This window comes from Peromyscus maniculatus, chromosome 16 (assembly GCF_049852395.1).
Source record: "Peromyscus maniculatus bairdii isolate BWxNUB_F1_BW_parent chromosome 16, HU_Pman_BW_mat_3.1, whole genome shotgun sequence".
Classification (NCBI taxonomy): domain Eukaryota; kingdom Metazoa; phylum Chordata; class Mammalia; order Rodentia; family Cricetidae; genus Peromyscus; species Peromyscus maniculatus.
The window spans coordinates 37,851,496-37,923,584 of record NC_134867.1 but is presented as its reverse complement, the minus strand read 5'-3'; the positions used below and the strand labels follow the sequence as shown (position 1 = coordinate 37,923,584).

Below are 72,089 nucleotides of genomic sequence, written 5' to 3'. Positions count from 1 at the left end.
AAAGAAGTGAAGGATTACCCTCTGAAGAGTCTGATTAACAGGCTGCCTTGAACAGGGCCAGAACCACACATTTTCTAGAGCTCCGAGAATGATTGCAATGCATTACCAGAGGAAGAGCCATGCACAGAAAGTTCCAGTCATGAATAGTGGGTCGTGGCTACCTGGGCCACATCTTCTTTCTAGGCTCCCTTCTCTGGGTGACATTGTCCAGGGGCCGCCTGGTTATGTCACTCTCCTGAACTTGGATTACTCTTTAGATGGTTCGGATCTCAATGTTGAATGGTCACTATGGAGTCTCAGATCCTAACAATCCCTCTGGCACTGGTACAACTTGACAACCTTCTCTTCCCCTCTAGTAACAGCCTTGGAAGATATGCCTTGAGATTGCACATTGCGGATGGGAGGATCCTGTACCATGGAATCACGAACGGAGCCGAGTCCCTGACCGTCAGCGCCATTTCCTAGACAGGCAATAAGTGAACTAGTTAACTGAGTAACAGAGACCTCAGGGTTGGCTATTTATTTATTTATTTATTTATTTATTTATTTATTTATTTATTTATTTTTCACTATAGCATGACCTAACCTGCCCAGGGCTATGTAGAAACACATTTCTAGTAAAGAGCTGTCCAGAGAATTGAGGCCAAGATCATAGTCCACTCGCCTCTTTCCTTTCAAAAATAACAGATAGCATCCCCTTATACACAGGGAGTGTATTCCAATGCCCACATTGCTTACTCCAAATTGTGGGTAATCCTTAAAGCCCCCCTAATGTGTTTATATACCATGTTTCTCCCGTATGCCTTGCAGTGTTGTTCTACAGTCCTACAGCTAATCTGTCTTTCTGTATTTTATACCCTAGTGCCTCCTCGGATCATCACTTTTGTATATGGGGGCCGCTATTCAGTAAAATAAGCGCGGCTTGACCATAATAAGCCTTGTAGTGCGGTGAGGGTAATCTCATAAAAGAGATAGTAAAGCGGTTAATGTATAAAGAGTGCATACTGTAAATGTGCTGGACGAAGGGATAACTCATGTTTTAGTGGGACAGCACTGAATTCAGAACAGTGTGCATTGAAGTATGCAGAGTAGGCAGATGTAAAACAGTGCTCTATGGTGGCGCCTTGCATGTGGAATACAGCAAATGCAAAAGGGCTTGACCCCCTCAAGGGAACACAGAGCACACTGAAGAGAAGACCAACTCTAGCTAAAGGGACAGCAGCTTCAGTCAGCTCAAAGCTGAGAAAACACGGAAATCAGACATCCAAGAGTAATTACTGACAATTCGCCACATTTGCAACAATATACTGTGTGGCCCCTTTTAAAAATGCGGAAGCGTAGCCGACAGGAAGAACTTGCAGTATAGGCATGTATGATTAAAATTGCAGATGCTACGGTGTAGTATGATTCTGTGACTACAATAAGATAAAATAGAGTCCCTATTGTGCTTGCCATGGTGGGCACCCCAGGGTCATGACATTGGGGGGCAACTCTGAGTTTGAAAAAAAACAAAACAAAACATGTATTGTTTTGGTAATCGTCTGGGGGAAAATGTTATTAACTGGGGGGTTTCTGATACCCTCTTCTGACTACATAGTGTCTAATGTTGTGCGTGTATGTTTTACACCTAACCACCAGATACTAAATTAAATAAAAACTAACCTTCAACTGCCTCTGTTCTCTGAGTCCTGCTGAGGTCTTAACCTTTTATCCTTTGTTTATAGACAGCAGGTGGGCTTTTTCCAACTAAGTGATGCACGAAACTATCTTCACTACAGCTCAAGGATGTACCTGCATGGGGAGCAGGTTGTAACAGACAATGGAAACCATCTTGTAATTACAGCTGTGAAAAGATTGCGAATAATTACGAAAACACTTTGTTCTCCGAGGCTTGATCCCGTGTTTATTCACTGGAATGACTTGGCATTTCTGGAGTTCACAACGGGCTGGAGACTGGTTCATTAGCTCTAATCTCATTACGACTTGCGTTTCCTTTGTTCTATGTGTCCTCAGGTGGCAATTTTGGCTGAATAGCTCACATTTTTTTGCCCTGTGTCTTGGTATGGACATAGCTTTGCCTGTGTGTTACATAAGAAGAACACAGGTCTCAGACACCGATCTGAAAAGCACAGCCCATTTCTTCCGAAACTATCTTCACCCAGTGGATTTTACTGACCCGTAGACCACAGCACCTAGTCAGAAAGAGCAGCCCTGCATTGTCCCAGAATAACTAACAGGGAAGAAGCAGAGCCTCTCCTTTTAAAACCCATAGAAAAGCTTTCCCAAGTGTATGCACACAATTTGTGTAGAAATTTAAATGACCTAAATTAAAATTATATATTTAAGATAGGTGGATACACTTAAACAACGAGATATGAATTTGTGAAAAAAAATTCTCTAAATTTATTTTGTAAGTTGGTAAGTAAGATTTCTAAATTTCCTTCATCTATTTCGATGTTTAGCAAATTGTCTAAATAAAGGATAAGTTACTGTGAGCTGGGACCTGGTGTCAAGATGCATGAAATCATGGGAAAAGGATCACTTATCAGAAAAAGGGATGTAAGGCCGTTAGTGTTAGAGAAATCACAGAAGCGTCTGGAAAAGGCTTTCAGTTCCATGTGAAATGCAGATGGGGCCCAGAAAGATACCATATATTGACAGTCAAGTGTTTCTGTAGATAAATAGGCAGAAAAGACGTTGTGGGGAAATGCCACTAGATGTCCTGACGACAATCCCCCTGAAGTGTTCTGTGGTCATAGATACATAAATACATACCAGGCAGTTTTCTCTGTAATACATCCATGGAGACGTTCATACTCAAAGAACTGTGCAGGAAGAAAAGCTATTGCTGCTATTAGAATACTTACAAGACTTATGCTATTTTGAAAATTAAACCGCCCCTTTATTTATGTATTTAAGTGATTAGCACTCAAAAAAATAAAAAATAAAAAAGTCATTCAGGTCACTTGGGAATAAAAATGAAGTCACGTGTCAGGGTGGTTCTGGGTGGGATGTAAATCCTGAGAGAGGTGGTGGCGGGCTTGAGTTTTCAGATGCTCCTGGACTGGAGACTGTGTGCTCTTCGGCCCCAGCAGAGGTAGAGGTCTTTATACTTTCCCTCAAGCATGCCATCATCTGAACAGGAAGTTCTTGGCTCCTGGAGCAGCAGACCATTTCACAGAGCCCCATGTGACAGAGGACATTTTAATTATAGTTGGTTTGGTAACATTCACACAGCTGAAGGTGTCTGATTCATTAGGTGCCTTCACAGAAGCTGAAGATAAGAAACATATGCCAGACTGGCTGTCAGCCTGTGGAAGATCGGCAGGTCATCTGATCAAAATAGACATGATGACAGGCCCTCAGATTTATTGGATCTAGGGAAGATCACCTCAGGTTCCATAATAACACCAAGATAAACTGTCCTCAATTGAGAGGAACCAATACATCTTGTAAAAATCTACAGAAACACAGCTGTGCGGCTGTGCCGCCACTGGACCGGGACTCCACTTTCCATATTTGCAACACGGTGAAACAGAAAATCCTTCCCTATCTTAGGCTGCAAACCACTGCAGACAGAGAGCGCTGATAAGCCCTCTCCATCTATTCTTCCGCGCATGGTGCTTAGCAGGCAATCTCAACCTTAACAAGCTTAGTTCCAGGAAGTACTTCCTGCACCAAAAGATAAGACTTCTTTCTGCCCGCCCCCTCCCCAATTGCATTTTCTCAAATATTTCTTTTCCCAAAGCTGAGGTGTAAGCCTTCTAATAGAATTATGCAAATTTTGTCCTAACTCCAAATGTCTTAAGAAGGAGACATCGCTTTGAAGCATCACAGATATGCAGGCCTCACGTTGAAAAAGGAAACTGGCGACTGGGGTCAGTGATGGCGAGGGTGGGAGGGGAGAACACCCCAGGCAGGACTTTCTGCATCTCTGAGGTTATTTTGCACAAACTCAAAGCACCTTCTGCCTCTGAAGGTCAGCATCATAACTTTGGGGAATGGAAATGCTGACTGGCCATTAGGGGATTATCTGCTTGGCAGGAGAGCAGCCCGGCTCCAGTGCATCTTGCTCCTGATTTGAACTGGCTGATGGAATGAAAAGATCCCAGGCACAAGCTGGGGTGGTGAAGAGCAAGGCTGAGACTTGTGTAGCCCCTAAAACTGATATGGCTGCTTGACAAATTATGAAACTATTCCTGTGTCCTGGTTTTTCTTTCAAATAATGAGAGGCATTTTCTTTTAAATGATCAGGGGGAAAAAAATGACCACAAAGAATGTGTCCAGGCTAATATATGTTTAGCATTGCAGACGGCATAAGACACCTTGTTTAAATGTCCATACATGGAAGATAGGTCAGATATACTATGGAAAAGCACATAAATGATTCTCTTTAATTCTTAAGCTTCTCACATAGGAGCAAACAAAGGCATTAATTTGAAAGAGTGTGGGTCACACAGCACTGTCAGATGGTTAAAGTAACTCACATCTAAGTGGCCTATGAAAGCAGTAGTTTTATTAGACTAAGACTGTGTAGCAATATCAACAAAAAAAACGTGTTTTCCTCTTAGAGATTTCTAGGCCTTGGTTCTGATGGACAGAACCAAAGGAGGGATGTTCCCAGTTGTCCTGTGAGCTGGATTTTCGGTCTTGTTCTTATTTTTCTCAGCTGTTTCCTTTCCAGGTAAATGATATGGTTGTGCAAGGTAGGGCAGTCAGAGGGAGATGTCCCCAGAGATGCTTGCCAAACTATTGTCTTTATCCCACTCGACCTTGCGAGTCACAGGCTAAGCTTAACTTTTATTGCTAGCATTCTATGCCGCCCAAAGCAAGGCTTCGGGTGGAATTACAACTAAAATTAAAATTCCAATCAACTTCCCCAAATCCTCTTGTATATTTAAAAACACACAACACCGGCAACCAACTCCCACCCTGCGAAGGCCCCATGTTCCTCTCTCCTAGCCTGTGCCCTCTCTCCTGGCATGGCCTGGGGCACGTACCCTCGGAAGGAGCCTCTCGCCAGCAGCTGTGAGGAGCGCTGCTCGCCCAAAACTTGTTTGCTACCATCTACCTATGCTATGTGCACGCTCAGCTGCCTTGGGTGCCAAGAAGCTCAAGCTGGGAACACCAGCTGTTTGAAATACGTGATCCAGATTTCAAAACCCAGTCCTGGGCTCCCGGCACCCATGGGGGGTTCTCAGAACTCGTGGGTTCTGCTGTCGCTTTCTCTGCTGCCCGGCACTTTCTTTTGCAAGTTGCTTGCTATTTATCTGACATGGAATCTGACATCCAAAGGTCATCAGAAACTGAAGAGTTGCTTTCTTTCTTGATTTATTTGTTTTTATGCAAGTTCAGTTCTGATCAGAAGCCACCGCCCCGCAGCTTGGTACATAGTTTATCCCAGGTTTGCTCCTGGGATTTTCTTCAGCTTTGTTCAGAAGGGGTATCATTAACATGATCGAAATGGAACCCATTTCTGCAGTGCCTGGACATGGGCGGTACTCTTTATCAAACATTGCCGTGACTGCAGTGTGTAACTAATTAGCTAACCCACATGTAGTTCAAACTTAGCAAGTGTCTTTCTCTAAAGAAATATTTTGCTTCAGCACAAAAACAAATATGAGAAACTATATCAAACCCAGTACACACCTACCAAACTAATTCTGACCCAAATGGTAGCGTTCTCTGTGCTGCTGATATAGTCCTGAAAATAAATAAATAAATAAATAAATAAATAATAAATAAATAATGAAAAATAAATAAATGAATAAATAAATAAATAAATAAATAAATAAATAAATAAATAAATAAATAAATAAATAAATAAATAAATGGAGTTCTCCATGAAATAGTGTCAAGCAATGAAAGGAAAATAAATAGATATAAAAATATAGATATTAAAAACAGATTTTTTTTCCAGTTTTAATCTTTGCTGTTTTTTTATGCTTGCTTATTATCCCCAAAACAGCAAAGTAACAAATACCCCATCAAGCATAGACACACTGCATGTTCTTCCAAAAACAAAAGCAAAAATCTTACAGCAGTATTTCCTCCTAGCGTTATATTACAATTCTGAATATGAGTAGCACTGCAAAGAAAAAAAATAGGATGCCATTTGGGCTGGTCCATGCAGGTATCAGTTTGCAGTCTTGCAAAGCTGACTGAGCATCCGCAGACTCTGGGTAGACTCCAGAGAAGGGATTTACTAGTCCATCCAGTTCAAACTGGTTTCACTGCCTGAGTTAGAACACTTAAAAGGGAACAGAAAACAAACCTCCCAATTGGCTGCTTTTTCTGAGCATCATTACAGAAGGCACAACTGTGAAATAAGGTCAAAAATGACACGGGGACAGGACTGTGCCTCTGGGGAAAAAGAAATCAATTATAACTGTAGATGGTAACTACCATGGGAAAGTGGCCATAAGTGGCCGTGATTACCTGGATGACTTCCTAATGTTTCCGTTCCCGGTGTTGTGAAACTCAGTATGGTATATTCAGAATAAAGCATTCTAATCATTCTTTGTAACTTGGGATACTCCAGTTTGGAGGTTAGAAATATGAAAGGTAACTCTTCTTTGGTGTCTGCCTCTCCAGAGTGAACGTAAGTGCAGGGAAATCTTTGTTCGTCCCAATGACTCCTAACCTCAGACCAGTGCCAAATCACAAGGCTTAATGCCACAAATGAACATCCACTTAGTCCATTTTGGTTCTGTGTTCCTAGGAAGCTGACTGCTAACATACTGTAACTTCTGAAATTATATCTTGTCAGTCTGCACTCTTTGGATACCAGAGGCAAAATATTTACTTTTTTTTTTCCCCAGCAGATAATACAGACCACCGACGCCTCGAGGTTTTAGTAGTCTGACTAAAAACGAGCTGAAACTGCTGCTGATCAGTTTAACTAACAGCTTGGAGACTGCTTCTTAAGCAGAGGCCAGAACAACTCTGGGATGGAATACATTTTTTGAAACCTCTTTGTGAATGCCCCATCCAATAAAAGAAAGCTGAGAAGATATTACTTCAAAGTGCTTTCAGACTTGAAAAGGCAGATTTTACGTATCAGCAGAGGGCCGCTTTTACTCCACAGAAGCCCTCATCCCTGTTGATAATAATAGGCTATTGGTAGAGAAATCTTGTTCTTGCTGGGAGCAAATGAGGGATAAATGGCCACTCACACATTGAGATTTTTTTTTTCCAACCAGGAAGTTCCGGGTTCCTGCATTAGTGGCACATCTGAATTAGCCCATGTATAAAAAGCAGTTCCCTGGGATCAACCCTGGAGCTGCAGGTTCAGTAGAAAAAACTGGGATGTGGGAGTCAGAAATGTACACAAGCATGCATGCGTTTTAGATGGAGGTTGTCTGCAGACTTGACTGTAAGAAAAACAATTGAAAATTGTTTGATCATCTAGCTCAGTAGTGGAGTGCTTGCCTAGCATTCACAAGGCCCTTGACTCAATCTCCAGAACTACAGAATAAATAAACAATTTGCCTAATTTATTTAAATAAAGTTAAAGTAAAAGTGTATGACGATCATATAGGATGTTGGTTTTCTCTTGGCCAGAGCTGACACTAGACCAAGACTCGGGGATCTAGCTGCCAGAGGCAGACCTCTATGTTTTGATTATGATAAAAATAAGATGACTCAGAGGCCATCATGCTCTTATGAATGAAAAATATTTGTCTTTTTTTTTTTTACTGTATAGTAGATGGAGTCTTCAGCTGAAGTCGAGGTTACAGATGTTAGAGAAAAGGAAACATAGAACAAGTGAAGAGTCTTTATTTTGCAGACTGGAAAAGATTTTCCCACGTGTTGTCCAATTGGATGCTCATAGTAACTCTGTGGGAGTCACGTGGTGTGGGGTAGTCTAATTTTGCATATTAGGAAAGGGAGGTCTGACATAGTCTGTTCTTTTCCGATGTGAGGTTGTGGGAACAGTAGCCCAGCAGGCGTTCTTCCTGGAGTCCTTCTCCCCCTCTATAGGTAACCTAATGTTTCTCACTTGACCTTTCACCGCTGATGATACAGAATCTCAGCTCACAGACCACTGGCATAAAGAAACTTCAGGAAAGAGGAGGAGGTGATAGACTTCACTGCTGTGTCTAGGATAACTTGTGGTTGCCTTATGTGAAAGCGTTTTGTAAGTTACAAGATACTACGTGTACATACTGTCTTCATGTGTTATCACCACTACATCTCTTCTCTGGGCTTAAAGACTTCATAAGGAACACTTGAAATTTACTCAGTGTATCTGGAGAAACAATAGCCAACAATTTAGTTATGAATCATAATGAACAGGATGGAGAAGTAAATGCAAGTCGAAATAAACAGAACTTTAAAAATCAAAAATCCTTGAGAAACTTCTGAACTGTGATGCAGTTGAGTCATGGGCAGCGACCAATGGTTTGTATCTGAAACTCCCCCACATGGCGGGTAAATAGAGGCTTAGCGTCTCCCATTTTGTTTGCTCATAGACTTTCTGGTAACTGAGCTTAAGTATTTCTGCAATTTTGAGGCACTTCAGAGGAACCCCACAGCTTGGCACTGTGTGTAGTCAGTCTCTGCTGAGCTGGCCAGTCCTGACAGGCTTTCACACCCAGAAGACACGGATGCTCATGGCGGGCAGGGGGTCATTTGCCGGCTCCTCAGAGCCTAAGATGGGAACACACTTCAGACTGCCTCACTGCCTCACTCAGTCCCCGTCTCCTGGTATTTTCATCTCCGTGCCCTTGATTTCGAGTCGCTAGCTGTAATCAGATCCTGCCTTGGAAAGGCCAGACGTGAGCAGGGATGAGGGGCAGCCATTGCAACAGCTACCACAGCAGGTTCTCCTGCAGCATCAGCTTGAGAGGTTAGACGGTCTGTTAAGTGACCAGCGTCCTTTCCAGCAAACAGATAGGGCCTCAGAGTGGCAGAGAGAACGCTGTGATTATTTGACCCAGTCAACCGCTCCGCATAAGAATGAAGTAGCCCTTAACGTTTTCTGGTTGCGTCTGAAAAGTGAAATCATCCACGCCACAATTCCAGACTGCAATTCCATTGCCCTCTGACCTTCCTCAGAAGAATAAAAGAAAGATGGATTTTTCACCAAGGCCACTAGCCATGGAAATGAAGTTTCCTCTGCCTTCAGCCTTACACTCTTTAGCTCTTACCAAAAAGCGCCTGAAGTCATTAGGTATTTCTCCATTATCCGGTCTCTGCCTTCTCTGACAAGCAACTTTGAGATAACCAGCCCACTTTCTGCTCTTTGTTTCTGCTTTCTTCAGCTCTTGTCTGTCATGAAGCTGCCTTCCCTGCTCAGCCTACCAGGACATTCCTTCTGTTTTATGGAACGACGTGTTGCCTAATTCTAGAATTTAAAAAAAAAAAATCTAAGTTGCTGAAATTTTGTCTCTGTGTAGACCATAGGCTAGCCTGGAAATCATTCGGGTCCACCTGTCAATGCTTCCTCAACATAGGTTATAAAGCAACATCATGCCCACACGTTATTTTTAAAGTAAAATACACACGTCGTGCTATAGTGCCGAACACTGTACACATATGTAAGCTACAGCATGTGTGTACTGGTTCGTTGGAAGGTTGTGAAGCTGGGGACAGATCTGGGACAAGTTAGGGGGAGGAGCTGGGCCGAATGTAGTCAAAAAACTTTGAATGACATTCTCAAAGAACTCATAAAACTATTTTAAATACAAAAGGCACAGTCGATGCCTACAGCATCTTAAAGGATATTTTTCTTGGTTAATTAAAGTGAAGCATATTTATGAATTCAGTTGTTTCCTTCAACGATTCTGACTGACTTCTACTGAGCTTGCTGCCCTCAGAGCCCTGTTTTTGGGTGACCAGTAACGAAGTCCTTTTAAGCCTCTAGAGTAGATAAAGCTATATATGCAGATGATAGATAGATAGATAAATAGATAGATAGATAGATAGATGATAGATAGATAGATGGTAGATGGTATAAATATATCAACATTCATTCATTTCATTATTCAATGTTGTATTCTGACGGTAAGTCAAAAACCTGCTAGAGCTGAAGATACAGCAGGAATCAGGCATCCCCTATTACTGTGAGGTTTATATGTTTAAGAGGGGAGAGATATAAAATGAACACATTTTATATATGTGTGTGTGTGTGTGTGTGTGTATGTATACATACATACATATATATGAGGTTAAGAAATGATACAGGAAAAAATAGCACAAAGTAAGACAGATAAGAAACTGGGATGGCTGTGTTGGGGAGACTGGGACATTCGAAGAAGCAGGGCATTGATGTCGAGTGTCTTCAAGTGGGGAGGACCCTGTGCACAAGATCCAAGAGAAGACCCCAGTGTGGAGAGACAGGGGTGTGCTGAGACCATCAAGAGGCAGTGGGGTGTTTGCTATGCCTCAGGGAGTCATTGGGATATTGTGGATCCAAGGCCAGCGTGCATAGAGAGTGGTGGGTGAGGGACAGGAAGTCTTTTTGACAAAGTGGGAGGTAAATAGGGAAGGAACAGCCCAGGTAGGGCCTTGAAGACTACTGCAGGGTTGGGCTTTACCTGGAAGGTTCTGAGGGATGGCATCATTGGAACTACACTAGAGAAGATCACTCTAGTAGCTGTGGAAGAAACTATGGAGTCCGGGAACAAATGTACCAGGACTAGCCATGCTAATGTTGAAAGGAAGTTAGAGAGCAAAGTTGAGGCTCGGCCTGAACAACTGGTAAACCAGCATTCCAGAGGTTGGCGCGAGGAAGCAAGCAGAAGGAGTTTGGCCAATGGGGAAGTTGAGAGAACTGCTAATTTAGGCAGCACAAGAACGGGACAGTGTCAGAACTGGGGCCAGAGATCCAGGGAGCCAGGCTGGAGGCCTTTCAGCACCCCAGGGCTGTCCCGGGGAAGTCCCCATGGCCACTTCTTCTGCCATGGCTGTAGATACCAGGCAGAGACAGCTCAGGCCCAAATCCAGACGCTGGACACCAGATACTGGAACCTCAGCCCATCTGTCAAAAGCTTCAGCTATCACCGTCACCCTCGGTGAGAAAAACATATAAATAAACCAAGGATTCCCCTGAGCTCTGGATTTTCGCTTGCATCTCCCAGTGTAAGGCATTGACAGCCAGAGGCTGAATGCTGGCTATTGGAGAACCCAGAGAAAGTGCAAGAGCCCAAGCATGCTCTTCAATGAGACCTTGACCACAGCAAAGGAGGCAAAGCTTCAGAGAGAGGGCTGAGATCTCTTCTTTGCTTGTTCCTAAGCAGTTAACGAACAAGTTGCTGTTTTCTAAAGGATTTCATGTTTCCCCTGTTTTCCAATTCTGGGCTAGGTTTCTTGTGTACCCAGATTTATCACAGATAGGGCGAAGGCCTGAAATGAGGTGATGAAAACTATTTCCTTGTTTGAGAAATAGTTCTTGGGGAGAATGATATGTTTGGAACCTGCTGGGCCATTTCAGCCTATAATCCAAGTCCCTTGGAGGTGGAGGCAGGAGGATCAAGAGTTCAAGGCAAACTGGGCTACATGAGGCTCTGCTGATAAGCTCAACAAAACTCCAAAAGAATCAGCAATTGCCTCAAACCTTGGGGAATAATTGCCAAGTCCTGCGTGGCTTTGAATTTGACCTGACTAGGGGTGTTGAGAGAATGAAGAAAGAATGGACACACGGATACACAGACACATGCATGGAAAAGCTCCATCAGATGAGTTATGCTCACTCTAGTGGAATCACTCAACTATTTAACAGCAACCATGGACCCCAGTACTTTAATTATGTACAGTACAGAACTGAAGAGTTAGCCCATCTTCATGGGAGTGTCTTTTTGTATGCTGTGAAAGTATGTTGCTCTGATTGGTTGAAAAATAAAGCTGTTTGGCCAATGGATAGGCAGAAGAGGGTTTGGCGGGACATCCTAACCAGAGAGGCAGAAGGAGAAAGGCAGAACAAAGAGGATGCTGCCAGCCGCCGCCATGAGAAGCAAGATGTAAAGATACCAGTAAGCCGTGAGCCAAGTGGCAAAGTATAGATTTATATAAATGGGTTAATTTAAGATGTAAGATCTAGCTAGCAAGAAGCCTGAGCCATTAGGTCATACAGTTTTAATTAATATAAGCCTCTGTGTGTTTATTTGGATCTGAGTGGCTGTGGGCCCAGGCAGGACTGGAGAAAATTCCAGCTACACCATCTGAGTAGGTGTCCGTAGTAGAACAATCTCAGGCTGTAGACATCCAGGAAGAAGAAACCGCAGTTGCTAGCTCTTGAATAGACTTGTCAGTCATTTGCAAACACTTGTACACACTGTTAACACTTACCCTTGGACCAGAGGAAGGCTTTGCCATTCTTATGAACCTTCCCCCAGGGAAGGTTTTACACTCCCATGGGCCTGGAGCCTTACGGTTCTTAACATGGCTGTGCTCATGTCAAATAATATACATTCACTCAAGACTTCCTCTGCTCTTTATACATCCATTCAGGGCATCTTTGGCTTCTCATAATAATGCAGACAAATGAAGGGTAAATGAATAAATTTTCCTATTTTGTCAATATTTTAAGAATCTGGACATTTAAAAAATTATTGTTTAGTGTTCCTTGAGAATAAACATTATTACTAGACAGCTTCAATAAGAAATCCCTATCTATTTGTTGATTATCAATTGCAAGTTAACAGTTACAATAGATTGAGTGTCCATCCCTATCTTCTAACATTTGTATGTTGAAATCCTAACCCTAAGGTGATGACATCAGATGTGAAGCCTTAGCAGGGGATTAGGTCAGGAGGACAGAGCCCTCATGGGCTGAGATCAGTGTCCTTATAAAAGGACAGTGACCAGAGAAACCTGTCATCCTTTAGTCACGTCAGGACACAGTAAGAAGATAGTCAGCGCTGGGAGAGTGCAGTCACCAAACCTAGAGTCTGCCAGCACCTTCATCTTCCACCTGCCAGCCTCTAGAACTTCCCAAAACAGATGGTTATCATTTCTCAAGTCATTAAGTTTGAGTATGTTGTCCTAGCATGCCAATGAAGGAAGAGGCCAGTGCTAAGTGCTATTGCCTTGATTCCCCACCAGGCAGGACTAGCCTGGAGAATCAAAACAGTAGTAATGATGGAGTTCCAGTGTCCTAAGCTCTTAGCTACTGAGTGTTATGTCCCAATTTAACCTCTAATGAGACATAAAATTCTAGCTGGAGAGATAGCTCAGCAGTTAAGAGAATTTGCGACTTTTGCGCAGGACCCGGCACCCACGTCCAGTGCCCTCCTCTGGCCTGCATGGGCACCTGCACACATGTTGTATGCACACATACACATAAAATAAAGTAAATAAAAACTGATCTTCTTTTTTAAGAGATGTATTGTTAAGAAAGGAGAGGGAGGATCCAGTCAATTCACAGCTATGATACTCTGCCCTGAGCAGTCTCACTAAATGTATATCTTAACTTTGTTCTTTGACATACTAACAGATCTGCTTAGTCTTCAGTGCTAGCAACTGATTCTTACTTATATGCAAAAATCACACAAAAGGTGTGTTTTCTAACTCTCTTTTTTAAGAAGAAAAAAAACAGGAAATTGAATGTCATCAATTAGAAGTTTATCAATACATCATGAAATTTTGTCTAATAGAATACCATCTGTCCTTTAAACATACGGGAATATCTTTAAGACAGATTTTTTTTTTTTTAAGTTACAAATGTCTACATGGAAGCCAGGTATGCTCACTCAGGCTATCAACCCCAGCATTCAGAAGACTGAAGCAGGAGGATTACAAGTTTGATGCTAGCCTGGGCTCCACAGGGTTACCCTGTCTTGGAAACAAAAGCAAAAACAAACAACCGAAAAACTAGATGGAAATGAGTGACTACAGTGTGATTCCATTTGCAAAACAAATACGTTTATGTATTTATATATCCATTCACAATTCCAGAAGGATATAGGAAGGAGGAAACGGACTGGTCCAAGGTGCAAAGTTCCTTTTCAGTTTGTGTCTTTCTGTACTCTGTCAATTTGTCATGCTGCATGCAGATAACGTCTATATCTCTACACAGTGGATGTTTTAAAACAGCCCCATCTGTGAAATATCATTGAGCCTTTTGATATGAAGTGGCTTGAGGCATTTCTACACTTGACTTTTAAATTGTGAGGCTGTGTGGAAATTTGGTTTCAATGACCGACATTCTCAATAGCTAGGTGCTTTTGGTATTGGATGCTGCATCCCCGCCCTTGTAAACTGTCCCAATTTTTAATGAATTAAGAAGCCCACAGAGCTGGTGCTCCGTTGCATGAATGGTTGGATGGGAATTGAATCTCATAGCTGAGACTTATTTGATGCCTCCTCAGTGACAGCCTCCATGAAAAGCCCATCAAGAATGTAGTGGGTCTGTTTGTTTGTTTGTTTGTTTGTTTTGCTTTGTTTTGTTTTCCCCTCAAGTCATTGTGGCTCTCTGCCCTTGGTGCTTGCCTTGACATTTTACAGAGAACTCCAAGAGAGAACAGATTTGCTCAGGGGCATGTGACAGGCTGGAAGTGGGAGCAGAGGACCCATATGTTAGATATTATTCTTCATGCTCTCTCTAACTCAAATACTCTTGACCACTGGAAAATATTACTGTGATGATTCCAGAGAAATTTAACTTGCAGAGGCATTTGAGACTTAAGAACATTTAGGACTCCATATTGGTGCCTGCCCCCAACTGTCAATCGACTGAGGCAGGAGGATTGCTGTAAGTTTGAGGTGAGCCTGGGCTACAGAGTGAGATGTCATCCCAAAAGAACAATAGTAACAAAATGTCTAAAGATTATCTAGAACTCATAACACATTCTTGTAACCCCAACACTTAGGGGAGGAATCAGGGAGATTGGGAGTTTGAGGTCATCCTCAGCTATATAGAGTCTGAAGCTGGGCTGGATTTCTCGAGATTCTGTCCTTTAAAAAAACAAAAAAAATGACAGGATGTAAGGATTTTAAGGCTGAGGAGCAGTCCCCTTATCTGTGGAGGTTGTTACAAATCTCCTCAGTCGATGCTTAAATATGAGTTAGCACCCACCCTATCTGTCTTCACTGCTGACAATATTTTTGAAATAGATACTAGTAGACTAATAAGGACATCTCCTTTTGATGTAAGGATTTGTTTTGTTTTTTTGAGACAGGGTCGTGCTATGTGGCAAGGGCTGGCCTATGACTCCACAACTCTAGCAAATGTCTTGTTTCAGCCTCCCAGGGAGCTGGAACTGCAGGCGTTCAGTACCACACCCAGCTTGATGACAGAGTCTCTTACGGGAACATTATAGTTAATCATTACTGCCCCAAATTCCTTGCACGGAATTTATATTGAACCTTCTGTATCCTGGAAATGTTCTGTTTTAAATCTAACTCATCAATATGGGTCTGTTTTAGACAATTTCCCCCATGCTTTCTAAAAAGTGGAATTTTCAGAGCCGTTCTGGCTGACTGAATTCTAGTTAACAAGCTCTGGTGACATGCTGATGTTTTAACCAATTCAGCAAAAGCCTGCTTGATGAATTGCTGGGCTTGGATGAAACCCTGCTGTGTGGAAGCTGAAGGCATTGCCCCCAAAGAAGGTGCTGGGCCTCTATAAAATGAATGGACCCAACAAATCCCAGCCCCTTTTGTCTGCCATGCGGGTCCTCTGGAAGCATAATTTTGGTCTTCCTGTTTATGATCATTCATTAGAGAGGGTGGGAGCAGGCTGGCACAAAAGAGGATCCCCATGCCAGAGATGCAGTCAAGTAAGTAGCTTGCCTTGAGCTGCTGGTGCCTTTTCTCAGCTTTCCTCAGAGACAAGCCCTGTCTGAATGTTAGTTCTTTTCACTATATTGAATTCCTCATGTCACTCATTGTATGTTCCTACCTCTGTCCATATGAATCGCCACAATCATTCTGCAACCAAAATAGTTCTGGCACCCGGAGCAAGCCAGTTGGTGAACACTCTTTCTTTGGCGAGCCGACGTTTCAACTTAGGACCTTTCCTTACCCAGTCAGTGGATTATTAGTACAACGACAGGCTGTGTAAGTTTCCTTGATGCCTTTCGACAAAATAGCTCTTGAAATGTGTCCCCTTGTCCTAAATTACACCCCAGACTAAATTCATGCTTAACAAGAATGGAAGGTGTGCATTTCCATTATAAAATTGAAGGTAAGAATTATTCTCCCCATCTCCAATATTCTGAGCCCCAAACCAGGTCTGAAGGGAGTGGTGGCCTTCTTCCTTGGTGCCTGGTAGACCCGAATCCTCTGCTCACAGGAGGAGTAAATGAAGACTGAATTATAATAATATAGGCAGGATGATCTGTGCGTGGAGAGACAGCAGGGTGACAGGAACCTGGGCATCACACACAGGTAAAATTGACATAATCAGGTCCCAGGATTGCTTTATTCATGAAATGTGTCGGAATCATTTGTTGATTTGAGGTGCGAGTTGCCAAATGCTCACCTCTCCGCTCTGCTGGGTATTATTATCCAGCCGGTTGGGCAGGAATGTTTTATTATTTTGCCCCTGATGCAATTTGCTTTCTGAGCTTGCTGAATAAACAGGTCAGGGAGGCATCCTATGAAGAGCCCTGCTGGTGGTCTTTGGAAAAGACAGAGATCTCTTCCAAGAAATGATGATTGTGTTTGTAATATCTGATGAGAAGAGATTCTTTGATATCTACTTAGCCCACAGCCACAGGAAGCGCCCCTCCCCCTCCTAGGAATGTGAAGCAGAGAGTGTTAACTCCTTGAGGCAGTTGCTCCTAGTGAACTTCTCCCTTGAACACTTCCCAGGTGCTCACCTTCCTGGCGTACCTCTTTTTAACACGGGTGGAGGCAGGGTAGAAATCTCAGGGAAGATCTTTGCTGTAAAGGTATCTGTTAAACCGAAGTCTGTCCGTCCACCTCCACTCCTACGCAAAGCCGCATCTGTGTTAAAGACTTTACAAGGTCGATGGCCTGATGGAAAATCTAATTGTGGCCAGTTGGACGATTACATAACCAGAACCCAATCATCTTGAGCTGTCTTTACCGGCTCACCTCACCATCCACCATTCATCACGCACCTTGGTGTCTGGCCTAACATCCCTCTGACTATCAGATAAAACTCTTAGCATGTATTAACAGAACACTAGCTTCCACCAGACTGAAAGCTGAGAATGTCATCAGAGCCCACTCACAGCGTAGCAGCCTGTCCTGTGTTCCTGCAGCCAGCCCATCTGCAGGAGATTGGGTTCCTTTACTTATAACTTCCTTTACTTTTATGACTATGAATGTTCATGCAATTGCCTCCATGTGGAATGTGTTATTCAGAACAACCTGAAGCCATGTTCCCAGGCCATGGGCACTCAGAATAAATGGCTTCCTGTTCCTTCGGAAGTGAGAAGCTTTGGAATGTTGAATTTGTGGGCAGAGAAAGGAAGGAACATGATTGCCTTATGGGAAAACATCAGCTTGTCACACCTTGAATCAAATCCCGGCTCTGCAATCGTTAGCTCCGTGACCCCAGATTCTCTCTGTATCACAGTCTTGAACCATCAAAGACAATCATAAGATGTACTAGCTTACAGAGACTTCTAGAGTAATGACAATTGATGTGGTCTCTGAACTGTGACCCAGGACCAGAAGAACCAGCATCCCATAGAAGTTCATTACACATGCAGACTACAGCCCCATCACAGACCCAGAGAATCAGGATGTGGAGAGGAGGAGGCAGGAGGTGGCAGCCTATCTTTAGCCTGTCAGTGGTTCTGATGCACAGAAGGAAGAGAGGACCGCTGTCCCGGGCAGACGACAACCTCAGTAACTGCAGTTGTTACAGTCTATTAGCAAAGAAGTGTATCGCTTATGAATTTACTTTTCCATTCCAAATACCATTCACTTTGTTCAGGTTTGAAATTTCTTTGGCCCGGTGACTCCGGTGTGCAGAATTGAGTCGGAGATGTCCAGTGAGATGTATTTGAAGGTTTCCTTGCTGATATGACAGTAGCTTCATAAAGTGGCCCATCTATCAGTACAACCGAACGTGGGGCAGAGATTGAAAATCCCATCCTAGATGGGTGGTAACAAGCCCTGAAAAGCATTTCAGGCCGGGTCACCTCACATGCTTCCAAAAGTTCCTATCTGACATTTTTGAATTGGGATCTCTGAGAGCAAGAGGCCTTCGAAGCTTTATTTTCCAAGTGAGCTACATGCATGCGCAAGCTTTAACGTAACATTTTTAATTCACAACGGCATGAAGAGTATCTGTGGTGTTTCATGGGCTTGATAAAAATGTTTGGAAGAGACGCACATGTGCAGTATCTCATATATGTACCACAGCCACGTATGTAAGACCAAACTGCAAGTGCTACCGCCCTGAGGGGCTGTAGCCGGGGCTCAAGAGGTAATCTTGATGTTCACTCAATTGCTTCTCTTCTAAACTTTCACCTTGTTGTCCACGCTTGACTTTTCTGTGAGAAAAGCAACACTGTTTCAAAACTCAGAGAAGAGTGACGTGGATGACCTTAGGGAGTGCCCATTTCATATAACTAAAAGCTAGAAAATGGGGAATCAAGGTCCGGGGAGGTGGGTCAGTGGCTGAAGGGGCATGCTTTCTGAGCATGAGGACCTGAGTTCAAATCCCCAGCACTCATGTAAACAGCTGGGTCTGGCCATGTACGCCTGGAACCCCAGCAGTGAGCGGAGTTGGAGACAGGCCCATCCCTGAGGTCTGCTGATGGCCAGCCTAGACTAGCTCTGAGTTTGGTGAGAGATCCTGTCTCAAGAGGATGAAGCAGAGAATGATAGAGCTGGATATCTGATATCAACTTCTGTCCTCCATAGGCATGCACACAGGGATGAGCTTCATAGTAAGCTTTCTCACCTGACTCGCCTTTCAGCCTCCAGCCCCAAATTATGACACGGAGACTTATTATTAATTATGAAAGCTCGGCCTTCACTGAGGCCTTTCCCCAACTAGCTCTATAACTTAAATTAACCTGTTTTTATTAATCTACAGTTCGCCATGTGGCTCAGTTACCTCTCCTCTGTGCCATATGTCCGACTTCTTCAGTATCTCACTGGCATCTTCTGTGCACCTAGACTCATTCAGAGTTCCTCTCTCTGCCCGGAAGTCCCGCCTAGTCTCTCCTGCCTAGCTATTGGCCATTCAGCTCTTTATTAAACCAGTCACAGTGGCACATCTTCACACAGTGTAAACAAATATTTCACAACAGTGTATCTTCACACACACGTGTGCACCAACGGATGTGAATAAATAAATAAATAAATAAACAAATAAATGGAAAGGAACAAAAATACTGACAGATGTCAACAGGAAATAGAAAACAACAAATAGAATAAGGGAGTGGGTGAGCAGGAAAACAAATACAGCTCTGTCTCTGAAAGGGTTGTACTTCAGTTGGTTTGTGGAATGGGGGCCAGTATGAATTCAAGAGTAGGCTGGGAATGTGATTCTCCACCCCCCTTCTTCAGCTTTGCTATGTTGATACAGAGATGGAGTCAGCTGTCTGGTGGGCAACACAGGTAACTGGGTATGCTGCCACCCCAGTGTCCCACCCTGTGGTCATCGAGGACAGAAAGGAAAGAAACAGAGTGATCAGTATCGCTCATAGCGCAGAAGTGAGGGCGCCTTTGGTGAGTGTCATCCCCCTTGCAGGGGTGAGGCTTAGGCAAATGAATGTCACGCCGGCAGGCCTTCCACTTCCCACACAGTGTAAGCTGTGGAAAATGGTTCCCCACACAAATGGACTAGAACAACAAGTTGAATCCAAAACAACTTGAGTTAAAGAACTGCCCTCCCAGCTAGAGAGGGGCTGTGCATCAGTCATCTTAGTACTTTGGGATTAGCAGCAGGAGAATCAGAGTTCAAGGCCAGCCTTGGCTACATAGTGAGTTCAAGGCCAGCCAGGGTTACCTGAGACCCTTGTTGAGAGAGGGGGCATGGAGGGGTAAGGTCAAGAAACTGCCTTCAGGAAATGTATGCTTGCCATCCTCACCCTCAACTGGGTTTTCTAGAAGTTATAGGGAGAGAAGCCAGACCAGCAGCACCAGCATGCCCAATACACCCAGGCTCCAAAATGGCTGGGCTATGGAACCCCATGCTCTGTAGTTGCCAAATTACAATCTTCATAATTTGATCTTTGAGTTAATGTTTTGGTAAATAAAGGCCAAAGGGACACCAGAGTGTGGAATATGTGTGTGTGTGTGTGGGGGGGGTGCTTGCTCATGCACCCCCATGAGGCTATCAGCTTTCTGTTCCCTTTTAAAGACTACGGTTGTTTCACCAGGTAGGAAGCTGCCTGGACAAGGATGCAGGGAGAGGCAAAGACTGGTGCTCACAGTTCATTCACCAGTGCTCTGGGCAGGAATGGAAGGTCAGAGTCTATACTCCCCTTTCAAATGCCCTTGTGCCCAAGGGAGCGTGGTATTAAATCACAAATGAAAACATAATGAGAGAGAGAGAGAGAGAGAAAGGGGTGTGTGTGACCCTGGCCTGCTTTTGAACAAGGGATCATATAGGATCTCGTGTTCTGGGCTCTGTAGATGAGGGACCAGGTCCAGATGAGGATGCTTATAAAGGAGAAGGGAAGACCTGTGAGAAGAGATGATTGCCTTGATGGTTATTGCGGGTCGGTCTGAGAAGCTAATCCTTCCCAAAAGGGTGCACACACACCCCACCCCCAGACAACGCTCTGTAGCGGAGAGTATGGCTGAAGCAGAGCATTTTCATAGGAGAGACTCTAGTGAGTACAGACCATGGCAGAGATGTGCTTAACTCCATGCGGCACAAACTATTATCCCAAACACCCTTTCACATGAGTGTGTGTGAGTCCAGGGCCAATCCGAGAAAGTTTTAGAGGCAGCAGAAACAAATTCTTTCCTTTTGCTCAGCAGTTCTCAACCTGTGGGGTGCAACTCTTTCACGGGGGCCGCCTAAGGCCATCAGAAATATCAGATATTTACGTTACGATTCATAACAGTAGAAATACTACAGTTATGAAGTGGTGATGGAGATAATTTTATGGTTGGGGGTCCCCACAACATGAGGAACTGTAGTGAAGGGTCACAGCATTAGAAAGATTGAGAACCACTGCTTTTGCTAAAAACAATGTTGCAGGAGAAAAATACTATAAATCGCAAAAAGTCAAGTTGACCTTTCTTTGCATAAATGATCTTTTGACCAATTTTCTTTTGTTCCCATTTTTGAAGAGAGTTCATTTTATTAACAGGAGAAAGAATTTTGCTCTTTTAGAAAGTATTGGGCAGCACTTTGCTCCACAGAGACCTGGAAAGCACATACACACACACACACACACACACACACACAGACACACACACACACACACACAGCCAAATTACAATATGAATGATTATTAGTGCAAAGTACACTACGGGCATGTTTATAAAAATCAATTACATTTCACAATGATTTCTAAATTATCCCCACAGAATTAAAAACTATTCTAGGATTTTAATGGATAAAAACTCATTTCATTGCTTAATAAAAATGAAAATAAAATCCATTAAGCTCCTGAGTCCCGCTGAGTGTTTTGGCGAGAGCCTGTAGGCGATTAGTAATGACTCAAGTGTGGAAGAAGGGAAATCATATGCTGGAAAGGGCCCTTTCAAGACCTGAATCTCAACCGTGCTCACATCAAATCTCATTGACTTCTTGTCTTCCATATGGGAGAGAATTAGTCAGGATCCTCTGGTGTATTTGTACGTACTTTAGAAAGCTGTGAGGCATGTGCCCTATGTGGCAGAGAAAGGGGTGTGGGGTTGGGAAGAGCTGAAGACAGCTCTACTTCCTGTCAGTTGAGACATACCTCCACGCCTGGGCCTGCCTGAAAGGCTGGTGGCCCAAGATCTGCACACAGCCCTTCCCACAGACCCAGAAAATGGTGCCGGGGCCTAAGTTCTGTGCTTTAGTTTGAGAGGAAAAAATTCTCAAGCTAAGAAGCCTTCCTACCTGGAACCCTCTGGCTCATGTTCTGGGTGTTCAGAACTCTGAAACGTTCATTCTCAGTTTTCCCAGCCTGCTTCCAAGTTGCTAGAACTGGCTACTCTTCCAGGCCAAGCTTGATTGCTGCATGCTGGCCTAGGTGGAGAGGCCTGACGGGCATTGCCTTGAAAAGCCTCGTGTTTGCTGTGATGTCCACAAACTTAAGAATGTTCATGAGAGTCTTTAAATTACAGGGCAGTGCAGCTGTTGCTGTATGTTTGTTTATTTGTTTGTTTTTTAAAAAAAGACAGGCCATGAAGGGGGGTAAGTGGGGGTGCTCTTGCCCCTGTCTGTGACTGTCAGAACTGGACTGGCTAACAGAAAATCTGGTGCACAAGCACTTGAATAGACTCCTAGGTAGAACACTGTGGTGGTATTGTATTCCCCGAAATATTGTGCATGCTAATAAGCTTATCTGGGGTCACAGAACAGAGCAGTCACAATATTAAACGTAGAGGATAGGCAGTGGTAGCACACACCTTTAATCCTAGCATTCCAGAGGCAGAGATCAACCTGGATCTCTGTGTGTTCAAGGATACAGCCAAGCATGGTGACTCATGCCTTTAATCCCAGAAAGGAGCCTTTAATCCCAGGGAGTGATGGCAGAAAGCAGAAAGATATATAAGTCGTGAGGACCAAAAACTAGAAGCTTTTAGCTGGTTAAGCTTTCAGGCTTTGGAGCAACAGTTCAGCTGAGATTCATTCTGGATGAGGACTCAGAGGTTTCCAGTCTGAGAAAACAGGATCAGCTGAGGAACTGGCAGGGTGAGGTGGCTGTGGCTTGTTCTGCTTCTCTGATTTTCCAGCACTCACCCCAATAACTGGCCTTGGGTTTGATTTAATTAATAAGACCTTTTAATATTCCTGCTACAGAACACATTTTAAAGGTAGAAGTATGGAAAAGAAGGCTAAGAGGACAATGGTTCTTCATTCTCCAGCTAGAGGAATGTGTGAGAGAACTGCATGGGACCTGCCCTTTAAATTTCTCATTCATCAACTGGCAAGATGGCTCCACCAAGTCCAATAACTGAGCTTCATCACTAGTAACCACATGGGAAATGGTCCTCTGGGCCCCATATGTGTATTGCATCTGTACACACATGTGTGTATATGTATGTATTGGGGGGGATGATAAAAATGTAATTAAAATAATTTTGAAGGCTGGGGGTACAACCTGTGGCAGAATGTTTGCCCAGCATGTATGAGGACCTGGGCTTGGTTTCCAGCACCCAAAAATGTTTTTAGCATTGAGGAGACATAGGCGGGTAGGTGTCTGTGAGTTCAAGACTAGCCTGGTCTATACAGCAAGTTCTAGGACAGCAAGGATTACATAGTGAGATCCTGTCTTGATATATATATTGAGATCATTCATTGAAACTGGGCAGACGAATTAGCAGGTAAGAGCACTGGCTGCTCTTGCAGAGGACCTGAGTTCGGTTCCTAGCACGTGACAGGTCACAAGCATCTGCAACTCTAGTTCCAGGGGATCCGATGCCCTCCTCTATCTCCCCAAGGCACCAGACATGCACGTGGTACACGTATATACATGCAGACAAATACTCATATACATAAATAAATCTTTAAAAATTTACCATCTATAATTCTAAAAATTATTAAATGATGATTGTAGAACTGAATGGTATTGTAAAATAAAATAAAGTAAAAAAAGTTATTAAATGATATTTTATTTGACATAGGAAATGTTCCCAGAACTATCTGAAGTTTCTTGTACTTTTACATATAATTCAACTTCCTGGAGATAGCTTCTAATGAACATGAGATGACCAACCATGTAACCATGCAAGACGGCAAACTGAGGCTGCTAGATACTCTGGAAGCAATGCTAAGTACTAAGAATGTGTCTTTTTCTTTGTTCCTTTGAACTTTCACTAATATGCTCAAAAAGAGTCTGTCCGCAGATCTGAGGCTAGCTCTTGGCTCCCTCGCCTGAGGACTCACCTTGCAGATCTAAGAGGTCATTGTGTGGGCTCAGTTGATAGCAGCTGAAATAGGAGATGGCTGAAAGCAGAGTCATTCTCAGAGGCAGTGGGATGCTAGCAGAGGCATGGAGGGCAGTGGATTTCTGCAGGTCACTCAAACTGAAGTTTAGGAAAACCCAGAAATGAGACAGGCGGAACTCATACAGCAGGCTCCCTCCATAACTATGCCCTCTGTAGACCCTGTGAATCTATGTACAGCGTCTTATTTCACTTCTGAATGTTTGAGATAGGGTTCCACTATATAATCCAGGCTGGCCTGGAATTTACTATGTAGCCCAGGATAGCCTCAAACTCTCAATTCTCCTGCTCATCCTCCTAAGGCCTAGTATTGTGGGTATCTACCAGTTGTGCTGTTACCGTTTTTGTTTGTTTTTTGGAGATAGGGTCTCTTGTAGCTCAGGCTAGCCTTGAACTCCTGATCATCCTGTCTGATGATCCATACTCCCTGAAAATGTTAGAATCACAGCTGTGTACCCCCACATCTGGCACCACTACTGATTTTTTTAAAACGATTTATTTACTTTACTTTATCCGTCATGTTTGCCTGCATGTATGTCTGTCCACTACATGTCTGTGTGTTGCCCTCAGGGGCCAGAAGAAGGTATCAGGTAATCTGGAACTACAAATAGTTTTGAGCTACCATGTGGGTGCTGGCAATCAAACCTGGGTCCTCTAAAAGAGTAGCAAGTGCTCTTAGCTGCTGGGCCATCTCTCCAGCTCCTCTTTTACTCTTTCTTTAGAAAAAGAATGCACATGTGTAAAACTCATGGCTCAGAGATGTGCAAGTCTACAGATTGAGTATATCCATAAAATTGTGTAACTGCAATTACTATGTCTAATTCTGGAAAATGTATCATCTCATAAAAAAAAAAAAATCCTGTTATCACTTAGCCTTCCCTGTCCATCCCCCATCTCCTCCCAGCCACTGGGCCATGCTTCTATTTTCTGTCTCCAGGCATTTCTCAAACCTAGATCTCCTCTATAAGTGGCATCCTACAGCATGCGTCCTTCTGTGCTTTGCATGCTCAGCCTTGTGGTGGAAGTCAGCTCCTCTTCATTATACCCCACGATATTCCACTGGATGGATACACTTCGTCTCTAATCTATCAACTGATGGAGATTTGGACTGTTGCCATGGCACCACTGTCATGAATATGCTACTATGAATATTCATATGGGTTTGTGTGGGAATATGTTTTTAATTATCCTGGTTCTACGCCTACCACTGAGATTTCTGGGTCATATTTATATCTTTTTATGTTTTATTTTATTTTGATACTCTGGGGTAGGGTCTCTTACAGCTCAACCTGGCTTTGAATTTACTGTGCAGATTAACCTACTACTTTTGTTCTGCTAATTGGACATGTTGTCAAAATATTTTTTTTTTATACAGGGTTTTCCTATGTAACCCTGACAGTCCGGGAACTAGCTCTGTAGACCAGCCTGGCCCTGAACTCAGAGATCTACTTGCCTGTCTCAAGCATGCTGGGATTAAAGGTGTGCATCACCACCACCCAACGATGAGTGCTGCTCTCAACTGTAGCTAGAGAAGCCTCTTTCTCACTGGGTAGCAATGCAGAACCTCATCTCTGCTTCAAGTGCTGAGAATAAGTGACTACAGAGTGTGCTTAGTCCTAAATGACATGTTTACGTCAGTGCTCCCAAGGCTCGAGGAACATTGTAGAAGAGAGAGTAGAAAAAGAAGGACAGACAGACGGAGGGAGAGAGGGGGGAGAGAAAGAAAGAGGAGTGAAAGAGAGAGAAAAAAAACAAAACAAAAATCCATAAGAGCTGGAGGATGAGGAAGAGCACTGTGAAATTCCATCTTCTGCACATGAACGAGCACTGTCCTCATGGACTTGCTGAGGCTATGGTTACCTGCACAAGACCTGCACAGGGTCAAGCCAGCAGGACCGGGCAACATTCTAGCAGGTAGCACTAACTGGACTCTCTGCAGGTGACAGGGAGGACATGAGAATGGGAAGCAAGGGGTCAGGGGGATATCCAGGAGGAGTTGGAGATGTTGGGGGTAGGTATGATCAAGACATATTATAGAGATGTAGGCAAAGAATAAGTAAAAGACAATCTAAGAAAAAAAAAAAGAGAGAGGATCCTTCAAAATTCCTGAATTGAAAAAAAGAATGAGGAAATAAGCTAAGTGTGGTAGTGCACACCTTTAACCCTAGTATTTGGTAAACAGAGGCAGGAGGATCACCACAAAGCTAGCCTAGCCTAACTGGCAAGTTTTGAGTCAGCTGGAACCCATATCCAAAACAAAACAAAGCAGCCAAAAAACAAAACAAACAAACAAAAACAAGGAAAATAATAAATAAATTTAATAAGTGGGAAAACAGAAGCCACATACTGGTTTTTAAAAATGTATATTATATATATATATATATATATTTTTTTTAAATTTTTATCCATGGAAACAGCTGACCTGATTATATATCAAGTAGCTGGAAGTACAGAGTTAAGTAATGCCTACCATTTAGCATTAGGTCATTCCAAGAAAAGAACGCAGTACTCTTTGGGGGAGAATTTTCTCCCCCGAGACTCACACCGTGTGTAGACACGGCTACCATCTGAAGAACAGAATGCATCCTTTGCAATGTGCCGCACTGATAAATTATGCCGTGAAGACAGACGTGGAGTGCATTTTTTTTACTTCGGTTTGCCTGTGGTAACTTGCGTTTCTCACTTTGTCCGAGTGCTCGCCATTGCTTCTGCTCGGTCGGTTTCCCAGTTCCCTCTCCCCAAGCCGTCCTTGTTTATTCCCTTTTGACCCCCCCCCCCCGACTTCCTGAATCGCCACATCACCATTGGGGACTGTTTTCAAACTAATGCATTTCACACAGACGGTTCAGGACTTCATCCATCAGGAGCGATCCACGAGAGTCAGTAAAAAACGGTCTCTCTGATTTGTTAATGCATGTCTGAAAAAGATAGAAAGTGCCAGATGAGTGCAAAAATAACTTGAAACAGAAGGCTGGGGAGCAGGGAAGGGAGAAATACACATAATAACTAGTTTGTGGTTCTTTCCCTCATAAAGCAGCCCACATGTTGCTGCCCGCGATGGCCCTGCTGGTGCCGGCTTTCAACACCCATCACAGGGGTTTCAGGCCGTCAACTCCCATGATTCCTGCCTGTCTGTCTGTCTGGGTTCATGCCTGTCATGCCTGCAGCATGGTCCTTTCCTGGCAACTATGCCAAAAATGTCATAGCTTTTTTTTTTCTTTTCTAATCACAAGTCCTTTGGGAAAATAGTGTGGACACTGTCTAAACGACTCTATTAATTTTTCAAAAGAGTTCACTGAAACCCACGGGGCCCACAACTGTGATTTTCATTTGTGGCCCTGGGTGATTTGTCTGAACGCTGAGCTTCTAAAGAGTCAGAAAGGGCTCACTGCGTATAGCGTGAAGGACACTAGAGCTGGGGAGCATTTGGGCTGCATAGAGAACACTGTACATGCTGCTCAGCAGAGTTAAGAATAGCGACACAGTCTATAGTTTTCTCAGTTCAATTTAGCAGCTATGACTAGAATAGCATCGTTCTGCTTTGGAGGAGGCACAAGAAAAACTCGTCCTGAGAAGCAGAGAGAAATGGACCCACGACAGAGTTCTGGAGACGTGGACTTATACTGTGGTGGTGTGAACCGTGCACACAAGTGACTAGAAATAAAGAGCATCACTGTGGTCAAGTAACCAGGCAGGACTTCACTGTGAGGTTAACACTAAGCAGATCATGGAGTAGCCACAGTCTAGTGAAGTCCGGACGACTCACCTTTGAGCTGAAGAGGAAGACGGTCAAAGGATAGAAAGTTAAAAGCTCCGAAGGGTGGTCAGTCATGTGACTCATTCTGGCTAACCAGTCAGTGGAGGTCAGCAGGGCACTCAGTGTAAAGAGAGTCACTCTCATGGCCAGCTGTGACTTGCCCTCATGTCTGCATTGAAATTTTTCTCTGAACGTGCAGCCATCTCCCATCTAAGGGAAAGACTGGACGCAAGTACAGCGCTCGTCCTTACACCTCCGGGTCCTCTTCTTTCATTTGGAGTGAGGGTATTGCTAACTGGTAGTGATGGGTCCACTGCGCGAACTCTTGATTATTTGTTCCTAAGTAATACAGTCCCCAGATTTCTATCATATTAGATAGTGTAAGTAATCTAGAGATGACTCAAAGAATACTGGAGTATAAGCTGAAGTAATATGCAAATTCTATACTATCTTAGACAAGAGATGTGAGCACCCCCAGATTTGGGCCCTGGAACTAGTTCTTCACAGATGTCCAGGAATGGCTGAATTTGGTAAGGCATATTTTTTTTAAATAAAAATTCACACGATCGTAGAATTGTTTCATAAGAAAGTGATTTATAGCTTGCAAATTTATTCGCTTGAAGAAAAATGCTTAAATAACTATTTCATAATTTGTAGCTAAAAGTACATATCTTGATCTCCAGCCATAGTTGGCACGTTAAGCATCCCTGTCTCAGACCCTCACACCAACCTCTCTGTGTGGCCACAGATTTAGGTCCAGCTGAGCTTTCAAAGGACACACACACTTACAATGTCATTTATTTCTCTTTCACTTCTCTTCCAACCCTATAGTATAATCAATCTTTGCTAGTATTCTTTTTTTATATTTACAAGACTGTTGTACCCACTCCAAAAATCTAAGCTTTCAGAGTACCTTCTGGATGCCATGAAATAAAGATGGTTGAAAATCCATCATTCCCAGCCCCTCAAGAACTGTGTTTCTGCCAACTTCAGCAACTGCCAGTGGAGTAATTGGGAAAGAATAAATATAGCAAATCTTTTCCTTTCTGAGCAGGGTCTCTGTGTGTCCCAGCCTGGCCTTGAACTCACAGCTATCCTGCATTAACCCGCCACATACTGGCATTCTAGGCATGTGGCACCAGATGCAGCTAAGGAGGCTTGTTTTGAAGGATGGTAACTTTTGGTCAAGAAACCACAGATGGAAAGACAGTGTCGAAGCTAATGGATCCTATCACTGCTTGATCCACAAAAACCTCTTGGGGCTCCTCAAAAATGAACAAGATGTCCGAGAGGCATCCTCGGAACTCCTGACCGCCTGGCTGGAGAGATGGCTCAGCAGTCAAGGGCACTAGCTTGTCTTCCACCGGACTGACTGGATTCGATTCCAGCACCCACATAACAGCTTGTAACCATCTGTAACTCCAGTCCTAGCAAATCCCATGGTCTCTTCTGGCTTCTGTGGGCAGCAGGCTCATAAATGGTGGACAGACAGACATGAAAGCAAAGTACGCATACATGTAAAATAATAGAAATAATAGATAAATAAATAAGTAAAAAGGGAAGAAATCCTGGCCCAGTGGATCATGAAAAAAAAAAAAACCGAAACAGGAATTCCTGTTTTTAAATCTTCCCAAGTGTCATATTCAGTCAGATCATACTAAGCTAATTTAATGCTTCTCTAACTGTGCACACAAAGCAGCTAGGGACCGTGTTAAGATATGGATCCTGTACTGAGACCCTGCTTCTTTAACAAGCTCCCAGGGGAGGCCCATGGCTACAGTCTCTGAACCACATTCTGAGTGATATGCAGGTCTAAGTTACCTGCCCCTCATTTCCCATGCTCTTGTACCACAGATAAGAAAATGGAGACTGAGGGGTTAGATGCGCTGTCCATTTCATCTTGGCATGCAGAGGCGACACTGTGACCAGCATCCATGTGCTCTGATGCCCACACAGAGCTGCTCTGTGATGTTGTCCCCTTGACCTGCTGGTAAGAAGGACTGGAGGAGAGGAAGCTCCCATGGGTCACTTCCCTTGTATGACAGAACATCAGTAGTTCAGGGTTTCAGTCTCTACCTCTCTTTAACTTTTCTCTCCCCGTCCTATCTGGTCACTGATGGGCTGGTAAACTCTCTATCCCTGTTCGCTGAAGAAAACACAATCTGCTTCGTAACAATTGCTTTCTGTGGAGTGGATATTCCTGCTGTGACCCATTTCCAGCTACAGACACTATGATTTGTTTTGCTTTGTTTGATTTTTTTTTTTTCTTTTTGAGATGGGGGCCCTGCCTCAGCCTCCCCATGCTGTGATTGTCTGCCATTCTAGGCTCCAACCTCACTTTTTTTTTTTTTAGCACAGTCTGCTCTTGTGAAGTGGTAGAGGCCTGGACACTGCCACCCCACCCCAACCCCACCTGCCACCACCTCAATTACTGTGCCTAGCTGTCTTCTGACCCCAAGGAACTGAAGCCTAAAATCAGAGCACTAGCCATAATGCCAGCTAGGCTATAAGACACGCTGTCAATTTGGAAGAAATAACAGTATCACATTTTCAGCAAGCCGCTCTCTGGTGTAACTGGTAAGAGGCACAGGTTGCCTGTGTCTTAGGGAAGCTAATAGAAAGGAAGAAAGGCCATGAATAAAGTTTCTGGGGGTTGGGGATTTAGCTCAGTGGTAGAGCGCTTGCCTAGCAAGCGCAAGGCCCTGGGTTCGGTCCTCAGCTCTGGAAAAAAAAAAAAAGTTTCGGATGAAACTGAAAACAAGCAAAGAAAAAAAAAATCAACTGACTAATCCCAAAGTGAACATGTATTGATTGATGCAGCCAATACATAACCAAAAGCATCGGAGCAATTTGCTGATTTGGTCAACAGTATTGAGTGAGAGTCTCCTGAGCTAGGTTCTGACAGCATAGATGCTGATCTTTTGTGATCTCTCTCTCCTCTCTTCCCCTCCTCCTTTCCCCTCCCTCTCCTTATTCTCCTCCTTTCCTCTCTCTCTCCCTCTCCTGCCCCCTCCTGCCTCTCTCTCCCTGTGTGTGTGTGTGTGTGTGTGTGTGTGTGTGTGTGTGTGTGTGTGTGTGTGTGTGTTTTCCTCTTCCTTGTACTCGGTTACACCTTCTACAGGGCTCAGAAGGAAAGGAAAAAAAAAAAAAAAAAACAAGACCAGCGGCACCCTATGCCAGTGTAGAGATAATTGCTTTCCGTTTCACACGAGCCACCAGGTGATCTTTATTTCTTGAAGTAAAGGTTCTCAGTTTTTAAAGATTCATTGTTTTGAGACAATGATCGAGTTTTAGAGACAGACTTCACACAGGCTCCCAGAATGGATAGTGTTCAAATGAGCAATAGCTGCAGTCTAGAAAACAAAAAACTGTGCTCTGTGAAGACATGTCATACAAAATAGGGTAAACATATGACTCCTCTCCATGAAAATTATAAATTGCATAGCAGTGTTATTTTCCCATATAATTAAGAAATAGTGAAAATAGTGTATAAGGTGAAAAAAGAATGATAAATGTATAATCCAACATGGAGAAAAATCCACATTTTATACTTAATTTCTGTCAAAAATATTGTTTGTGATGATATGTGTGTATGAAAATATCATAAGGAAACTAATTATTTTGTACATTTGCTTAAAAAATACACATTATTTTAAAATGAATCTGCTGTATTTTTCTGAAATTCACATTCTCATCTGGTTTCTCCCCCTAATAAAAATTCCTATTACTATCAAACCTATTTTCCTGGCCATACTCCTAAACAATGTCACCACCCACTAACCCTCCTGAAGGGGAAGCGTCACTGTCTCTATCATTATGTTGCGTAAATGCCACCTACAATCAGAAATACCTGTGATTGAGTTGATTACTTCTCTTTTGTGAATAACCCCTGCTGTTCTGGGTAATAAGCCAAAAGGGTAAATGTAAATCCAAAGAGAAATTGTGCTTAAACTACAGTTAGTTAAAGCAAAGCCAAAAAGGTTTAGAAGCAAGAGACCATTATGGAAATAACTTCAACTACACAAAACTCATAAGCAGAAACAAATATGAGTGAGCCCACATATCTTCACCTAAGATGATCTGGACAGCAAGTTATTTGAAGGTTGCTCTCAATTTCTGAGCATACATCCTGCACAAAGGGCGGATAGAGTATCTGTCAGTCTGGAACTTTCTCTGTACTGATTTATGCCTACAGGGTTTCTTTCTTTTTTTAAGGTATGTTAATTTTACTTATTGGCGGGGGAGAGAAATGTGTGTGTACCCTAGGGCACACGTGGCAGTCAGAGGACTACTTTCAGGAGTGGGAGTTTGGGGATCAAGCTCACGTCTTTCAGGCTTAGTGGTAGACACACTTACCTATTGAACTGTTTCATGGTCCATGTACTAGGTTTATTATGAAGAGCAAAGTAAGTCAACATAAGGAGAATCTCCACCCTCTGAGCATCTTACAGGCATAACGTAGAGCAATTACTATCCTACATAGGGCTTTTTAAATTTGGCTTGGCTTGGTTTTGGAGAGAAGGTCTCTCTATGTAGCCCAGGCTGGCTCCAAATAAGTTTCTATGTAATGAAATCCTCAGAGTCAGCTTCTGAGATAATCACACAATGGAAATGTGTATTTTTCCTGCCAGAAAACATCAAAATCGGCCAATATATGAAATTTTAATTTCCCACTGGTAATCTGAATGAGTAATAATATCCCTCCGTGATATAGGTTATAATTTCCTTTCATTCCTAGAGTCCCTCTGTTTGCCTTGCTTCCTTGTTTCTCTCTACTCCAGTGTCTCTGTGGATCTCTATTGCTTTAAAGAAACATCCTCCCAGCCACAGAAACGATGACAAAAACAATATCATCTTTACCGTGATGTCATCATACCTGAAAGGGACTGAACCTTGATTTCAACCAGTCATCTCTTCATGTTCAAATTGTTGCAGTCCTAGCGAGAAAGTTATAGACCACCATGCATACGGAGGTAAAAGGAGCCCTTTGTTAGCTAGTGACTGAGAGCAGGCTCTTGCCACAAAGAACACTTGACATTGATAGTCATGAAGGGTACAGAGTATATAAATGCATACTGTACAAAACCCACAATGACATCACTGTCAGGTATAGGTCAGGGGAACCTGGTAGCATTTGTTTTGGCCAAACACATTAATTGTTTTGGTTATGCATCTGGTTATACATTTCATTATACACAGTCAGGGTCATGGAACATCTCAAATGTGTTGCCAAAGTGGATGCTACTGTTTAGGGGATAAGGGACTTGAAAAAGTACACAAGCAGATACAAAATTGAGTCAGAATAAAATCAGGACAAGATGGTGTTACCTCAGTCACTTTGTAAATGAAGATCCTGACGCAACATTTTCAACCACGAGGTATATAGAGAAAATAAAATCATTATCTGAAAGAGCTGTCTTAACTTTCACATTATTGCTGTATGGTTTATAGCAGCTAAAATATGAGACCAATATACCCATACACACCACACACACATACCCATATACCCACACACACTATATATATAGATATATAGATACACGGATACATAGATAGATGCATGGTACATAGATAGGTTCATAGATACGTAGACAGATGTAAAAAATTAACATTTTTCAAAGGGTACAAAATTACAGATAAAAAAGAGGAACAAGTTCCAGAAGTCTATCACACAGCTTGGCAGCTGCAGTTAATGACAATAAGAACAAACCACTGAAAGCCCCGAGGTCCACAAGTGTCAATGTTCATCCCAAACAGTGAAGGAGGAGCCGAAGCTCAGATTCCTAATTCCTTTAGGCTGTTTCTTCTGGAGTGTTTGGCCCGAGAGAAAAGAAACAACAAGCTTTGGGTCCAGGGAAGACAAGTACATTAATACAAGACAAAAATAATATGAATTATGTGTTGAGTATTATTTATAATATAGAAAGACCCTATAGTGAGAGGCGCATGCATAAAGTTTCTGTGCCAACTTTGAAACATACACTGCGTGTTGTATGAATAACATAATGGAGGCCACATGTTATGTATTCATTTGGCTAAAAACCCAATACAGTTCATCTTCTATATGCACAGATCCCACATTCGTGGGTTTAACTGGCTACAAAGAGAAATTGTATCTGTATTGAACTCATACAGACATTTTTCTTATCATTCTTTTCTTAAAAAATAGAGCAACTCTTTGCCAAGCTATCTACTGTGTCAGGCACTGCGTGGAACAGAAAGACGGTTTAAAGTATACACAAGGAGACACTATGGGGACTGGAGAGATGGCTCAGAGGTTAAGAGCACTGACTGCTCTTCCAGAGGACCCAGGTTCAATTCCCAGCAACCACATCTTGGCTCACAACCATCTGTAATGAGATCTGGTGCCCTTTTCCCACCTGCAGGGGTACATGGAGGCAGAACACTGTATACATAATAAATAAATCTTAAAAAAAAAAAAAGACACTATGGCACATGCCTGTGACCCCAGCACTCTGAAGACTGAGACAAGAGGATGGCACATTCTTTGGCAGCCTGGACTACCTACCAAGACCCTGTCTCAAAACAACAATGACAGGGACAATATATGAAAGTATGTATTTGAGTTACATCAAACACGCCATCATGTTACAAGAAAGACTTGAGTATCTTCAGATCTTAGTATCCATGGGAAGTCTTGGAATAAATCCCTTATGAATACCAAGAAATGTAACAACTGTATTTCTTGCTGACTTTTTCCCCATGTTGCATCATTTAAGTGTCTCCACAATTAAACCTGGAAAACTCCTTTATATTCACCAATCAATTACTAACTTCAGGTATTAAAATGCCCAATTATAAAGGTTACATTCGATTCTCTTAGGTAGTTCTTTGCCAAAAATTTTAATCATATCTTTTGATTCTTTAAGACAGTATGACATTTTAAAATAAACTTTGTGTTGGTGCAAGTAGCTAGAGTTTTCCTGCCTTGCCCACAGTCAGGACAAATCTTTGTCACCTGCCAATCCCACAGCCGCTCAAACCCAACCAAGTAAACACAGAGACTTACATTTCTTACAAACTGTATGGCCATGGAAGGCTTCTTGCTAACTGTTCTTATAGCTTAAATTAACCCATTTCTACAAATCTATACCTTGCCATGTGGCTCGTGGCTTACTGGCATCTTTACATGCTGCTTGTCCTGGCGGTGGCTGGCAGTGTCTCCTTCCGCCTTCCTGTTCTTTCTTTTCTCCTCTCTGTTAGTCCCGCCTATACTTCCTGCCTAGCCTCTGGTCAATCAGTGTTTTATTTATTGACCAATCAGAGCAATACATTTGCCATACAGAACATCCCACAGCAGGTGTATTATCCAGATTCATAGAGGTCTATCCTCAGGGAATGTCATTTATTTGGGGTTTGGGCTTTACTGTCTGATTTCTGGTTTTGAGTGAATGCTGAGCATTGCATATGAAGAACTTTAGAACTAATTTTAAGCTTTTAAATGGCATCCTCTTTCTCTAAGTCTGATGTCCTCTTGTTTCTAGCAGTGGCTAGGCCTGAGGTACTAGCCCTCTGAAGTCCCTGAAAGTCAATGATAGATGTGGTGTACAGAGCGGGAGTTTAGTCTCTCTACGACCTTCATATGGTTGGAAATGGTAGTCATCTCAGGTTTGAATCATTGCCTTCCTTCTGATCTTTGTACCACAGTAACTTACCACATTGACATTGTTGCAGAGTAGAACCAAAATAATTGTGAAAATCATCCAGATGCCCATAATTTCATGTGCAGTCATGCATTGCTTAATGATGAGGATGTGTTCTGGAAAGGCATCATTAGGAGTGTGTTAGAGAATGTGTCATCAGGAGATTTCATCATTTAAGCATACTTTCACAAGCTAAGGCAGCTATGACACTATTATATAATCTTATGGGACCATTGCCATGCATGCAGCCTGTCATTGACTTAAACATCATTATATGACCCATGACTACACTTAAATATTAGTACCATATGCCTAAGTATCCATGACCTCTTACTTGGAGAGACTTAAGGCAATTTCTCTGAACATTATGAGCCATGGAGCCATACAGCCAAAAGGCTCATTTTATAAAGGTCATAGTTTTCCTATTTTTTTTTCTTAATAGTTTTCAACAATATTACATCTAAGACTTTTGAAGGTAGCCTTGTCCACAGGGGACCTCCTAAGATGTGTTCATTTGCTAGCCTGACTTTGTCTCCACGCTCTTCTCTCCTGGCCAACCCTTAGCTGCAATTCTGTTAAGGTAGCAGCATGGGGAACCCAGACAAGGCTCATTCCCTGGGTCTTTTAGGATGCAATTACCGTGATAGTTACCATTCTCAAATGTAACTGCATTGTATGCTTCACTACAGGCTTTCTGTAGGAAGGTCAATGAGCAAATCCTAAAATACCAATCAGAAGGTGGACAAGGTGTTTCTTCTCTTAGGAACATAACAACACAGAAGTAACAATTAACGACATCTCACCACATTGGCGACACAAGACAGACCTCTGGGTTTTCTTTCTAGAAAGTCTAAGAAGGTAGTTTTTGGTACTTTGTTTCGGAGAGAAACAGTCAGGAAGCTGACTGAATATGCACATCTCTCTTTTTCCAGCTTTTTTTTGGGGGGGGTCTCTTTGTGCCAGTTACTCGGGTGACTGTGACTTGTCCTATTTTTTTTTTTTTAGGCATGAGCAGAACCAGTGCACACTTTCACTTTGTGGCTTGCTAGACAGTATCTGCATGAGGCCAAAAGGCAGAAATGTCAGCTTTCCTCTGTGACCCCACCCCTTCCAGCAGAGCCCGGCAGCAGCTTCAGCAACATGGGGAGAAGACACCTTTCCTTGCTGAGTAAGTATCTGACCTCTTTTGATTGTAGTTTGTAAAATAACCATTACAAAGTAGCTCCAAAGATCCCTTTAAATGGGAACAATTGTTGTCTATGTTATTTTTATTCATATATTTTCTTATAACAATGTGGATTCCCTAGTATTCTTTGCCCTTTCTCTCCATCCCTGCTTTTACAATCCAGGTACTCAAATTATAAGGTACTTCATATAGTAGAAACCATTATAAGGAAGGAAATTTTCCTCGACATATTCCCCTCATTCTGGAATACGCAGTCATGATGAGGTGTTATTACCCCTGACAAACACCATGCATGTGTCTATAGGAGAAAAGCAAAGCCACGGGGCAGTAACACGCACAGAGAAAGACCCACAAGGCAGAAGATTCCCAGTGTTCACGCCACCCGCAGCACTGTGGAACGTAGAGGGGACACAGGGTCTGGCATATATCATCAGTAAATGCCAGTTGTACCATGGGTTCCGAAGTCACTCCATTCATAGCTAAGTGTGTGCCTTTTCTGCTGATGTAAATAAAACAGTGTGTTGGACAGTATCCCTCGAGAGATGGGAGGGATGCTAAGAGGGCGAAATGGCAGTCATTGCCCCAGCCTCCTCCTTCTTCCCAACTGCAGAGGTTCTTCGTAAACAGTACAAGGACATGGACTTCCTTCCCAGCAAGTGCAACCACCCAAGACTACCGAATGTACTGACCTCAAGGAGTTTAAGTGGCTTAAAGAAACTCACAATCTCATAGTGACTCGGTCCTTTCTTTGGGTGTTTATACAACCGTGGAGAAGGACATATCTCCATTACAGAAAGCAAGAATGTATCTAAACTCCAGAGAGTGCTTAAAAGCCTGCACCACTTAGCAATAGTTTTATGATTGGGAGTCAGCGTACAATGTTGGTTAGCAACAGGTATTAAAGCCTTAAATGCTAACACATGGGGTCTTTAATTTCATTAAATTCATCATAAATGTTGTCACATTGACCCTTTCAAATACAGTATTTTATATATAAAATATTTGATTAAAGAGAAAGAGGAAGATACAGAGAAGAAATATTTAATCTAGCTGCCATCTGTTTTACATATATTCAATCCTACAGGTACTATGTAATGATTATGTTATTATTGATATTAAGCTCTATCTAGCTTGGATGGTGAGGATGGATTGCTTTGTATTCATTATTTGTAATTTGAGTTTCTAGGGAATTGCTTCTCTTTCAGGCCCATGTTTTACAACTAACAAATGTCACCCCTGCAACAGAAGGATAAGAGATATTTCAAAGGCAAGATTGTTATTTGAGGAGGGAGGGACGGAGCCTCCTTGCAAAGACGTATTGGTTGGAAGCTCATTCAAGGGGAGTTCCAAGGAGAATTAGTGCCCAGAGCTACTTAGGTGGACCAGAGCAGGATGCTGACACTGTCACTGAGCACCAAGGGAAGAACGGCTGGGTGGAAGAATGAATTGCTGTCTTTCAAACATCTTTGTGCTCTCAGAACTTGCCCAAGCAAAAGATAAAGCATAGTTTTTCCAGGTTGTCATAGCCAACCAAGCCTGTGCTGCTTTTTAAATGAGGCCATGGTTGGCACCTACCTCTGAGCAATGTGGAACTTACTGTAAAAGGCCCCATGTTTAGTCATAAGGCCAGCCCCTCTCTGAATGTGCATTTCAGGGGTGTGTCTGCAGAAGACTGGCTGCTGAGTCACTGCCAGGCCCCACACTCTGAGCAATCGGCATAGGCTTGCTGGGAAGAGGACAGCATCCCTCTTTGTGGTGGTACTCAGGGATGAGTAAACACCGAGATCTTGTTGTAGTTACAAATAAAAAGAAATGATCTCCATTTCTTCTTCTCCTTGAAGGTGTGCATAAAAGATTAAATCCTTGCCCCCACCCTGGTAAAAACACACACACACACACACACACACACACACACACACACACACACACACAGACACTTAAGGAGGCTCAATGGAGCCCTTCTCTTCAGATCTAAGAAGGAAAATCTAGCTGTTGCTAGACAACGTTCATCGCCAAGGAAACTTAAAGGTGAAGCGTGTGAAAATCTGCCTTTGCTAATGATTTTGTATGACTCTTCGTTTGCTCACTCCAATCAGAGGATGGCCATTAGCCTTGTGACCCTCTTCAATGATTTCGTGTAATTTTCTATGATACTGAAATGACAATGATGTGTTAAAAAAAAAAAATACAGAACCTGTGTGGGATGTCCTGTTCAGAGGGTCATATACCCTCTCCCACATCATCCTGTCACTCATCGCTTAGGTCTGCCAGTGTGAGCACGTGGATATCAATTTTTCCTTATAATCCAATAGAGCATCACTTGTTTCCTTTGTCAGGTTGTCTCAGTTCCTGCTTTGGAAAGCATTTTCAGTTCCCTCCTGGGTCCCTTTGACATCTTCACATCAGGGTCAGGACATTGTTCTTTGGTTGGCAGTTGCCGGGAGTACCTCTACATCCTGTAAGATGCTACAGAATCATCCTGTGCATTTCTGGCCTCAGTCCTAAAACTGACCATTTCTCTAACTAGTGTCGGTTCTTCTTACTGGGCAATGATATCAGAAATCAAGGAAATACATCTAAGAATTGCATACACTTATTCACTAATACTGCCACATGTGTTTTGTTTTTGTCTGTTTTAAACCAACCACGACTACATCGTGCTGTCTCCACCTCTAACCTAGTACCACCAGTATTGATCTAGTGTTTGCCTTTGTGTGGTCTATAACCTTCCACGCCAGTAGTGAAAAGTGGCTTTAAATATCCCCCAGCTGTTTGATTACTTATCCGTCCAATATATGTGTACAATGGCCTCAAAATCAAGCTGCACTCCTAAGGGATCTAATTACATCCACAGGGGTACAGTACTTCCTTGTCCTTTTAATCTTTTATTTTACACACATATCCATGGTTATTAGGTTATTGACTTTCCCCCTACCTTTTTCCATAAAATTTTATAATGCATTTAGAGCATATTTCATAGCCTAGGCTCCATCCTGAGATGCCCAAATTAGTGACACCCCCCCCAAAATCTGTGTACATTAAGATTTACAAAAATTGTGTGCTGTAAAGTTCTACACTCTGCTCAAGGAGCCATAGGGAAACTCCTTTCAAAAAGCATAGCACGTAGGGACTTGTTTCCAGAGTATAGTATGAAAGGGGCGGGGAAAAGAGTAACTTTACGGTAGAGAGAGCAGGCAAATTGATGCAGACATCAGTCATGTTTGGCTTAATATAGATGCAAAAAAAAAATACATATAGGCAAACTCTACCTCATCCAGGAGACGGAGGATCAGCACCCCAGCTGGGTCATACTGATAACAAGGAAGTTGCTATGGTGATGACTCTGCACCCTGCTCTCTGTCTCCCAAACCCATAACCCCAAAATAACCAGAAGAAAAGCACTACTCAAGAATCGCTCCCCGCTCCTCCCTGAGTGCCCCCGAGGAACTCTCTACAATATACTTGACTGGTGTTTTTTTTTTAAGTGTCAAAGTTGCCAAAAACTAACAACCAATAAAGAGCAAAGTCTGAGAAACGATCCCAGTCTAAGGGAGCCAAAGGAGACAAGATCACTAAATGTAAAGGAGCATCCTGAAGAAGACCCTGGAATAGAAAAGGGACAATAAGTTAAAATCCACATGCATCTGGATACAGGCTAGACGTGTGTTAACACTGTGATCAGTGTAACATGCTAGGAACAAGAGGAAAACCTGGACATGTGATCCATGGGGACTTCTATTGTTCTTACTTCTCTGTAAGTTTAAAGGTTCTCTAGAATAGTTCATTTTAAAAATAAAAATAAAAATAAAACTGAAAAATTGGATTTGATGCTTGAAGGGAAAAAACTGGCAAACTTAAAGAGAAATTGGGGATTTTGCTCCATTTGAATTCTAAGACATATTTTTCCTATTAAGACATCTTGTAGGGACTTTTGACTTTTTTTTTTTTTTAATTTAAAAGTAGGGCACTTCCTAAGAATCTAGCAAGCAGAAAGGGCCCAAAGAAACTGTCTTTAACTGTGTGTGTAGACTGATTTTTTTATAACAAGAATGGGATAATGGCCCAAAAACCTTATTTTAAAGGTTATTGAGTATTCATGCAGCTGAAAACTGTTATATTCTGGGATAAAGTCTGGGTTTCCTAACCAGTAACTGGAGTATGAGTTCACATCTATTTGTCTTGTTTTTGTTGTTTGTTTCTTTATTTGTTTGCTTGTTCTAATCTCTTTGGAATGTATTAGCCATAGCTGAAGGGGAAAAAATCTGTGGATTGTGTTCAAAACCTCGACAAATTATTTCATTATTATGATTTTGGATGGTGTGTTATATACATACATAAAACATGTGTGTATATATTGCATAAAATTCATGATTGGAACCGTTTGCAATGGCATTAAGTACATTTACAAGTGAACAGCCATCCATATAGAAAACATAGCCATTCACCTCTTGTACGTGTACTGACAGATGGAAGTATTGTTTCTCATTTTTGACTACCCTACCTGTTAGGTTTCCTAGGTGTGACTGTGTTTTTAAGAAGAGAAAAATACATTGAACTTCCCTGGAGTTCATACTTGAGTTTACTACAATTAGCCTTGGTGCCTGTCATTCAGCGTTGAGTGATAAGCAAGTGTATTAGAAATGAGTCAGGGAACTTAGTGGCTCTGGAGGTCCCAGATCTCCCAGAGAGATGTGCTTCGGTTTTTGTTGTTGTTGTTGTAGTGGTTTGGTTTGGTTTTTTGTTTGTTTTTGTTTTGTGTTTGCACAACTCTTTCAAATGTTATCCTCATGTCTTCTTTCTTTCTTTCTTTCTTTCTTTCTTTCTTTCTTTCTTTCTTTCTTTCTTTCTTTCTCTCTCTCTCTCTCTCTCTCTCTCTTTCTTCTTCTTCTTCTTCTTCTTCTTCTTCTTCTTCTTCTTCTTCTTCTTCTTCTTCTTCTTCTTCTTCCTCTCCTTCTTCTCCTCCTTCTCTTCCTTCTCCTCCTCCTCCTCCTCCTTCTTCCTCCTCTCCCTCCTCCTCCTCTTCTTCCACCTATTGTTAGGATTTTGCTCTCACTAACAAATTCTGATAATTGATATGTCGAATGACTTATGCTCACAATGCATGTCAATCACTATCACAGTACATACGTTCTGCTGGCTGACCTAATTAACCAAGCTGTATATGATAGGAATATGAGTGTGAGGAATTGTGATTGGTGAACTTTCCTTGTTGCTGTGGTTAAAAAGCAACTTAAGGGAAAGGGGGCTTGGAATGGGAATTTGCCCCGCCCATGAACTTAGGCTATCTGGCCTGATAGGTGCTTCTTGCCTGTCTACATGACCTCTTAAAATGGGAAGGGGAGGGGGTCACGAGCAGGAAACCCACGGTGTTTTGGTAACCTGGTCTGGAGCTTTCCCCATCTTTCCCTAGGAGATGAAGAGGCAACAGCCTCACTTCATTTTGTATCAGTGAGTCTGTTTTCCCCATTGAACCCCTCAATAAATTGATATAGAGAAAGATCACTGAGGCTCTCATTACAGGGGCTTGGTTTGGCTTACGATTCTAGGCGATACAGTCCATCATGGTGTGGAAAGCATGGCAACAGGAGAATTGACGATGCTAGTCACATTGCATATGCAATCAGGAAGCCGAGAGCCAACAGGGAATGGGGTCCTCTTTAAAGCTTCCAGCCTTACTCCCAGTAACTGACTTCCTCCAGCAAGGCCACACCTCCTAACCTCCCCAACCAGCACACGAGCTGAGAACTAGTGTCCAAACACACGAGCCTATGAGACACCTCACATCAAATCCATAACGGTAAGTATGGTAGCTCCGTTTCTCCCCTCAAGGGTTAAGCTAGATTGTCTCCCTTATATGGAATTTCTTTTCTTTTGATTTTTTTTTTAATTTTATGAACTTTATCATTTTAAAAAAAATTGTAAATAAATAAAAACATCACGCACGAAATTGACCAGACCCAAAGTGTACACAACTCAACAAATTTCTATACAGCTAGAACAGACATTAGGAACTGAAGTTGTGGAATATCGCACTAAATGTTATACTTTCGGTAATGAATGTACTTTATGCACTTATCCTCCAACCAAAAAAGCTACACAGAAAAACCCTGTGTCAAAAAACAAAAGAAAACAAAATGACCAAGTTAGAACTAGAAAAAATACTTAGCTTGTTATCCTTTTGCATAACTATGTCCATCACCTGCATTCAGTCTTCTTTATTCCCTTATATTTATCCTCTCTTGTTCTCTTTGCTTAATGTTTACTGTACCCATACTCTTCTCTCTCATATTTGGAATCTAGCCAAGAATACATGTATCTATGCAAACAAGTATACATATGGTCATATGTAAGATACTACTTTTCATCTGATCACCTAAGATAAGCCCCAAGGAATCACTCTTGCCTCCTTGCTTTTCCGCACCATTATGAGCCCCATATGTTTTGACTGTGTAAACATTTTCCAGAATGTCAGCTTCTCTCTACTCCTCTACTCCTGCCTTCATAGCCATAACAGAACCCTTATCATTCCTTGCAATAATTAGTAATTCCTGTGGTTTCATCTTCTTTCTCGTTGTTGATATGCTACAGTGGGAACTATACGTTACAAACACATACACACAAACATCTTTGGAAGGGCACCTGGATTTTCATGTCATTCAGGATCTGGCATTCAGTGGTGGAATAGTCAACCATGACACCAACCATCATCCACTCTCCTAACTGATGTTCAAGTCCCAGGAAAACACATTTCCGAATCTCTTCTGTTAGGTCCCCTGAGCAAAAGGCAATTCTCTGAATGGTTAGTAATGGGTAGAAAGGCCACAAGTTGTCTCATTTTGCAAGCAAGAGTAAGTCTGCATCTTTACACTATAGAGAAATATCAGTGTTGTGTGAAAGCAGATAAATCAATAAGCTTGCTCTGTGGCCTGTGTGGTATCCTTATAAAATTAACACACTGAAGTTTTAACCATCAATACCTTGGTGTAAGACTGTATTTGAAAAAATTTAAGTTAAGGGTAATGGTCATTACAGAGGTGATGAAATTAAAGTGAGTTCATTAGGGGAGACCCTTATCCAAAAATGGTATCTGTTAAGAAAGACATCTCGGCATGGTCACATAGTGGGAAGACCATATGGAGGTCTAGGGGGAGGACAGCCATTCATAAGCCAAGGAGAGAAGTCTCAGGAGACACCAACCCAGTTGATGCTCTTCTAGGAGCAAGGAAGGAATACACCCTTGTTGTTTCAGCAGCCTCGTGTGTACTTTTCGGCTGTAGCAGACTGGGAATGAAAGGGTTTTCCTGTCATCATAATACCCATTGGCCCCCAATGGTTCTACTTCCTGCTTCACAGTGAATTCCCAGCAGCACCTGGTCTCCTGCCAAAACAAGGTCTACTCTGCTCCCTATTTGCCATCATCTTGTCCTCCCTCACAGGCTTCAGAGTACAGGGGGTCATAGCCCCGCCCCTCAACCCTGATGTCCACATCCAAATAGCCCTTGGTCCTGTGCTCATTTCTCCCATCACTCACTCCTCCTCAACATAGCCTATGGCACCACCATGCACATCCTTTAGCCTACAGGGTGGCCCAGAATAGCCATGTGTTGGATATATAGGCATAGCTTGGACAGGTTGACTAAGAATGTCCACATGCAAATATGCAAGATTCCAAATGATGGGATGGAGTTACAGGAGGCAAGGGAAGTGGGCCAAGGTCTGGGCTGGAGCCATGTTCATTGTAATTTATAAGTTATAAATGTGAACCTGACCGTCCAAGTCTTCAAGAAGCTACATTGCAGCATCCCAACACTGACATGTAGTTCAATCATAAAGTATTTACTAAGTACTCACAGTGCCCTGAGTTTGATCCCCAGTACCACCGGAAGGTATATTCCTCGAGATGAGATAATAAAACTCATTTACTTTATGGATTGTTAATATAATGTACAGATTTTGTTTGTTTGTTTTTTGTTGTGAGACAGGCTCTCACTATGTAGCTCTGATTGACCTGGAAATCACTATGTAGACCAGGCCAGCCTTGAACTTACAGAGATTGAGATTAAAGGCATGTACCACCACATCCAGCTTACAGCTTTTACATACAGTCATCCCTCAGTACTATGGGAAGGTGGTCCCACAACCTTCTTCAGATATGAAAATCTGGTCCTTCGCAAGGCCCTTATACCAAGTGGTATGGTATTCATATATGACTCATACACATCCTCTGTGGTACTTTATATTCTCTCTAGAGCACTTACGTACTACTATATGAATGCTACGCAAATAATTATATTGTATTGTTTAAGAAAACATGTTCATGTTGAACAGAATGAAATTACTGTTCTTGCCATCTGTACTTGGCTGCATCCTAAGATGTAGAAGCTGTCAATGTGGAAAGATTACCCTATTCCAACATAGAATATATGGGTCTTATGTGCCCCTGGCCCACACACTAGGAGGAAGCTTTGTGGGTCCAGAGGAAATTGTGACATACAACAGTATTTTCCATGGTTGCATGCTATTCTTAAATTTTTAGATGATCAAGATCTGAACATAATCATTTTTAATATCAACAAAACAAGGCAGATATTAAAATTACAATTGAAAATAGACATTTTATTAACATTTAATATGGTTTCACTAAAGTTGCCAAGACAGAAATTTTGCTTTGCCTGAGCAATTGTGATTTAAATTTTCACTGTATTTCAGTTACAACTTGTAGTTTGCCTTTAATTTTGATAGATTATTTTAAATAAACGCAAAAGTACATCTTAGAGTGTAGATAAAATTTAACTCTCTTGGTTGCTTATATTTTTATCAAAAAAATAAACATTTTATCTTAAAGAAATCACACTTTGATTATAACTACACTTTCCTTTACAATAATCAAAAACTGAGATTATGATAGACATAGAGAATGTAACAGTAGAACAGAGGAGATACAAAAGGAAGAAAAATAGGAAGTCCCCTCAGAGCCCCCCTAAATTAAAAAAAAAAAAAACCAAAAAACTGGAAATGGTCAAATTATGCAGGTTTATATAAAGCATGTCCCACATAAACCTTTCTAATTAAATGTTACAAATTCTTAAACCAACGAGGAATTAAATATTGATTAAAAAGTTAAATTACTGAGCAAACGTTCCCCTCCAATCTACAAGTTGGGCTAGTCCAGGTAAAATCCCCGTTCACACGCTTACAAAGTGAAGACTTATCAATTACAACTGAGAACTGCAAGGCTGCCCAGCCCCTCCCTGACACCTGCTTCCTCACACGCCCTACTTTTCTTTTTCTCCAACTAGAACGGGCAATCTGACCCCTGAGCCTGGAAAGGGCCACAGTGACTGGCCACCGTATGAAACTGAGTTACAGTGGGGGGTGGGTGGGAGGCGCACCAGCCAGGCTCATGGGCTTAATCTCACCCAGCACAAAAGATTCTGCAGTGACATGGTTTGAAATAAGGGCCATGCATCCCTCCCTTTTCTGGAAAGCTAGTATAGCAATCAATGCCTTTTATCACTCTGCAGGAGGGTTTCGAACTAGGCAGATCTCCTAGGCATTTCCACTGGGCAGTTCCTAGAATTAGCATTCTTGCACAGGCCATCAAGCACTTGAAATGTGGCTGGTCTGAATGGAGACATGTTCTAAGCATCAAGCACACTGTATTCCAAAGACAGAACAAAAAAAGATGACGGAGCCCAACATCATAATTTTATACTGAATACATGTTAAACTGAAGTTATTTGGGACGTACCAGTGTAACTGAAGGGAGTATTAATTTTACCTGTTTCCCTTTACTCTTTCATCTTTCTTTCTTTCCTTGTTGTTGTTATTAATTTTGTCTTTTTGAGACAGAGTCACTAGGTAGTCTGGTCTCAAATTTGAAATCCTTCTGCCTCAGACGTCAGGGTGCTGGAATTACAAGTGAGCCCCATGTTTTCGCCCCATCAAAGAAGCCACTAGTAAATTCAAAATTCCAGCTGTAGTTTGCATTCTATTTCTGTTGGTCAGAAATAGAGCACAGCGTGGGACTCAAGAGTGCCCCTGACCTGGCATCCCGTGATTGCTCAGTCCTTGTCTCAGTGGCACCTCACCTTAGGCTCCAGTCTCCCCAGACCCTTTAGAGACCACTTCCCTTTCCGTGGTTAACCTCGGTTGTCAAAGTGACATGATTTAGAATCACCATGGAAAAGAGCCTCTGGGTGTATCTGTAAGGAATGTTCCAGATTAGGTTAACTGAGGTAGGAGGAATCATCCTGGGTGTGAATGGCACCGTTCCAGTGGCTGGGGACCCAGGCTGAATAAAAAGGAGAAAGTGAGCTGAAAATGAGAATTCATCACACTTTGTTTCTTGATTGCCGATGCCACGTGACAATCCAGCTTTCCACTCATGCCTGCATGCCCTCCTTGCTCTTGAACTATACGCATGCTCTTGAACTATAAAGCCAAATAAGCCCACCCACCCTTCCTCCTTTTCTCCCTCCCTCCCTCTCCCTCCCTCCCTCCCTTTACGTATCAGTCACCTATCGAAACAGGAAGATTATGGGCAAATCCAGACACACCCATTGCTTGACCAGGTTAGGTGACCTTCCTCCCCATACCTGAAATTTCCCATGTACCCCTGTAACTTGAATCACAACACAGTTTAACCGGCATGTGCTATCCACCTCTTTTGACATGCGAACGCCTTGAAGGCCCCTTACTCTTATGAACATAGCAGCACCTGGTCCATTAGGCCCTTAATAAATGTTTTGTGGGTGAGTGGATGCTTTCAGGATGAGGCAGACACAATTTGTACCATGAGGCCAAGTAAGATGATGCCTGACCGAGCCATGGAGATAGAAGACAGGCCCTCAACAAGAAGAACCAAAGGGGTATGATGGTCCTTAGGATGTGGGAGAGGAAAGGAGAAATCTTGAGAAATCTGACTCAAGGATGCTCCAGATCCTAGTGAGTCAACATGTTTTCAACACGTTGATTATTCTCTTTACATCTTTTCTTCCACTATAGCACAAACTCCTAAATAATTAATTTTACTCTGAGCTATTCCACTGCTCAAAAAGAATCTTCGTTTCATCTCTAGGACTTCACTGCTTCTTATAACATCATCTGTGCCAGCATCTGAGCGAACGGGCTGGCTTTGCACTTTGGCTGTTATTGGACAGACTGCAGGGAGCCTGGCTTCCTGAGGTGAGGTGAATACCCAGCAGGTGCCTCCTGCTCCTCAGTTAACATCTCACAAGAGCATCTGCCAGGGCAATCATTCGGCCTTATGTGGAGACAGGAAAACCATGAGTCATCCAGAGTCAAAGAAAATCCATAGAAAAGAAGAGATTCATTGCCAAGTTCTCTGACTTCATATTCTATATTCCGTCCATGAGATGACGTTCGCCTCCAGGGACTGAACAGAGGAAAGCTGAACAAAGAGATTAGCTTCTCCTACTTTTTTTTTCCTGAGTTCTCTGCCTTTGCCTATCATTTTTAGGACCTAAAGATGGTTGGGAAGAGTAGCAGCAGTAAACAACGTGAGTAAGAGAGAGGATAGCAGCAGGGTAGAAGGGCATATTCATCAAATGACTGGGGAAGAGACTCGGGGCAGGCTGACATTAATGTGGTGGTGACGGAATCATCCAGGATGAGTACACCATTTTGATCTCTCCCATCATGTCACCTTTGCCTGTTTTCTTGTCTTCATCTTTATGCCTCTTCATAGCATCATCTAAAATTGTTCCGGTGATTCAGAAAGTATTGTTATAGAGTAACAACATCATCTAGTTCCTGTGTTAGATTATCAACTGCTTTGAAGCAAGGGCCTTATAGAGAAAGGTCAGAAACACGTTGGTATGTAGTAACCACTAAGTATTCGATGACTTAATGATGTCATTTTAAAAGCCAGACATCCAGAGGAACATAACTTTTTTTTACCAAATAGTATATATTTAAAGAAAAAAAATTTAATTGAATTTATTAATTTTGACCCTGGAAGTCTGTATATAGCTAATACTCCAAAAATAATTTTGCCATTTACTTTTTTTTATTGATAATGCCAAGACTCCTAAAGCCATGAAAGGACACCTTGATGAGCCCTGAAACATATGCAATTAATTGTAGGGATGAAAAGGATTATTGCATCTAAGACATTAATGAGGAGCCACATCAAGCCCCATTATTCTTTACTATCAGAGCAATGGTAAATGAATCATCTGGAGAATTCTTAAAGTGTGTGTATGAGAACTCTCTCTCTCTCTCTCTCTCTCTTTCTCTCTCTCTCTCTAAAGAATATGCTAACCATTAGGACCAGCAAGATGGCTCAGTGGGCAAAGGAGCTTGCCACCAAGTCTGATGACCCGAGTTCAATCCCTGGAACCAACTTGGTAGAAGGACAAAACAGACTACTGTAAATTGTTGTCTGATCTCTACACACATGTGCCTTCACACTCATACACACACACACACACACACACACACACACACACACACACACACAATTAATTAAAGTACTAACCATTAATGCATTTTTTCACCCCAACTTCAAGATCCTGTTAGTCAAATGGCAAACAAGACTACCTTTGTTTAAGGACAGGGAGCACCCCTCACTGACTCTCCAGTCTTTTACATATTTATGTATTTATTATCATGGAATTCTTACCAATTTATACACATCTCTTCTCCCTCCCCCACCCCAGACTGAATTAGTCACTCTCCGGCACTGAACTGAACAAATCTTGGAAGCAGAAAGGGACAGAGTTGTGCCTTTCACATGGTAGACTTTAAAATGAAAGGACAAATGATGGGAATCAATGAATTGACTCCAGCTGCCAAAGAGGCTCATGAGAGTGTCGCACAGTATGAAGGGGGAACTGTCTGCGTCCCCGTGAGGGCACAGTGTCCAGTAAACAGTGTCTCTCAGCACACTCCAGCTGTCTGCCCAGCCATCAGTATGTCCTTTCTGCTTCTTAGGAATCCCTTCCCACACTTACGTATTCACAAACTCACTTGCTGGGGTCTCCAAGCAAATAAACAGCTATTGTCTATAATAATTATCAAGGTCTTTTATTTTTTCGTAAGTTCTACTTTGTAGTTTAATAAAAATGGCCATTCCCTACCATGAAAATTGTCTTCTGAAACTATTTCCCTGGGGGATATTAAATGTCGGTTATCAACCTTTCGCAACTTTGCACATCCATTTTGCATCACCTTTTACTTATACAATCCAGTCAGAAGAACTATCAATACAGGAACTGGGTGTGCAAGCCAGCCTGGTTTCTTCCCCTTCTCCCGCTCACCAGCATCACCCCTGCAGGATATTCCTTGGTCTCCGCAGTAAACTTTAATCACTTTTTCTCAGGCCCCCCTTCCTGTGCCTTCCCAACACCAGAATCGATAGATCCACAGAAAAATACCAGCCCCACTCCATCTTAGTTTCCTGAGTTTGACAAAGACAGCTGGGCAAATGCCTCATCAAGTGACTCACCTCACAGAAGAGGTGCTAGCCCATAAGTGTCATAATCTAATTTATAGACCATGGAACATTTTGTCCATCTGGTCAGAGATATGACTAATTTGTTGGATACTTTTTTTTTTCTCCAATAAAAGCAAACATTCTGTCTCATTCATTCTGGAATGGAATGTGAAGCCTCCGTTGCTGAGAACTTTCGCCACGTCAGTGGAGGGAGTTTGAATCTGGTAAGAAATTGAGGTCATGATGAAGAAGTGTTTAGCCAAAGTTACTTGTGTTTCTGTGTTGTGTTTATAGCACTTGGAGGCTGAATTGCCTTGGGATGGAACTGCATTGAATTCCAAGCATAAATGAGAAAGGAGGTCAAAATCATAGGTAAAGATATGTGGTTTTTCTTCAACCAATACTAACAAATACGGAGTAGAATAAGGAGGTAGAAGGTAAGGACAAAAAAAAATACATTTTTCCTGAAAAAAAAAATTACTCTCTGCTTTTATTGACATTATAGAACAGATTTATTAGCCATTGTTCTAACAAATAAAATCAGAGCTTAAAAACATATTAGTTTCATGCTGTTTTAAAATTTCCATTTTAAGAGAGATTTTATTTTTATTATTTTTAATTATGTATATATGTTTGTCCTGTGCATGGGTTGTGCAATGCCCACAGAGGCCAGAAGAGGGCGTTGGACCCCAGGAACTAGAGATGCAGATGACTGAGCTACCTGACATGGGTGCTGGGAACTGAACTTAGGTCCTCCACAGGAGGACTATGTGCTCTTCACCACTGAACTGTCTCCCCAGCCCTAGCAATCCCATTCTGTTAATCAAGAGCAAAGTTATATTATCACCTCCTTCTGGCTAATCAACTGCTTTGATTTTCCCTGGTTGAATCCTTGGATCTCTTTTCCATTGTTATAATATGGGAGAAATTTATATCTGTGTTATACTGTTTTCTCCTCCTCTGGACCCTTCTGTTTTAAGGACCACATAGCTTGAAAGCACCTAAAGGATCTAGGAGTATCATCATCACAAGACATCTGTCAATCACCTCTCCTACCCCACTGACCAAATACCATGTGAGGTACGCTGAGGGCCACAAGGACCCCTGCCCATCAGGACTTGCAGTATCAGAGCAGCACAAATGCATTTAAAAACTGTCAACAAGAGCATCCCTCGACACACCCACATTGAAATGACATGTGATGTAAGTAATGCGAAGGCAAAACCCCACACACCGTCTTTAGATCCAAGCTATTTGCGGACTCCAAGGGAGACACACTGAGGTGTCTGGGCAACTGTACTAATAGGAGCAGGGTTTGACTTTGAAAGGGGGCCAAGTATCTTCTCGAGGAGTAAATTTTTCCTTGGGACACGTCTGGCCCTTTGTCCTACTATGGATTAGAAGAAAATTCCAGAAAATGAGAGGCTTGAAGGCCAGCGGAAACTCATTAGAAGCAGCCAGTGACAGGCAGATCAGAAGAGCAGCTGTAACCTATTAGCCCTGCCGTACACAGCATCATGAGGATACAACACAGATGCGGGCTGAACTTTCTTCATCCAAATGTGCCAGAAGCTAGAAGTTTTTGAGCCCTGCTATGACTCTGCAAGTAGAACATTCCGCACATGACTTCATGTGACAGGTTGCAATCTAAACACAGGCACACTGTACTTAATAGGACCTTCAGGCTATGTGTAGACGGTATATATGAAACACATGTGAATTTCATGTTTAGAGGTATGTCCTATTGCCAAGACATTTCATAGCACATGCAAATAAGTATGAAACATTTCTGGTCCCAATGATTTTTGGATACAAGCTATTCAACTTGAATTGTCACTGAAATCCCTATCAACCCCCGAGAGACATGTTATACCTATTTCATGGATAGGAGAACAAAGGACTAGAGGCATTAAACCATGGCTAGGAAGGATTTGAATCCAAGCCTGTTCAACTAAAAGACCCATCACTTTTTATTTCGTAACCATGAATGAGCTGATCATCCAGTTCTCAGCGATGGAGGAGAGTTGACTTATGCTTTATACTTTATATAAGAAGGAAGGGAGAGTGGGAAGGGGTGATGGGGAGGGGAGAAGGGCAAAGGGAGAGGGGGAAAGTCTGTGAAGATTGAGAAAGATTTTCCAGGGCCAAATCACTAAACCATTCATTTGCCAAGCACAAGCTTATACAGAGTGCCTAAAATTGATGCTCCCTTGGTGCACAGGGCACACCATGGAAAGGGTGCACCATGCTGCGCCCAGGAGCTCCCAGTCTCATGGAAAAGACAGTCCAGTGTGACAGATAAGGAAGGAAACGGGGAGACGAGGCGGGTAAGAATGGGGAGGAGTGACCTATTTGGAATACCATGATCACTAGTTACCTTCTGGCTTTCTCAAGCAATACGTCAGCCTGGCATGAAAAACAGAGAGAAGCAGATTGTGCGGGGAGCAGAGGACAGACGAGACTAGTAGAGGAAGCTAACCAGAGGCCTTGCTGGCCCCAGGGCTGGATGGCATCACCAACCAGCTGGACCAGAGGCAGCAGGTTAGCAAGCATCTCTAGACCTTCTCCAAGGGCAACACCCTACCCACTGACCTTAGCCAAAGACTGGCACAGAGCCCTGGTGCTTCAAGAGCCCATCATAGCCATGGAATGCAGGTCCACGTCGCTGATACTTTTTAATTGGGAAAAAGGACCTGGTGCCACTTTCGGAGGGCTGTATCTCCGTGTTAGGAAGCAATTCTCTGTCTCCATAGTCATTGCTCCACCTCCTTCCATAAAATAGGAGTAGTTGTGCAATGCCTTTGTTTTTTCCTTGAGAGTGTAGCTGACATCTCTAAGTACTCACTCAGTCATACGCTACAAGACTTCGCAACGTGACCCTGCTGAGATTAACCTTCAGTCTACTTACAGGCTGTGCCCTGGGGTGAATTGCTAGCTACTCTATGCCTCAGTTTAATCATTTGTCCGATGTTTCCCACTCTCAGTTTGCTGAAGAAATTCATTCCACGAGGGGATGAGGGAAGAGGAAGGGAGAGAGGATCAATTTAGAAAATTGATAGTCTCGAGCAACTTCGAAATGTTCATTATTAGCTGGATGTGGGTAGCACATGCCTATAATTCCCAGCACTCAGGAGGCAGGGGGATCTCCAATGTAAGAGCAGCCTGGGCTGTACGCTGAAATCTTGCCTCAAAGAACCAAAATAAACACCAAAGAAAAAAATCTATTATTGTTATCACGTTGTAATTGTTTATACTTACTCACCCTAGGCCGTGGTATACTAAGACAAATCAGTATGTATGTAAAGGAAGAGGTAGACAGAGGCAAGTTCTACCCTACAAAGTGAGAACAAAATTCTATACCCAGGAAAATCCCAACCCAAGTCTCTAGCTACAGGAGAGATATTGGGCTGCCTTCCAGTTGGTCCAAATCAATGTGACGAATGCAAAGGAAAGGGGTATCTGATGCGATGGAACCCGGAGGAAGGGCCTACACTTCTTTCGTCCTGCAGAAGTTAAAGGAGGTAGAGGCAGAGAAAGCTTTTCCAGGCACCTGTGTGCCCTATGTGAGGCAGGATGATGGAGGGGGCGGGAGGGAGCGCCTTCATGGCAGAAGGGAAGGTTCAAGGGGAAATGGTATCGGGAATCCTACATCAGAGTCATCTCTGATCATTCCCCCAAAGCGAAGAGAGCTACAGATCTCTAAGCATAAGAAATGGGAGGTGCTCTGAGGCTGGAGCAGGTGTCTGCAGCGATGGAAGAGTGGAATAACTCACTGGCGGGGCCTCAGACAGTGGCTACTAAATGCGAACTCAATTCGGCTCTGTCACTGGGCTCAGCCTGGGGGGGACTCCACCGTGTGCACCACTGTTTCTACTGGGGGAAAGAAAATAATTACTTTTAATTTCAAAAAGACTTCAGGCAAGCAAACTTTTGAGAAACTTGTTGATAAAATGAGGTTTTTTTCCTTCAGTGCATGAGGCTGTGAACTTCTGAAAATAAAAATGACAACAGAAACTGAAAACTCCCAGTCTCCAGAGGATTGAGAAGATTGAAACAAAGCAACTTTATCTTCCTCTGGAAAGACAGGAAGATCAGTCAGAAAACTTGCCTCCAACTCTGCCCTATTAGGTTAAATGCTGCGCATCACCTGAAGTGGCGAAAGTGGCATTCATTCATTCACTCATTCACTCATTCATTCATTCATTCTGAGAGCTATCTGTGCATACTGCCATGCTCCTCAGCCAAGCACCACAGAAGTTCCTCGCGTATGGCATTTGGTCTTGACAACCCTTCCAAATAGGTATCGCCACCCTCCCTCAGGTGAGGACACTGAGGCACAGGAGTCAGAGGTCAGCCCAATCCATCAGTGATACACAACTGGCCACAGCAGAATCTGAGGCATTCCAAAACCAGGTCCCACAGCCATTTCCCTGGATGTCCGGATGGATCAATGGACACTTAAGCCACTTAGACTCAGCCTTTAAAAACACATCTCTGAATGGAGCAGCTGGTTCAGGTAGCAGGTGCACTTAGTCTGGGCTGTTTGTCCACACCGTTCCCTTCCCCCCGAACACTGGTCTTGTCCAAGTCCTGGAACACGGCAATATCTTCTGCATGCTTTTCAAGTGTATCATTTTACATGGCTGAAATCTCACCATACCAACACAACCATAAGTCAATATTTACACTCATTAGTTATAGGTTGATAAACGGAGCTGAAAACAGGGTGAATGGCCAGCCCTGGCATGGAGCAGAGGTGGGAGGCGCCTCGGTAAAACAGCCACAAGAGCCCATAAAAGTTGCACAAAGCTGTGAGTCAACAGGAAGACATTTCCTACATGCTGGGGGCAACCAGGATCCTGAGACCTCAAGAGGCTAGCCTGACTTCAGCTCTTCGCTTCCTAGTTTTGCCACATGAATCACAAACAGATAACTAGTCATATTTATGAGTCTTAGTCCCTTCCTGGGACTCCTCTGGAAACAAACACAGAATGGTGAACAATGTGTTTTCCAAGTCAGAACACTACCCAATTAGCCTAAGCGAGGTTCCCGTCAGAATTCCATCCAGGCTGACTCAGGACTTCGCCTTGGTGACACCAAAGCAAATAGAGACCCTGGAGAGAGCGAGAACACCCCCGGTGAGGGGGCAGGTTGTGTACTTGGGTGTTTTTTCTGAATCCCTAGCCTAAGGTGCAGCCTTAGCAGTCAGCCCTTGAGAAGACCTCAGGAGGTGGCCTGCTTGTCCTGGTACAAAACCACCACAATGACATATCATTCAAAGGTAAAAAGGAACACTGAAGTCATCATCGATCCACACACATGGCAAATGGAAGCAGCCCCGGATTCCTTGCTATATGGCATTTTTTTTTCCACATTCATTTTCGAGAAATTCATATCCTTCTGTCGTATTTTCTGAACAGTTCAAATTGACCACACACTCATTTTATGTATACATACATGTATATCCATATACAATGTGAGTGAAATAATTGCGGACATAGATGTACAATCTAACAGCATTGATCAGACATTGCCCTAAGCGCTATAAACAGGCTAAACCTCAGAACTACATACTGGGATGCCTGGAGTCCATGGTCACATTTTATACCTGAGGCTAATGAGGCAGAGGTGAAGTTGCCCAAGGGCAGGCAGGAAATAGCAGGCAGGGATTGAGTCTGACTCATTCCCGTGGTGGTAGTTTCTGTGGAAAACACTGTTAAAATCTCTCTGCTGTAAAGGGAAGACTGACCTATGGCTTCAGCTGCCTTTATTGCCCAGGTTAGACCACTTCTCTGTCCTATACAACTACTTCTCCATGGACAGCCCCACAGAGTGGAATACAGCAGGATAGACGTTTCCAGAGACACACCTCTACCTTTATGATCTTCAGTTTATCTACTGCCCAAATTCTGCTGTTCCAATCCTGGTTCTATCTCTATTTTTTTTCCTTTCTTTCTTCCTTCCTTCCTTCCTTCCTTCCTTCCTTCCTTCCTTCCTTCCTTCCTTCCTTCCTTCCTTCCTTTCTTTCTTTCTTTCTTTCCTTCTCTCTCTCTCTCTCTCCCTCTCTCTTTCTTTCTCTTTCGTTGTTGTTGTTTTGGTTTGGTTTTGGTTTTTAGTTTTTCGAGACATGGTTTCTCTGAGTAACAGCTCTGGTTATCCTGGAACTCTCTTTGTAGACCAGGCTGGCCTCGCACTCACAGAGATCCACCTGCCTCTGCCTCTTAAGTGTACTGGGATTAAAGGCATGCACCATCACAATTGGCTCCTTGTATCTCAATTCTTCCCTTTTTACCTAGTAATACCAGAGACTAAGTGTTATGTAACTGATATCAAGTAAGTGCTAAGGAAAGATCATGTGAGGAAAAAAAATCTATTTTCCAACTGTTTATACTGAAAATAAATGGCAATGCCCAGGGGAAAGCTGGACCTTAGGGGCAATATGAATTTTTTTTCATTTGTTTCTGCTTCTGTGATTGTTTTTTCTTTTCTAAATCTCTCTTCTGCAGAAGATCCCCCAGGCATCCAGCATTCCTAACTCTTCCACTCTTCCCCTTTTTCCAGGGTCTGCAATTTGAGAAAAGCCTTAAGAAAAGCCAATTTTGCTATGGTCCTTGGTTTGCCCAAAGACTGACTGCAGTAGAAACTTTTTATAATATAGAGCCAAAATAAAAGATGAAGAGGAAAGAAAAGCAGGCAAGAGAGAATCTTTTAAACTCACTTTTATGTTTCCTTCTGATGGCAGGTAGTTCTGATGAAAGGTTTGGATGCCAACTCCAGGTCCCTCCTGAACAACTAGGCCCTAAATCTTCTCTTCCCAGATCTGTGTTTTCAAGATGAAAACAATCCCTACTTATCCAGGTTCCCTTAACAACATGCCACCCAACTGCACCATATAGGCCATTTCTAAGAGAATCAGCTTCTCTTAGCTCACTCAGGGAAAAGTCCTCCCCAAAGAGGTAGAGCAATAAGCTCAGGTTGTGTTCTTTCTGTACAGGACAGAAGTAGACAGCATCCCTCATCGGGATAGACATGGGAGTAACACGGACTTCCTACATCCTATATCCAGTATGTTCTCTGGCTTTTGAATAGTGAATGGCTAACTTGGAGGACATCCCATAGATGCATCTGTCTGGTGAAGAATCATCTGCTTCCCCCCTTAAGACGAGAAGAGGAAATCTGCCACTGAGTTACATAGGACCCTCTACCCCAGAACACAGCCTTAATGCAACTCAACCAGAGGCTGAGCCAATATGATCACCAAGGTTCCTAATTCAGTTGTGGCCCAGGAATCACCCCCAACCCAGACACGTGCAAGATTTTGTGAAAAGAAAGTTGAAAATGAAGGATGGGTGGAAACGAGGTCATGGAGGGTGGTACCCATCTTCTCTGCCAAACCAAGAGCAGCCTACCCAGGCAGCATGCCACGTGAAGCTAAAAGCTGTGCAGGCACCAGAACAGAAAAACACAAACCTTCGAAAGAGGGGAGGGAGCAGGTGCCAGCAGGTGCAGGGAAATTAAAGGCACGACAGAACCCACATTATGAACACAAAATGATCATGTAGGCGGCTGCTTTATCTCTGCTATAGAACATTGTGATAAATTATTAATAAAAAGGCTTGTGCAAGGGCTGATGAAAAAGAGATCACCCCGCCCCCCAAAGCTTCAGCAAATTAGAGGCAGGTATTTTTTTTTCCTTACTTTCACTCTGAATTTTGAAAATAGATTTAAAAAAATGTGTAAATATTATCTGTGTTCTTTATAATTCTAAGTACAAAGGAGAAAAAAGTGAAGTTTGAGTCTAAAGAAGTATCTCTGAGAAAAGTTAGCTTGTGGAGAGTGGTGCTTGTGACCTCCAGCCATTTGTCCTTAGGCCTGGGAGGAAAAGTTTGCACTTTAGCACTAAAGACAGTTTCATACAATGAGTATCTTATTGAGTGATGGGTTTCCATGCTTAGGTCTCTGACTCTTTTCTTCTTTTTCAATTTTATTTTTTCTAGACAGGATTTCTCTCTACAGCCCTGGGTGTCCTAGAACTCACTTTGTAGACCAGGCTGAGATCTCTGACTCTTAAGAATGAGATTGTATTTACTGTTTGTTTGTCAATTGCTATTTTTTTTTTTTTTTTTTTGGTTTTTTCGAGACAGGGTTTCTCTGTGTAGCTTTGCGCCTTTCCTGGAACTCACTTGGTAGCCCAGGCTGGCCTCGAACTCACAGAGATCCGCCTGGCTCTGCCTCCCGAGTGCTGGGATTAAAGGCGTGCGCCACCACCGCCCGGCTTGTCAATTGCTATTTTAATGCACCTTACTTAGTGCACGGAGTTTTCGTTTTTAATGTGTCCTTGAGAAATGAGGAGCTAGGGATGGGAATATAGTTCAGTTGGTGGAGGGTTTGCTTAGTGCACAGGAAACCCTGGATTTGACCCCCAGCAAAGCATAACTGAGTACGGAGGCACAGACTGATAATCCCGCTGCTCAAGAGGTTGGATCTGGAGGACCTGAAGTTCAACACCACCCTCAGATACACAGCAAAGCTGTTTAGTCAGGCTTCGATTATTCCTTGTTTTGCCTGGTTTTTGAGGACACCCGGGCTACATGAGACCCTGTCTCCAAAAAGAAGGTGAAGATGATGATGATGATGATGATGATGATGATGAAGGAGAGATAGAGAAGACAAGACAGGAGGGCAGAGAAAACTGTCAGTTTCAAATTCTTGCTTTTTAAAAGAAACTCTAAAGATCGGGACGTTTTGGCCCACCCTGCTAAATAGCAATGAAGCAACTCCCTTTAAAGCTAAGCTGCCCTACAATTCGCTAAGAGCTTCTTCCCCAGCACCCCGAACCTCCCCCAGGTCTGTGATCCTCAATCCTGCTCTCCACCCTCCCACCCCTCTTCACGTGCCTCTCCCCTGCCTGCCTCCAACGACATCAGAATCTGCTCTAGATCCCTCCCCTTCCCCCACTGAGAGGGGGAAGGTCTATCTTTTCCAGTTTGTCTCCACTTGCTGAGTTTTAGCTGTGGCACCAAAGTCACAGGCAGATGGCAGACACCCTGCTCAGTAGCATGTGGCAGAACTTCTGCCGAAGTACTTTTTTTTTTGAAAGTGTGTGCATCATGTTTAGCAAGTCAGTGCTCGATGTTGCCTCCAAACCAACAAAAAGTAACTGACAAAAATGGTCAGCTTACAAGATTGTTCAATTCTCTATCTCTTCATTTCAGAAAAAAAAAAAAAAGATGACATCTTCCATCCAAGACTGAGAAACTAACAAGCAACTGCAACATCTCAGGATATAATTTAGGTCATGTGTTTCCTAAGTCTTGTCATCTGTGCTGTAACTGGCAAGGCCTGCCTACAAGCTGGACCCATGAAGGCCTTTGCTAAATAACAATTGACTGTTGCTGCTGATGGCCAGACAGACATACCTAGACTGAGCAGTGAAGATGGGAGAATAATCTACCAGAAAGAAATGAGGTGTACTGCATGCTAAGTTGATCTAGTATTTCTTGAAGATTCTGGGGGATATAGATGCCTCCCCTTCATGGCTGTGCTGGCGAGTGCTAAGCATCGGAAAGAAAGCTCTTTTCAAGGAAGCTCAGTATCTCACGGCTCCTCCACCCTGTGTAAGCTCCGCACAAGCACAGGTATCAAGCTTTCCTCTGAGATGATGGACACTGGCAGGGTAGGTAAACAGAAGCCACCCAGTGGGCTTCCAAGCCCTTCAGGGAGCTTCCCTCCCTTTGGTCTAAACTGGGAGACCCATTGCTATCCAATAATTTGTCAACAGAGTGGAGACTCTGTTAAAATCTCATAGCCTGCAATAGGAGAATAATAATTTCCTGGGACAACAGATAGGGAAGTCTATGCTGCACTGCACAGCTCTGGCCTCCAACACAGAGCTGCCTGAACTACACTCTGGGAAAGTAATTAATATGAAATGTGGGCATTACTGCTACGTGGCTTCCTAGGGACTGTACCCATGGAGGGACAAGAGGAAGAGGGAGAAGCGAGATCCTGATTTCACACACACACACACACACACACACAGTTTTCCCCCACCTGGTAGCCATAGCTCGCCACTTCTCACATGGGAGCTCATGACAGCCTCCTTCAAACACCCTTGTTGGTCTCCAGTAGGGACGGCCCCTCTTTCCAGGCCTAGAATCTTATGCCACCCATTGTGATGTCTTTAAAATCTACCCACACTTTGTAAACACTGCTTTCATTGAAGTGTCTTCCAGTTGACCCAGTAGGAATGTGGACTCGCCTACCAGGCTCTAGGGACACCTATGGGCAATCAGGAGGGAGGCTCAGGCGGCAATGATGCTGTTCCTTCCCTGCCATGATCACCATGGCGAGTCTTCACAATGATGAGTGTTAGGAATTCTTGGTTCTTGTTTGGAAGAGGAATTATTCTACAAAAATGTAATTATGCACCTGTGTTTACAAATTGTTTGGGGTATGGAAGGCACGTATAAATTCAAATAACTATCACATAAAAACAACTTTTATTGGGCCAGCTATGACCTCATACACTGAGACAGAATTTGGGAAATACAAAGGCCCTGAGACCATGAATCAGCCCTATTTCCTAGTGAAGATGTGCATGCTGAGTTTCTGGATGGAAATATATATGCATAGTTAGTTAGTGAGTATCTTAGTTAAGGTGTCTACTGCTGTGAAGAGACACCATACCCAAGGCAACTCTTATAAAGGGAAATATTTAATTGGGGCTGGTTGACAGTTTAGAGGTTTAGTCCATTATTGTCATGCTGGGTGGCACGCAGGCAGACATGGTACTGGAGAAGGAGCTGAGAGTTCTTCATCTTGATCCCCAGGCAACAGGAAGTGAACTGTCCCCCACACTGAGCATAGATTGAGCATAGGAGACCTCAAAGCCCACCCCCACAGTGACACAATTCCTTCAAGACCACACCTATTCCAATAAGGCCACACCTCCTAATAGTGCCACTCCCTGTGGGGGCCATTTCCTTTCAAGCCACCACAGTGGACTTGCTGTGATCACCAGAATTACCCATGAACATGTCAGACATGCGTATTTGGCCTGAGGATAGAGCTCAGTGATGGAGTGCTTGCCTAACATCCTTAGGACTATAGGATGCAAGCAAGAACAGAAGAGGCAGAAGAGAGGAAAATGACATGGAAATCCTTCAGGTCCCCCAACCCCATGGCAGCACTGAAGGCCAGAAACTTGACAGGAGGGGACTCGGCATGGGGACACAGGATTCTGTTTTCACAGATCTTCCGGGGGACTCTGCTACAGGCTAAAGTTTTGGGTCTCTGGAATTGAGTGTCACTATATGCAAGGACAAGCCATCCTCTGAGAATCCAGTCAAGAATCCAGCGTCACAAGGTGTAAAAGGCCATGAGAAACTCAATAACAGATGGGTAGGGAAAAGGAGAGGTTTGCTTGGAAGACTCTTTCATTAGGAAATTGGACCTGTTTGCAGCTAAGAGAAGAATTCTGGTCCTGTGGGGTGTGATGAGATTGCACACAACTGGAATAGTATGTCAATATCACAAAAGATGAGCACTAACAGGATGAGGAAGCAGGTACACCCTGAAGTGGGAATAGGAAATGTAGGATCCTTACGAGGATAGGCCCCCTGGTTGGTCTGGAGGTCTGGAACAGCTGCGAGTGCAGCCATCACATCTGGAACTGGAATTGTCCCCAGCTGAGGTTAAGGACAAGAAAAGAATTTTGAGTGATACAGAGTGTGGAGTGTGAGTGCCCGACGGGAGCTTATTGAGACTCTGGTGCTTCAAATTAGTGCTGGTCTCAAGAGCCACATCACAGTTATTTTTTTCTAGTGGCTACTACAGGTGTTGGCTGTGGGGAAGGGCAGACATGACTGCAGTCCCTTTACAGCATCAACTTTCTGTCCCACTGGCTTCTTGATTGCACTGATTATTCTCAAAGCAGCTTATGTTTGTGGTCCTGTAGTTCCCCACCCTCAGTGCATGGCAGGATGGTTTAATGAGGTGCCACATAGTACTTTCTTCTTGCTCTGTCACTAGAAGTTGGCTTGTCTCTTGGTATAGGCCCACCTCAGAGGCTTTTGGGAAGACTGAGTCAGAAGCTTCTGGAAGATTCCATCTTCACTAACATCTGGGAGAACTGAAGGTTGTTGAAGAACAGAGAGAACGTGAGAGCACAAGCTGTTGTCAGAGAATCTACAGGCCACAAAAGAAGGGGGAAGGAGGAAAAGCCTCAGGCTGAGGATGCAGCAGAGTCAAGGGAACCACAGGCAGAGCTATCTCAGGGGGTAGGATGTGGAGAGGAAGCCCCAAGGCACTCCTGATGATCATTACATCATCAACCAGACCTTGAAAGAGCCCTGCTCCCAACAGTGGCTGGATGCTGGCCCTAAACCAGAAGGACACTTCATTCTGTAATGACAGCATCTTAGATAAATCACAGCCTCCTTATGGACATAGTAGTTAAATGTCAGGAAGCCCTGAAGAGGCACAGGTGCCCGTCCCATAATATTTCCTAAGCATGTGGTTTTCAGGATTGTTGAGAAACACTGGGAAGGGTAAAATGGAACTTAGAGTATTCCATTTCTTCATGTAAGAGGTTTTTCCTTGCAAGTAAATAAGACAGAACTGTCTCCCTAAAAACTAACCCCAATCTTGTGCATCTTTGGTCCCAACTACTCATCTCTTTAGGAGCAAAGCTAAGAGACTTTTGTCACTCCTAAAACCCATAATTTCCTCTCTCTTTGCATTATTAAGGCAAAAAGATTATAGCTTATGAAAGGCAGCCCATCAATTTTATAGTCCGTACAAACCACCCATCAACGACATAGCATCCTGATGAATGATGCTGTGAGCCCATCTGCATTATTAATTTTCCCCCAGTCAAAGTGAGTTTTTATGCTGTATTCTAAGAATTACAACTTTCCAGTGGGGACATTATTTGGGAAAGTCATTATAAGCATGCCGCTTCGCTGACTCCATGTGAATCTACAGCTCACTGTCACCATGGATACAGCCTAGCTTTGCATCTTCACCATCTTGACATAATGATAGCCACATCTCAGAAGAGGCTATATCCCTAACCCCATTCTGTGAGCTTGTCAGGACCCCTAGGTCCACAGTCCACAACAGGAGAGAGATGGACAACCTATGGGAGGGGCTGAAAAGTTGGAGCCAGGGGAGTAGATCTGCCCTGCTACGTGTTTTCATATGGTCTATGAGATAAGAAATGTTTCTATAGTTTTTCAATGTTGAGAAAATGTCAAAACATCTATCCCCTGAACATTGAAATGATAGGAAATTAAAATGGTATTGTCTACAAAGTGTGATTGACACATGTTCACCCTGTTGGTTTACCAGCTCCTGTTCATCCCTCCCCACCCCCACTGCACAGACGGGAAGATATCCCAGAAATCACATGGCCTTCAAAGCCAAAACTTTGCCTCTGTGACTCTTAAACAAACAAACAAACAAACAAACAAACGAACAAAAAGTCACTTTCCTGTCTTGGTCTATGCACTTGGAATCTTCATCCCCTGAACACTTTGTGTGAATAGAAATAGTAGCAACGTGAGGTTTAACGACAACACTTGGGGAATTTGGTATTTCATTTTCAACTAAACCCTGAAAAGTTTGTGTACGGGAGATCGCAAGACAGATGTGTCAGGGAAGACCCTTTCTGAGGGTCAATACATGGTGGCTATCCTTCAGGGCTTTGTTTTTTTACCTGCTTCTACATATTTTTTGAAGTTTATATTATAAATGAAGAAAAGTCTTGTGGATATTCTATGCAGTCTTGTGTTGATTGTTTATTCATTTCATAATGGTGAGTGTTTTTCATGTCTGTATATTTATTTGAAAATATATGATAAAACCCTATAAGATCAAAAGGAGCATCCTGTGTTCTCTTTGAAGTAAGATAACCTCCATAAGAGACCAATCAGGAAAATGACCTTCCCTGGAGTTGGACCACAGATCTAAACCCATGGGTTAGACGGGATATAAAGGTCAAAAGAGGGTCAAACACCAGGACTCCTCACTTGATTAAAATGCATGCCCTTCTCGTGGTGAGTTTTCTTATTTTATGGAACTGTATAGAACCTTCATGTTTCTCAATTAAAAGAAAATCAATAGCCCCAAGCACAATGGTTTTTTTGTTTGTTTGTTTGTTTTTTTGTTTTTTGTTTTTTGAAAAGGCGACTAATAGGACAACAGAGAGTGATGAGGACTGTGAGAAACTGGCTGGACTTCTGATCTAAAATTATAGCTTATCTGTAAGAAAACCCAGCACTCCTAAGTTATGTGGTGTTATCAAGAAGAATTTGATCCCTTTAGTCCTGGTAAAATCTTCTTGCTTTTAAATGCTGGCAACGGATTTCCTAAAAAGCCGACAGCATCCTTCCTGATTCCATAGACTAAAGCTCTACAACCTTATGTGATGCCTGGAAGCATCAAGTCACAAGCTACAAGCCACCAAAACTCTTAGGGACCAGTTAGGATGAGTGCCCATCCAGTTTCGCAGAACTGTCTCAGTGCTGAAAGTCTCCCTCTCTGGGAGGTGTTTTCAGTCTTGGGAAGAAGAAGAAGGAGGAGGAGGAGGAAGCTTAATAAGCCACAATCACCATACTCTAACTTATTCTTTAAAAAAAATCTAGCCTTCATACTGAGAGAGACAGAAAGGAGAGGGAGAGAGGGAAAGAGAGAAACAGAGAGAGAGAAAAGACAGGGAGAGAGAGTGGGGGAAAGAGGAAGGAGAAACAGGGAGAAACAAACACAGAGGGAAGAGAGAGAGGAAACAGGAGAGAAAAGGAAGATAGAGAGAAAAAACAGAGGAGATGAGGAGAGGAGAGGAGAGGAGAGGAGATGAGAGGAGGGGAGGGGAGGGGAGGGGAGGGGAGGGGGGGAGGGGAGGAGGGGAGGGGAGGGGAGGGGGGAGGGGAGGGGGAGGGGAGGGGAGGGGAGGAGAGGAGAGGAGAGGAGAGGAGAGAAAGGAGGGGTGGCTTTTGCTTATAAATTTATACAAAATAATTGGCCTCTTGGCTTTTCTACCATTTGAAACAATCTCATGCCCCGCCCCTCAAGTTATCTTGGTTTTTTATCAGCTAATCAGAGGATCTACCACAGACATCAAATTCCATTTCTGTATCCATGTCCTCAGCGACACCTGCAAGTCACATTGATTGGCACATGGCAGAATCAGGAATGTAATTCCACAGTATATTGGGAAAATGGACAGTGTTTGCTCTATACACCACCTATCCCAGGAGTTGGAAGAAAACAGAAATGTAGAAGCAAGAGAGGTGCTTAATCTCTTTAGAGGTTCCACTGAAGTGCACTATAATCAGCTAAAAAAGCCAGCTCCACAACAGTGGAACCAGGGTACATGCTGAGGGTAAAGCAGAATCTAGTCTATTGGGTATGTGTATGTGTGTGTGTGTGTGTGTGCAAATGTATATGATGTGTGTGTATGTAAACACTCGTGGGGGCCACACATTTGTGTGAGCACACTAGTGTGCACATGAATGCACAGGGACCTGAAGCTGATGGGAGGAGTCTTTCTCAGCAGCTCTCCACCATATTCCTTGAGGCAGGGTCTCTCTTGAACCTAGAGTTGGACGTTAGTTTAGCTAAGCAGCTTGATCTGAGGATCTGTTTGTTTCTGCTTCAGAGTATTGGAATTACAGGCTATTCACCATGCCCACCTAGCATGTCTGCTGCCTGGGGATCTAAACAGCAGTGCTGCCCATGTTTTTCATGGTGAATGTTTTACCCATAATGCCCTCTTTCCAGCTCTGAGAATCTAGTCTTTAAGGAGGAGCCTGAGTACAATGGATAACCCTGGTCCTTGTTGGTCACTCTTGTGACAGATCTTGTGATTCCTTCCAGATCCTTCTAGCTGTGCTGTGGCTAGTCTTGTATATGGTGAAATTCTGTGTGTGACCTGGATCCATCCAACTACATGCACTCATAGGAGACTTAATTCAGAACTGAGTGTCACTGGGGAAAAGGCCAGATGCAGGCAGGAGCACAGAACTGGAGGTCTGTACTTGGCACATGGGGCTGCAGCCTCTTGCTTCTGCAGCTTCCTGATCCACATAGAAGTGACCCTCACTCTCCAGACTTTGATTTTATTCTTGGCAACTCAGCCTAGATTTTTTTTTCTCAGTTTTCCCAACAGCCTCTGAATTATCTTTCCACCCTAGCAAATTCCTTTCTGCTTGTGCTACCCAGTGAATATTCTAGTATCAAAATAAGAACGCTGATTAAAACACTGAATGGCTAGCTGAGTGTCATGGCACACACCTTTGATCCCAGCACTCGGGAGGCAGAGGCAGGTGAATCTCTGAGTTTGAGGCCAGCTTGGTCTACACAGCGAGTTCCAGGATAGCCAGGGCTGCACAGAGAAACCCTATCTCAAATCAAACAAACAAACAATATTGAATGGCTCACATTTCATTGGCTGTTTTGATGGGGGTTGGGGAGAGAGCTTGTTTGGGAGGCAGTGTCTTGATTTGTAGCCCTGGCTGGCTCAGAATTCTTGCTATGTAGATTGGGCTATCCTCAAACATGAAGCAATCCTCCTGCCTCAGCTTCTGGAGTGTTGGGATGATAGACAAGTGCCATCACTTTCCTTCAGACCATAAAATTAAAAATAATTGTTACTATAAAATCTCTGTCATACATTTCTGCTGACATTTCCCCTAAAAAGGGAAACAGGGCAAAGCCAGAGGCACAATAAGAGGAACACATAAGGCTCGAACCGCTGCATCTCCAAAGGCTTTGCCCATCTTCCGGATTTTCTGCCTAAGCATTTTGGTTAGATGCCCGTCTTCTCTCCTGGGATACAAAGGCCATAAAAAGAGGTACCTCTTTGTCACTTGCCTAGCCAGTGCTCCATTGTGATAGCTAGCATATTTCTGGCTCACTGTGAATACACAATAAACAATTTGTGACTCTACAAAGCCATGGAGGTAATATGTAAACATCTCCAGGTTGGACATCTATCTATCCAATGATGGCGATGGTTGTCACTTACAGAGAAGCTACTGAAACTGTCATATGTATTATCTTGCTCCTCTGTAGAAAAGGGGTATCACCTATGTCTCCCAAATGAGAAACCATGACTCACAGAGAGCATTTAACAGTGATCTCCAGTGTTGGAAGTTTTTTTGTTTTGTTTTTTTTTTTTGTTTTTTTTTTTGTTTTTGTTTTTGTTTTTATCAAACTAGAAGGATGGTTTTTTGTTTGTTTGTTTTGAGATAGGGTCTTGTTGTGTTGCTCTACCTGTCCTGGATCTCGCTCTGTACACCAGTCTGGCCTCCAACTCACAGAGATCTACCTGACTCTGCCTTCTGAGTGCTGGGATTAAAGGTGTGTCTGGCCTAAATTTAAGGACTCTTATTTCAAAGCCTATGCTACACTTTCTACTACACCTCACATATTCACTTTTATGGATTAAGTGTCTCATTGGGTAACTGTGAATCTTCTCAGTGTTCCAAACATCTAAGAAATCCACAGCTTCTACAATACCTTCCTCCCTCCATAGGACATCCTTCCAACAGGATTCCTGGAATTGAGCTGAATGTAAGGAAATACACCTTCCTCAGGGTGCCTCTCATCTCTGCTCATAGCATCACCTAGAAGCAGAAGAGAAAAGCTCCCATAGGCCCTGCCAGAGACTCAGAGACACGTAGTCTGGTCCCTGACAATGCCTGAATGTCACTGGCAATCAAATTCTAAGTAAATCCACAGGGATTCTCTACAGGAAATATTTCAGAGAAATCATTTTTACTAGGGGGCTGTTTCAGTTCTAAAGTCATAGTCACCTTGGAAGATTTCCAGACTCAGCTTTAAAGTCCCTTGAAAAGCCACTGTGGATTACTCATCCTCTCTCTGCTTCCTGATGGAGGACCCAATGTGACAAATGCTTATACTGCCACATCTTCTGGTGGGTTTTATCCTGCTGACTGTAAGTCACAATAAACCTAACCTTCCTGTCTTAAAAAAACAAAAACAAAACTGTCTATCTATCTATCTGTCTATCTATCTATCTATCTATCTATCTATCTATCTATCTATCTATCATCTACCATTTAGATATCATCTATCTATATCTATCATCTATCATCTATGTATCTATGTATCTATCTATCCATCTACCTACCATCTATATATCATTTATCTATATCTATCTATATTTATCATCTATCTATCATCTATGTATCTGTCTATATCTATCATTTATCTATCTATCTATCTATCTATCTATCTATCTATCTATCTATCTATCTATCAATCATCTATTTATCTATCTATCTACCATCTAGATATCATCTATCTATATCTATTATCTATCTATCATCTATGTATCTATCTATGTATCTATGTATCTATCTATCATCTATCTATCTATCTATCTATCTATCTATCATCTATGTATCTATCTATGTATCTAAGGCACTGAGGTCTGGTCTGGTAGCACATGCCAGCATTTGGGCAGAGAATACAGGAGGAAAAGGAATTGAAGACCATCCTTAGCTGAATAACATCACTAGGTCTGCTGGGACTACATGAGACCCTGTCTCCAAAAGCAAAAACAAACAAATAAAAAACAACAAAAGCCACTGTGACATACAATAAATTTAACAGATTCTCTTTTCTCCAAATAGAAATGATATCTCCTGCTAGGCTTCACTAATTCATGCCTTTGACAATGACCATCAACTCATAGACTCTACCACATGTGTGAGATCCTGTTCTAGGGGGTTCATTTAAATGTAGTAATTTTAGCCCTCTGGTCAGTTATGTTTTTAGTAAAAGCCTTTGGGTGCTTACAGCTTTGGAGCCCTGAGTCCTTATTAGATGGAGCTTATTTCTTGTGGGAACATTTGGTACAGAAACACATATACCTCCAATTTGGCTATGACACAGCAGCATCTTAACTGATATGCAGAGTCCCTCAGCTACACATTAAGTCACATTAGTTTAAAAAAAAAAAAGCCTGCCGACAGTTTCTGCCATAGATCTAATATTTCAAGTATCATAGATTCGCTTTGTTTTCTGCAGATTCTTCAATCCTGAGTCAATTCAATCACTAAATTTTACTCCCGCCCTGCTCTGCTCATCAGAGGGCAGACACCAATGCAGAGAAGAAAGGAAAATGCTCACTTCCAGCAGATTTTAAGTGAGAGGTCTTTGCTGGGGTAGATTCTAAACAAAGACCAATTTCCCCTGACCTTCTGTCCAGCATCCTCTTGAAGTGGAATCAGACTCCTGCTGATGATTTCAGTCCAAATACAGAATAAACCCAAGCGAAGGCTCCAACCTCATTATAGTTACACCTGCAAGAAGAAGTGCCTGTGGTTCAAGGCCGGTTAGAGAGGTTGCGCTCACCCACCACGGTTTAGCTTTGGGCTGATACACAGCATGTGAGTTTCCAGCGCATGTGTACTTTAAGATCAGAAAGCTCAATTATGGTCTCCGAAGTTAAATGGCTGGTAAGTGGCAGAGGATTGGATTTTGATGGCTTAAAAATTCTTGCCAAAAGCCTAAGAGGCATTTAATGTTTAAAAATATAGTGAAAATAGAGTGTGGTAATTAGAGTCAAAGTAACAATTTGAGACCTGAATTTCAATCCAGTTTCTCACCTATACTTCCCTACCACTTCCCTTAATGTGGGAGACACCCCATAATTGGTCTGTGCTCTGGTTTCTCTCCACACATAACAGAGATATTTATTTCATACCAGAAAGTGCTGGGGGCCTACTGAATGTCTCTACTTCTCTTTGAGCTCAAATAAGGCACTCTTCCAACAAAATCTCTTCTTCCATCTCTGGTCCTCTGTGGTGATGGGGCATTAGCCCAGCCAGCCCGAGAGGAAGACGATGCCCCATACACCATGTGTTTCCACGTGGCTAGAGTCAAAGGGAATTTTCCCCTTTACTAATTCCCAGCAGAGAGAGGTTTGTACTTCAAAAAAGTAAAGGATTGAGATTTACCAACCTTGAAATTTATCTCACTGTCCCTCCGGGTGGACTGTCTTCTTGTTTGGGAAGTAGTGTAGGATGAATCTTAACAGGTCTTATCAATGAAAACAAACCTGGAGCAAGGTATTGGGATGAACGCTGGAAGATCAGAGAAGCAGAACAAGCCACAGCCACCTCACCTTGCCAATTCCTCAGCTGATCCTGTTTCCTCAGACTGGATGCCTCTCAGCTGAACTGCTTCTTGGAAGCCTGAAAGCTTAACCAGCTCTAGTTCCTGGTCCTCATGCCTTATATACCTTTCTGCTTTCTGCCATCACTTTCTGGGATTAAAGATGTGAGTCACCATGCCTGGCTGTTTCCAGTGTGGCTTTAAACTTACAGAGATCCAGACAGGTCTCTGCCTCTGGAATGCTAGGATTAAAGGCTTGTGTGCCACCATTTTCTGGCCTCTATATCTAGTGGCTGTTCTGTTCTCTGACCCCAGATAAGTTTATTAGGGTGCACAATATCACCACAAAGTAGGAGTTGTTATTTGGGAAGGATGAATGGAGAAAAAGATGGGAAGTGCCCATCGCATGGCAAAGAGTGAGTGGTAGCTTCAACAGTGACCACCCAGTGGCTGAGAACCCACAGGTCTCTGCTATGTGGAGGGGACAAACCCAACCAGAAAGGCCGAGTCTATGCAAGTTGGGGACTTTGTCTCATACTCATGAAGAGAAGCAGAAGACTTGCTGTGGATTGGAAAAATGAACTCCGACATTGCTTTGGGGATGATACTCTGGGAGAAAACGGGCTATTTTTATATCCTTCGAATATAATGGCAACTTTTCCCAGCCAGGAGCATCACTTTCCTTTCCTAAATAATTAGTTTCCATAATGACTTATAATATGAATTTGCCTGTTTAATGGAAATACAATGTGCAGTTCTGTATTTCGTATTAGCACTCCAAGGAGCAATAATAGTCAAAGCTTGCAAAGCTTATTAAGACTAATACCCAAATGTGGTTAAATGCATTAAAAAGCCTTAGTGAAGAATATGCACTATTGATCCCATTCACAGCCACAGCTTTTGCCGAGGGCCCATTAAGTTACAGCATGTTATCAATGTAAATTAGTCCCCAACGAGTGACTTTCCTCCACTCAAAATGAGCAGACCTAGAAGTGAAGCTCAAATACACTGGAAATTGCTGAATAACTAAAGTCCTTCATTCTTCTTCTTTCTATATTTCATATGATTTCAAAAAATGCTTAGTATCTCATGGGCAAATCAAAATTTCCAAATTGGCTAGTAAGGATATCATAACTGATATTCTTCATATATCTTTAAAAATGATTTCATCCCCTTTGGGACCTCAATGTAGATGAGGAATAGATACAAGAAACATTACGTACAAATAAAATTTAAGTCGCCAAATTCTCCTGGTTGAACACTTTGTCAAGGAAAACAAAATGTCATATAGACAGTCCATCTATACAAGAACCAGCCGTTCCCTCCAAGAGATGTGGTGACAACAGATGTGTGAGTCAAAATGAATATTCAAGTGTTAGAGTTAAAATGATAAGATTAGGAACAGTAGACATGAACAATAAAAGGGCTTTACAGCTGGCAATGAGATAGCCAAGTTCAAGAGGAAGGCTCGAGTTCTGAGAAAAATGACAAAGCCAGTCTTGGTATGTTTTGCCTGGTTCCTGTGACGCCTCCCCTGAGGACCATGTGCAAAGCACTGTTGTCCGACATAATTCGAACCCAATGCGCTCCCGCCTCGAGGCAGCCCACTCGGGACTCTCTCTAGGGTGCTTGCTTCACTTAGCTGTGTTAAACTTTGGCTTCTTCAATAACTACTCTTTGCAGCTTTGCTAAATAAACCTCTGCTCAAACTGTCTGCGCTTCTTGACTGAATTCATTCTTCTGAGAAGACAAAAACCAAGAGACCCTCCACAGTATCCGCAACGCAAGCCATTACTCTGTTTGCACTGATGAGCCGCCAGACAGAAGTATTTTCAAGTATTTTCTGCTAAAGACCTCTATTAAGGTCTGTCTCTTCCTTACTGGTGT

The 72,089-nt window shown here is 42.8% G+C and overlaps 1 long non-coding RNA gene across 1 annotated transcript; it reads right to left on the bottom strand.

Annotated features, from left to right (window-relative positions):
- Positions 1-26,765: 26,765 nt before the first annotated feature.
- LOC143268969 (uncharacterized) lies at positions 26,766-60,202 on the bottom strand. The gene is made up of 3 exons (XR_013045222.1): positions 60,108-60,202; positions 35,422-35,525; positions 26,766-26,906 (listed from the first exon to the last, which is right to left on the bottom strand). It is a non-coding gene; the product is annotated as an uncharacterized LOC143268969 (long non-coding RNA).
- Between the last annotated feature and the right edge of the window lie 11,887 nt (positions 60,203-72,089).